The sequence below is a fragment of the Triticum dicoccoides genome, chromosome 5B (assembly GCF_002162155.2).
Source record: "Triticum dicoccoides isolate Atlit2015 ecotype Zavitan chromosome 5B, WEW_v2.0, whole genome shotgun sequence".
Lineage (NCBI taxonomy): Eukaryota > Viridiplantae > Streptophyta > Magnoliopsida > Poales > Poaceae > Triticum > Triticum dicoccoides.
In genome coordinates, this window is record NC_041389.1 from 554308307 (window position 1) to 554380395 (window position 72089).

Sequence of the window (72089 nt, forward strand, 5' to 3'; positions counted from 1 at the left end):
CACCACATTGAGGGGAGAAGAGAGCTAGCCTTGCCCTTCTTCCTCCTTTCACCAAACAGCTCAAGGAGCCTCTTGTAGCCACTTGTTGATCTAGTGATCATGCGGAGACCCCGCAAAGCAGGACTAGGGGTGTTATCTCCACGGAGAGCCCCAAACCTGGGTAAGATCCGCCGGCATGCATGTCTTTGCCTTATCCTGTTTCCAGGCACCGACGATGTCTTATTGGCTCCCACAATGATAAGCCATCCGTTGGCATATGCCGCACCTACCACCCAACATTTGGCGCCCACCGTGGGGCCAGGTGCACCGTCATCCGGAGACCTGCTCTGGACGGGAACCCTTTTCCTCCCCAGCGAGCGTAGACAGCCCGGCACGCCCGATGGCGCTTGCCCCGACGCGCTGCAAGGCGTCAACGACGCCTGCGTGGCGAGCTGCCTCGCTGATCTTCTTGGCAATGCTCGCATCTCCGATGAGCCCGCGTCCAACGCGGGCACGGGTCGCCCCGAGAGCCGCCTCGTCAGCCTCCTCGACCAACTCCACGTCTCCGGTGAGCCTACTGCGGATTTGGAGTCAGTTGGCTCCACCGACCCGATGCTTGTCGACTCTGACACGGCATCGCTTGACGCTTTCCCCACCAACGTGATAATCTTCGACGACCCTCTTCCTCGAGCCGACACTGGCGGCAGCACCGTCACCGAGGTACTAGTCATCAGCCACGGTGCTACATCTGGCGAGAACACCCACGACACCCTGCAAGCGGCGCTGCACGACTTGTCCGCCCCCATCCCGGCCGACGCTGACGTCGAGACGCTGGAGGCACGCCGCCTCGCCCTCATTGCGGAGGGCCAGAAGATAGCCTCCATGAGACGCCTCACTGAGGCTCACCAGTGCGAAGTTGACTGCGCCGCCTTCGGTACGCCACCTCCTAAAGGGCCGAGCCGAGCCGGCGTCATCAAGAAGCACGGCAAGGCCATTGCCAGCATGCTGGGAGCAGACCGCCTAGTCTATGCCACGCCCCTCGAGAACCTACGCGCCGCCCAGGCGGCCGTGGACGAGTTGAATGGACTGGGGGCTGACGAGCTCCCTTACATGACCAGACGCATCCAGCAGTTGATCGACGCGGCCGCGGAGTGGCATGAAGCCAATGTCCGCGCTGGAAGTCCTCCCCCACGCCGAGAGCACGGTGCGACGTCACGGATGCCGACTGCTGGCGGCGCCCATGCGAGACAAGAAAAGGAGCCGGCTGCTAGCCGCAGTCGGACTCGAATCACCATCGAGCGTGATGTAGAAGGCCACCCTCGAGCTGTGGAACGATGAGGCAACCCGCCTCCTCCTACGCCTCGTGGGGAGAGATATCCCACCCCGCCGCCTGTCACGCATCCGACTCTCAGCGGCCGACTGGGCCACCGAGAAGGAGTCGGCGAGAATGACGCCCGCCACCGGATCGACCGCCTAGCGCGATCCCTGGCGTTAGAAGAAGAAGACGATGTGGGCCCGCCTTGCTTCGGCCCCCGCATCCGCGACGAGCCCTTCCCCAAAGGGTTCTCACTCCCGAGAGACACGCCCAAGTACAACGGCTCCATGAAGCCGGAAGATTGGCTGATCGATTACTCCACCGCAGTTCGCATAGCAAGCGGCAACAAGCATGTTGCCGTGAAGTATGTCCCCCTCATGCTCCAAGGCACGGCACGCACCTGGCTCAACAGCCTCAAGGCTTACAACGTCAACAGCTGGCTAGACTTCACGGAAGTTTTCATCCGCAACTTCACCAGCACATACACGCGCCCCCAAGCCTCGCTAGCTCTCCCTATGTGTTCAAGGGCCCAATGAATCAACACGCAACTACCTCACGCGTTGGGCCGAGCTCCACAACTCCCGCGAGGGGGTGCACGAGGTTAAAGCCATAGAATACTTCACCGCCGGATGCCGAGAAGGCACCCTCCTCAAGCACCGACTCCTCTGCGACGAGCCGACTACCCTTGACGAGCTGCTGATCATAGTGGACAAGTACGCCATGGTCGACTCTTCAATGAAGACCGAGCTCCGAGTAGACGCCTCCGGAAAGGTACTAGCTCCGGCTCCCAAGATGCTGGCTGGAGACTCCAGCCGACGTCCGTACCAGAGCGACCACAAGCGCAAGGCCCCTATGCCGCCTTCCACCAGTCGGTAGGTGGCGACGGTCAAAGACGAACAACCTGAAGGGCAGCCGGCGCCCAAGAAGCAGAAGGTAGGCAAGCCGGCTTGGCAGTCGGCTTTCTCCTATGAGAAAACCCTTGATGCCCCCTGCAAGTTCCACAGCGGGGCGAAGCCGTCCAACCACACAACTCGGAAATGCCATTGGCTCACACGAATCTCCAAGGGCGAAGGGCTGGTGCCGCCTCCGCCATCTGGCCAGCCGCCTCCAGCCCCTTAGCAGCCGACCGCTCGGCCAGTGGTCGGGGCTATCCAAGACAAGTTCCCCGATGAACACGCCGCCTACGTCGTCTTTACAAGCCAGACTGAAGACCGGCGCAGCCGGCACCGACAACACTAAGAAGTCAACGCGGTCGCCTCCAACAACCCCAAGTTCATGCACTGGTCGGAGAAGCCTATCAGCTGGAGCCAGGCCGATCACCCAGAGGTGATGCCATCTCCTGGCTCCTATGCATTGGTTTTGGATGCCACCCTCGCAACAAAAAGGCGAGCTGCCCGCTTCTCCCGCGTGCTGATAGATGGCGGGAGCAGCATCAACATACTGTATCATGATACCATGGAGAAGCTGAACATCAAGACGAAGCAGCTCATGCCAAGTCGGACTGTGTTCCATGGCATCGTACCCAGCCTATCTTGCTCACCAATCGGCAAGATCAAGATGGATGTCCTCTTTGGGGGCAATGATCATTTCCGCCGAGAAGCAATATGGTTTGAAGTAGTGGATCTGGAGAGCCTTACCATGCGTTACTTCGCCGACCTGCTCTGGCCAAGTTCATGGCTGTACCCCACTATGCCTATCTCAAGATGAAGATGGCGAGTTCCAAGGGCATCATCACCATAGCCGGAGACTACAAGAAATCCTCTGAGTGTGCGGTAGCTAGCAGCCGGCTGGCCGAGTCCCTCATGATCGCTGAAGAAAAAAGATGCTGGATCGAGTCGTGGCCATGGCCGGCAAGCAGCCGGTCCTGTCCCCTGACCCCAATGAATCTGATGTTCAAGGTTCTTTCCAGCCGACCAAAGAAACAAAGAAGATACCTCTGGACCTAGTGCACCCGGAGAGGTTTGCTGTCATTGGGGAAAACTTGGATAACAAATAGGAACGCGAGCTCGTTGATTTCCTCTGTGAGAATCAGGATATCTTCGCATGGTCCCCCAAGGACATGCCGGGTGTTCCGAAGGATTTCGCCAAGCACAAACTGCACGTCCGAGCAGATGCAAAACTGGTCAAGCAGCCCCTCCGCCGACTATCGGAGGAAAAGAGAAGGATTGTAGGAGAAGAGATAGCCCAGCTTTTGGCAGCCGGCTTCATTATGGAGGTGTTCTTTCCAGAGTGGCTTGCCAACCCGGTCCTTGTGTTGAAGAAGAATAACAAGTGGCGTATGTGTATAGATTACACCAGCCTCAACAAAGCCTGCCCCAAAGATCTGTTTGCCTTACCTCGAATCGATCAAGTGATAGACTCCATAGCCGGATGCAAGCTGTTGAGCCTTTTGGATGCCTACTCAGGCTACCACCAGATAAAGTTGGATCCGGCTGACCGCCTGAAGACCGCCTTCATCACACCATTCGGAGCTTTCTTCTACCTGACTATGACATTCGGCTTGAGAAATGCCGGTGCCACTTTTCAGCGTTGCATGAAGAAATGCCTCCTCAAGCAACTCGGCAGAAATGCCCACGTCTATGTAGATGATGTCGTGGTGAAGACGGTGAAGCGCGGCACCTTGCTAGAAGACCTCAGAGAGACATTTGAAAACTTGTGCCGGTTTCAGATCAAGCTCAACCTCGAGAAATGCATGTTCGGAGTACCAGCCAGCCAGCTTCTAGGCTTCCTGGTCTCCGAACGCGGCATCGAATGCAACCCGGTAAAGATCAAGGCCATAGAGAGAATGAAGATTCCTACCAAGCTACGAGACATCCAAAAGTTTACCGGATGCCTGGCCTCCCTGAAACGCTTCATCAGCCGGCTCGGAGAAAAAGACCTCCCCCTCTACCGACTCATGAAGAAGTCTACTCACTTCGAGTGGAACCACCAAGCAGACCAAGCTTTCCATGAGCTAAAGAAGATGCTGACCACGCCGCCCGTCTTGGCGGCACCGACTGAGAAAGATCCCATGCTCCTTTACATTTCCGCCACTAGCCGGGTGGTCAGCACCGTCATCGTGGTTCAGCGCCCAGAAGAAGGCCGAGCTCAGCTAGTCCAGAGGCCGGTATATTATTTGAGCAAAGTACTATCCACCTCGAAGCAGAACTACCCGCACTACGAGAAGATGTGCTATGGTGTGTACTTCGCCGCCAAGAAACTCAAGCCCTACTTTCAAGAACACCCCATCACGGGCGTATGCACTGCCCCGCTCGCCGAGATCATAGGCAGCCGGGATGCATCCGGCCGGGTGGCAAAATGGGCCATTGCGCTGGCTCCTTACACAATCTTCTACCAGCCTCGCACCACCATCAAGTCCTAGGCCCTGACTAACTTCCTTGTCGACTGGGCCGAGACCCAGTACCTGCCGCCGGCCCCCGACTCCACTCATTGGTGGATGCACTTCCATGGATCCAAGATGCGCACCGGCTTGGGAGCCGGCATCGTCCTCACCTCTCCCAAGGGCGACAAACTCAGATACACATTGCAAATTCATTTTGCCGCCCCCAACAATGTGGCCGAGTATGAGGCGCTCATACATGGGCTCTGGCTAGCCAAGGAACTCGGCATCCACCGGATCCTGTGCTATGGCGACTCGGATTTGGTAGACCAGCAATCATCTGGCGACTGGGATGCCAAGGATGCAAACATGGCAAGCTACCGCTTCCTCGTTCATAAAATCAGTGGATATTTTGAAGGATGCGAGTTCCTCCACGTGCCACGGGCCGACAACGAGCAAGCAGATGCCCTGGCACGAATAGGCTCCACCCGACAAGCTATACCAACCGGCGTCTCTCTCCAACGCCTCCTCAAGCCGTCTATCAAGCCATATCCAGAATCTAGTTCCATCTTCGTACCGCCTGGCCCCGACGCAGTCAGATCTGACTTGGGGAACCAAGCAGGCGGCTCGGGAACTTCGACAACTGGCTCGGGGACTGCCATAGTCACACCCGGCTCGGGGACTACGGCAGCCGGCCCGGGGACTGCATCGACACAACAGGCGGTGGCCGACTCCAACTCTTCACCACCTAGCCCACCCGCCCTGGTTGCAGTAGCCGTTTTGGCAATAGAAGAAGTCACTGCTCCATCATGGGCCCAGCCCATCCTCAACTTCCTGGTAAACAGAGAGCTGCCGACTGACAAGATCTCGGCAAGACAAGTACAACGCCGAACCGGAGCATACACAATAATGAACCGGGAGCTCATTAGGCGCAACGTCACTGGAGTCTTCCAGAGCTGCGTCGAGCTAGAGAAGGGCATATCAATCCTCGAAGACATCCACCAAGGCGAATGCAGCCATCATGCGGCCTCAAGATCACTCGTCGCCAAAGCTTTCCGCCATGGATTCTTCTGGCCGACTGCTTTGGAAGACGCCAAGGAGTTAATCAAACACTGCAAAGGGTGCCAAGTCTTCGGCTCCAAGCAGCACCTGCCGGCTTCCGCACTCAAGATCATTCCCCTCACCTAGCCCTTTGCCGTCTGGGGACTAGACATGGTGGGCCCATTCAAGACGGCGCGCGGCAGCATGACACATCTGCTCGTTGCCATGGACAAATTTACCAAGTGGATTGAAGCGAAGCCGATCAAAAAACTGAATGGGCCGACTGCCGTGACATTCATCGCAGATATTACAACCCGGTATGGAGTACCACACAACATCATCACCGACAATTGTACGAATTTTGCCAAGGGAGCACTGGCACGTTTCTGCGTGACACAGGGCATCCGACTGGACTTAGCGTCCATTACCCACCCGCAGTCAAACGGCCAAGTCGAGCGAGCAAACGGCCTCATCCTCTCCGGCATCAAGCCCCGATTGGTCGTGCCACTGGAGCGTTCGGCCGGCTGCTGGCTTGACGAGCTGCCGGCCGTCCTCTGGAGTTTGCGAACGACCCCGAACAAGTCAACCGGCTTCACTCCTTTCTTCCTTGTATATGGTGCCGAGGCTGTCATCCCAACTGACATCGAGTTCGACTCACCTCGGGTTACCACGTACACGGAGGCGGAAGCCAAGGAAGCACGAGAAGACGACGTCGACCTGCTGGAAGAAGGCCAGCTGTTAGCCCTCAGCCGGTCCGCCATCTACCAGCAGGGTTTACATCATTACCACAGCCGGAAGGTCAAGCTAAGATCCTTCCAAGAGGGTGATATTGTGCTCCGGCTAATCCAGCGAACAGCCGACAAGCACAAGCTCTCGGCCCCTTGGGAAGGCCCCTTCGTCATCAGCAGGGCCCTAGGCAACGACTCCTACTACCTGATCGACGCGCAGAAGCCGAAGACACGCAAGAGAGATGATTCCGGCAAGGAGTCGGAGCGACCATGGAACACCAATCTGCTCCGAAGATTTTACAGTTAAAATGCAGTATGTACCACGCTACCTTTTGTATTAAGTACAAGACAAAGGGTCCCCCGAGGAGCACTCGGGGACTACCCTCTTTTATCTATGTATGATGAGTATCATGCCTATGATTATGTTACTACATTTGTTTTCTCGTCCGGCACCGGGTTCGATCAGTCGGCCCGGGGACTTGCCGCCTTGAGTTATATTCAAGTTCCACCTGTAGTCAGACAAGTAGTGTGCCGGCACCCAAGCCCTCTCTTGTTGAAAGTTGCGGCTCGAAGAATCGGCTGTCCGACTGGCAAGAGCCAAAGGCAGGAAAGGATGCCCACATGAAAAACGACCAAGGACTAACGAACTTATATAACACAAGCCGGCTTCCCACCCCACCAACTGGCTGTCAGAACAGCCGGCTGGCCGGCTTCCCGTTCACCTTGCTACAATCTAAGAAAGCTCGAGTACTTGTCCTCCCAAATAGCCAAGCCTTTCCCCAGCCACAGACTGCAGAGCAGCTGCCCGGCTGGGAAGGCGGCGACCAAGGGAGGGCGGCAAAGGAAACAGCCAAAAGGATGAAAAGCAAATATGAACGGAAGCCAAGCACATGCATAATTATATTTACACAAAAGGCCTTCAAAAGGCCAGCGTTCAACATAGTTTGAATACACCCTAGTGGGTGGAATTGCGCGAATTTAATAAAAGTTGTTCAAAGAGTAACGAGCAGGAAGGCCCAGACGGCGGATCAGGCCAAGGGAGCAACAGGCGAGCCGGGCAGGTTGGTGGAGATGGCAGCGTTGGCTGGAGGAGTGGCCGGCTGACGAGTCTCGGCATGATCGTCACCTGCGGCAGGCAGCGTACTTGCAAGCGCTTCATTGTTGGAGGTATGATCAGGCTGAGGCTGGCTGGTCGCTCCACCGTATGGCACGGCGTCTTCACCATCCCCCCTCCTCCTCTTCGCCCTCGTCGCTGGAACCGATCTCCTCCGCCGAGTCTTCACCTTCTGCCGGGTTCAGCCCGAACCACTCCTCCGGCTGAGCAACACCGTCATCATTTACCTCAGGGGCAAAAACACTGGTGTTGGTGTAGTCGGCGATCACCGAGGCACGCTGAATGATAGCCGGCCGCACCGCCTCCAGCTCCTCGTTGGCCTGCTGCCGCCAGGTGGCCAGCTGGGCCACGTCCAGCCCAGGATACCAAGCTCAGACAAACTGTAGCGCCTGCCTGGCACCGGATCGAGCCGTAGAAGCCTTCCAGGCCTCGAAGCGGCTGACTGCAACCTCCAGCCAGTCGGCAGTCCGACTGGGGGTGCGGGGAACCACTTCGCCGGGCCAAAGAGCGGCCAACACCTGTGCCCTAGCACGCTGAAGACGGCGGAGCGTGCGGTAAGCCGGCTGGAGGCGGGTTTGAATCGCCAGATGCTGCTCCTCAAGTGACCAGCCAGCATCGGGTGCGATCTCAACCGCAGCCTGCCGTTGTGCATCACGGTGGGCCTCGATGGCTTGGTTGGCGGCAACGGAGTAACCAGTAAAGTAACCTGCACAAAGAAGAAAAAAGCAGCTCGAAGTCAGAAGACAGACCAAATGCCGGGTGGCGAGCAAAGGGACGAGGAAGAAGGCGGCCCATTGTCAATCAAATCTTCAACCCGGCTGTAGCCTTCACTCAATGCTTGCCTCGCCTCGGCCCAGCTCACCACCTCGGTCTCATATTTGGCCTGAAGGGCGGCCTCGCTGTCCTGCACCGCCTTTAGGGCCGCCTTGTGGCTCTCCTCTTGGTCGACCAGCTTTTTGGCCAAGCGATCACGCTCCTGGGCCAGGGCGTTGCACTCGTTTTCCTCGGCGCGAAGGGCGGTCTAGGCCCCACCTAGCTGCTCCCTTAGGTCGGCATTGGCCCCTACAGATATGAAGATGAAGAAAAGCAATAAGAAAGAAGTCGGCAATAAAGATCCGACCCGACTGCTCAGCAGTCGGCCCGAATCTCGGGGACTACACCCAGTGGGTGCACTGACGCGCCCCCACATGAGATAAAAAATGAAGCACTTACTCCGTTCTCCGTCAGATCGGTGGTCTTCTGGCTCATCTCCTGGGCCTGGGAGTTGAAGGTAGCCGCGCGGAGGTTATGATAGTCCTGCCAACAGGGCAGAGGTGCGAGTAAGAACAAGACATCAATCAAAGTCTACTAAGAAATTCCAAGCCACCTGCTCAGCAGCCGACTCGGAACTCGGGGACTACACCCAGTGGGTGCGCTGACGCGCCCCCATGGAAGAAATCAAGAGCAATCGACGGAAAGCGGGAAGACTCACCCGAATGGCCGACCGCGTTGCAAGAAACTCTTGAGTATATTGCTTCAATGCGGCGGCCTGGGACTGAAGCCGATCCCGGACGTCCCGCGCCACCACATTCAGCACGGACGTCCACCCGGGTGAGCTGGCGCTGGCCGTCTCCATATCCTGGGCCGACGGGCTGGAGCCCGCGGCCTTCTACGGTCTAGAGCTGAAGTTGCCTTCCCTGCGCACTGATGAGATGGCGACAGGACCACAAGATCCGCCCTCATAGCCGGCTCGCCTCCAGCCAGCTGCTCAGGCGGTGCGTCAGGCCGGCCGCCTTGGCCCGCTCCAGTCGGCGACAGCGGTGCCGCCCCTCTCTCCAGGACGACTGCGTCGCCCTCCTCCCTCTCCACCACCGGTTGGTCGCGGCCGGCTTCCTCCGTCGGGGGCACTAAGATATCGGGAGTCACGGTGCGGAGGGGGATGGCAATCTGTGGAGGCTGGTTCCGCAGGGCTTCCGCCGCCCTCTTCGCGGCCGCGGCCTTCGCTTGAGCCTTGGCCGCCGCATCGGCTCACGCCTCCGCCGACTCCTTCATCGTCTCCTGAGCCGCCCTGGCGGCGGCTGCCCTCTGCTCCTCCGCCTCCCGCTCCTCCCGCGCCTCCCGCGTGTTCCGCTCCGTCACCGCTTGAAGATCGTCACGGGGTCCACGCGGCGGGCGCTCGCAGATCCTCCCGCACCTCCAACTATGGAGGCGGCAGTGGTCCGCTCGAGAGAGAGCGGAGCCCTGTTTGATAAGTCAAGAAAAAGGCTTAGAAGAATGACGACCGAAGAGAAAAATGAAGGCGTAAGAGAATTGACACTCACGCCGAAACCACATGCAACTGCTTCACCACCTTGCGGAAGCGGGCTGCCCTCGCGGCTGCCTCGTCCGCTTGGTCATAGCCGCAGTACCCCTGGGCTTCTTCGGCCGACTGCCGAAGAGAGTCGGTGCAGCCCGACATTTCTGCACGCCACCAAGACCAGCTAGCACGGCAGACGAGCCCGCGCCCTGATGATCGGACGCCGGCTGACGGCGCGAAACAACGTCGGCTTCGTCGTCATCCGGCCAGTCCTCGAAGCCGGCCCCGAACCCGGAGCCACCTGCCTCGCCGCCTTCCCCTACGCCGTCGTCTTCTAGGGCGGCCGCCCCCAGGTTGGGATCGTCGAAGTCGTCCGTCGCACGGTCGGGGACAAACTGGCGCTCCACCCACGTGGCTCCGGCTGACTGTCGAAGGAGGGGGCTCTGTTAAAAACAAGCCGACTAGTCAAGAGTCGGCCAGTATGAACTCGGCAACAATAGAAGAAGAAAAGAAGGGAAGCTTACCAAAGGCGGAGGATTGGCGCGAGAGTACGGCTCCTTGCCGAACCGCCACTCCTCGGTGAGCTTGTAGTTGGCGATATAAGTCACCATGTAAGATACCTCGACATGAGGCATCTCCTTGGTGCTCAGTCGACTCGGGTCGAATTGACCACTCATCTGACAAATCATGTGAGGGCAGCCTTGGAGTGGGAACACCCGACGCTCCATGAAGGCGGCTATCACGTCGGGCCCGGTCAGGCCCTCCGATTGGACCATCACCCGGAGCCGTGCGACGGCGGTAGCCCCAGCCGGAGACAGCGACCTGGCTCGGAAGGACCATGAAGGCTGCCTCCCATCCGGCGGGTGATAACCCACAAGTATAGGGGATCGCAACAGTTTTCGAGGGTAGAGTATTCAACCCAAATTTATTGATTTGACACAAGGGGAGCCAAAGAATATTCTCAAGTATTAGCAGCTGAGTTATCAATTCAACCACACCTGGAAACTTAGTATCTGCAGCAAAGTGTTTAGTAGCAAAGTAATATGATAGTGGTGGTAATGGTAACAGAAGTAAAGACAGCAAAAGTAATGTTTTTGGTATTTTGTAGTGATTGTAACAGTAACAATAGGAAAGTAAATAAGCGAGAACCAGTATATGGAAAACTCGTAGGCACCGGATCAGTGATGGATAATTATGCCGAATGTGGTTCATCATGTAACAGTTATAACATAGGGTGACACAGAACTAGCTCCAGTTCATCAATGTAATGTAGGCATGTATTCCGAATATAGTCATACGTGCTTATGGAAAAGAACTTGCATGACATCTTTTGTCCTACCCTCCCGTGGCAGCGGGGTCCTATTGGAAACTAAGGGATATTAAGGCCTCCTTTTAATAGAGAACCGGAACAAAGCATTAGCACATAGTGAATACATGAACTCTTCAAACTATGGTAATCACCGGGAGTGGTCCCGATTATTGTCACTTCGGGGTTGCCGGATCATAACACATAGTAGGTGACTATAGACTTGCAAGATAGGATCAAGAACTCACATATATTCATGAAAACATAATAGGTTCAGATCTGAAATCATGGCACTCGGGCCCTAGTGACAAGCATTAAGCATAGCAAAGTCATAGCAACATCAATCTGAGAACATAGTGGATACTAGGGATCAAACCCTGACAAAACTAACTCGATTACATGATAAATCTCATCCAACCCATCACCGTCCAACAAGCCTACGATGGAATTACTCAAGCACGACAGTGAGCATCATGAAATTGGTGATGGAGGATGGTTGATGATGACGACGGCGACGAATACCCCTCTCCGGAGCCCCGAACGGACTCCAGATCAGCCCTCCCGAGAGAGATTAGGGCTTGGCGGCGGCTCCGTATCGTAAAACGCGATGATTTCTTCTCCCTTATTTTTCTCCCGAAGGCCAATATATGGAGTTGGAGTTGGCGTCGAAGGGCATCCAGGGGACCCACGAGGTAGGGGGCGCGCCCAGGGGGGAGGGGCGCGCCCTCCACCCTCGTGGACAGGGTGTGGCCCCCCTGGTCTTCATCTTTGGCGAGGATTTTTTATTATTTATTATAAGATATTTCGTGGAGTTTCAGGTCATTCCGAGAACTTTTGTTTTCTGCACATAAAACAACATCATGGCAATTCTACTGAAAACAGCGTCAACCCGGGTTAGTTCCATTCAAATCATACAAGTTAGAGTCCAAAACAAGTGCAAAAGTGTTTGGAAAAGTAGATACGACGGAGACGTATCAACTCCCCCAAGCTTAAACCCTTGCTTGTCCTCAAGCAATTCAGTTGACAAACTGAAAGAGAAAAAGAAAAACTTTTACAAACTCCGTTTGCTCTTGTTGTTGTAAACATGAAAAGCCAGCATTCAAGTTTCAGCAATTATTATGAACTAACCATACTCACAATAACACGTAGGTCTCACAATTACTCATATCAATAATATAATCAGCTAGCGAGCCATAATAATAAAACTCGGATGACAACACTTTCTCAAAATAATCATAACATGATATAACGAAATGGTATCTCGCTAGCCCTTTCTGAGACCGCAAAACATAAATGCAGAGCACCTTTAAAGATCAAGGACTGACTAAACATTGTAATTCATGGTAAAAGAGATCCAGTCAAGTCATACCCAAAATAAACCAATTATAATGAATGCAAACGACAGCGTGCTCTCCAGCGGGTGCTTTTTAATAAGAAGGGTGATGACTCAACATAAAAGTAAATAGATAGGCCCTTCGCAGAGGAAAGCAGGGATTTATAGAGGTGCTAGAGCTCGGTTTTGAAATAGAGATAAATTATATTTTGAGCGGCATACTTTCACTGTCAACGCAACAACTATGAGATGGCTGTATCTTCCATACTACATGCATTATAGGCAGTTCCCAAACAGAATGGTAAAGGTTTATACTCCCCCTCCTCCACAAGCATCAATCCATGGCTTGCTCGAAACAACGAGTGCCTCCAACATTCAATGGGTCCCAGGGGGAGCTTTGTTTAATTATTTTGATTTGCTTTGATCTTTTTGGATCATGGGACTGGGCATCCCGGTTACCGGCCCTTTCTCGTGAATGAGGAGCGGAGTCCACTCCTCTTGAGAATAACTCACCTAGCATGGAAGATATAGGCAGCCCTAGTTGCACATGAGCTACTCGAGCATACAAAACAAAATTTCATTTAAAGGTTTGGAGTTTGGCACATACAAATTTACTTGGAACGGCAAGTAGATACCGCATATAGGAAGGTATAGTGGACTCATATGGAACACCTTGGGGTTTAAGGAGTTAGGATGCACAAGCAGTATTCCCGCTTAGTGCAAGTGAAGGCTAGCAAAAGACTGGGAAGAACCCAACTGAGAGAGCGACAACAGTCATAAACATGCATTAAAATTAATTTACACCGAATACAAGCATGAGTAGGATATAATCCACCATGAACATAAATATCATGAAGGCTATGTTGATTTGATTCAACTACATGCGTGAACATGTGCCAAGTCGAGTCACTCAATTCATTCAAAGGAGGATACCATCCCATCATACCACATCATAATCATTCTAATAGCATGTTGGCACGCAAGGTAAACCATTATAACTCATAGCTAATCAAGCATGGCACACACAACTATAATCTCTAAATGTCATTGCAAATATGTTTACTTCATAATAGCTGAATCAAGAACGATGAATCATCGTATTTACAAAAACAAGAGAGGTCGAGTTCATACCAGCTTTTCTCATCCCAACAAGTCCATCATATATCATCATTATTGCCTTTCACTTGCACGACCGAACGGTGTGTATAATAATAAGAGTGCACGTCCATTCGACTAAGCTGGAATTTGCAAGCATTCAACTCAAGAGAGAAGACAAGTAATATGGGCTCTAAGTTAGATAAACAATAATGCATATAAGAGCCACTAAGCATTTTCAATATAGTCTTCTCGACCCCCAAAGAAAGGAAAAGAAATAAAAAACTATTTACACGGGAAAGCTCCCAACAAGCAGAAGAAGAACGGGAAATATTTTTGGGTTTTCTTTTTAATTCTAATACAAGCAAGGGAAGTAGACTAACTAATTTTTTTGTTTTTTCTTAAGGTTTATTAAACACACAAGAAGAAAGCAGGAAAAAGAAAATAAACTAGCATGGATATTACAGTGAAAGAGTATGAGCACCGGCATCTAGCAATGAGTGTGTGTGAACATGAATGTAATGTCGGTGGGAAATACATACTCCCCCAAGCTTAGGCTTTTGGCCTAAGTTGGTCTATTGCCAGGGATGACCTGGTGGATATCCGTATGTGTAGATGGGGTCATACTGTGATGCAGCGGCTATCGCCTCCTGAGCTGCAGCGTGGCGTCGAGCAGCCTCCACTCTCCTCTCGTACTCATCTGCCTCCTCTCTGGTAATAATATATCGCCCTTTTGTCTGAAAATCAAAGAAGGCAGGAGCAGGAAGAGCAATATGGACTACATGCCGTTTGTTAAAGATTAGTCGATACTGAAAAGGTGCTCCAGTCCTCTCAATGAACTGGTGAGAAAACATAGAATCAAGATCTAAATAATAAGGGGGTAACTCCATATTACCCTCATGAATGTCTACATCAAGAAAATTAGCTAAGCGGGCTGCATAAATTCCTCCAAAGAAATCTCCGTTACGTCTATTAAGATGCAACCTATGAGCTACATGGCTCCCATATGATAAGCTTGGTCCCCTAACACAGCGCTTCTGAGAATGCTGAGATCAGGGGCACACATGTGACATGCTTCATCCTTAGCATTTATGCATCTACCAATGAAGAGAGCAAAATAATGTATAGTAGGAAAGTGAATGCTCCCTATAGTGGCTTGTGTTATATCTCTAGATTCCCCCAGAGTTATTCTAGCAAGAAAGTCTCTATATTCGGATTTAGGGGGATCCCTGACATTACCCCAAGATGGAAGTTTGCATGCAAGAGTGAAATCTTCTAAGTCCATGGTATAAGATTTGTCATAAAGGTCAAACATGACTGAAGGATAATTATGCGAAGATGAAAAATCAAACCTCCCCACAAATGAACTTGTGAGGTAACGATACTGGGGGCATTTATCAGCTTCAAAGTCCTCAAGACCGGCATTATGCAAATATGCATAGAACTCTTCTTTAATTCCCACTTGATTCATAAAATTTTCTGAAGACCATTCACAGGGCCTCACGGGAGCGTCTCTTGGTGGTTCCTCGTCACCATCACGCATTGCAAGCCTGGGACCTTGCTTCCTTGAAGAACCACCTTGGAACATCCTCCTAAACATATTGTTTTCTCTGAAAAATAATTCTGAAATTTTTAGGAACTTCAAATAAAAGTGAACCAACTTCAATAAAATCGATAGTAACAACTCCCACAAGTGCCTAGAGCCTATATAAAGCATTAGAACTACTTGGAACCAAATAAATTTGACATGCAAGCTCAAGAACATGGTCACCTATGCAGCACAAATTTGCAATGAATAAAGCACTAGAAGAAAAACTAATTGGACCAAAGGAGGAGTCACATACCAAGGAACAATCTCCCCAAGCAGTTTTGCGAGAGGTGCTTTGAGCAAGGAGATCGAAAATCACAGCAACGGGGGCTGGAACTCGTGCTTGAGTTGGTTTTTCGTGTTTGTGTGAGACAGAGGAAGAAGATGGGTGCAGGAATAAGTGGAGGAGGGCCACCGTGGGCCCACGAGGCAGGGGGCGCGCCCAGGGGGGTAGGGCGCACCCTCCATCCTCGTGGCCAGGTGGCAGCTCCCCACGCGGTGATTTTTGCACAGTAAATTCTCAAATAGTTCCGAAAAAATCATATTAAATTGTCATGGCATTCTGACGACTTTTATTTTCAGGATATTTGTATGTTGAGCGGATAAGTCAGGAGACAAACAGAAAAATACTATTTTACTTTATTTCTACTAAGTAACATGAAATATAAAGAGGGTACAGAAGGTTGTGCTTCTAATTTCATCCATCTCATGATCATCAAAATGAATCCACTAACAAGGTTGATCAAGTCTTGTTAACGAGCTCATTCCGATTAACATGGAACCGGAGAAATTTCGAATAGCACTAATTTACCTCAATGGGGATATGAAAATCCCCAAGAATGAGTATATCATACTTTTTCTTGACAGTAGGGAGAGGAAATTCAAAACCTCCAAATATAATCGATGGATTTTTCCCAATAGAGTTGATACTATAAACTTGAGATTGTTTCCTCGGAAAGCGTACCGTGTGTTCATTGCCATTAACATGAAAAGTGACATTGCCTTTGTTGCAATCAATAACAGCCCCTGCAGTATTAAGGAAAGGTCTTCCAAGAATAATAGACATACTATCATCCTCGGGAATATCAAGAATAACAAAGTTCGTTAGAATAGTAACGTTTGCAACCACAACAGGCACATCCTCACAAATACCGACAGGTATAGCAGTTGATTTATCAGCCATTTGCAAAGATATTTCAGTAGGTGTCAACTTATTCAAGTCAAGTCTACGATATAAAGAGAGAGGCATGACACTAACACTAGCTCCAAGATTACATAAAGCAGTTTTAACAGAATTTCTTTTAATGGAGCATGGTATAGTAGGTATTCCGGGATCTCCAAGTTTCTTTGGTACTCCACCCTTAAAAGTGTAATTAGCAAGCATGGTGGAAATTTCAGCTTTAGGTATCTTTCTTTTATTAGTAATAATATCCTTCATATACTTAGAATAAGGATTGGTTTTGAGCACATCAGTTAATCGCATACGCAAAAAGATAGGTCTAATCATTTCAACAAAGCGCTCAAAATCCTCATCATCCTTTTACTTGGATGTTTTGGGAGGAAAAGGCATGGGTTTCTGAACCCATGGTTCTCTTTCTTTACCCTGTTTCCTAGCAACGAAGTCTCTTTTATCATAACGTTGATTCTTTGATTGTGGGTTATCAAGATCAACAGCAGGTTCAACTTCTACATCATTATCATTACTAGGTTGAGCATCAACATGAACATTATCATTAACATTATCACTAGGTTCATGTTCATCACCTGATTGTGTTTCAGCATCAGAAATAGAAATATCATTTGGATTATCAGGTGGTCCAGCAATAGGTTCACTAGAAGTTTGCACAGTTCTATCATTTTTCTTTTTCTTCCTTTTAGAAGAACTAGGCATATCAATATTATTTCTCTGAGAATCTTGCTCGATTCTCTTAGGGTGGCCTTCAGGATACAAAGGTTCCTGAGTCATTCTACCAGTTCTAGTAGCCACTCTAACAACATAATCATTTTTCTTACTATTCATTTCATTAAGCACTTCTTTCTGAGCTTTAAGTACTTGTTCTACTTGAGTGGTAACCCTAGAAGCATGTTTGCTAACAAGTTTAACTTCACCTCTAATATTAGCCATATAATCACTCAAGCGTTTAATCATAAAGGTATTGTGTTTTAATTGTCTACCAAAATAAGCATTAAAGTCATCCTGCTTAAAGTCATCAAACTCATCCAAGCACTGACTAGCAATTTTAGTAGAAGGGACTTCAGTTTTATCATATCTGTAGAGAGAACTTACCTTTACTACCTGTGTCGGGATGTCGGGAGGTTCTTCATTAAATAAGTAATTGAGATCATATACTTCTTCAACAGGCAGTAAATTAAGACCGTGTATTTCTTCAATAGGAGGTAAATTCTTAACATCTTCGTCTTTAATACCTTTTTCTTTCATAGATTTCTTTGCCTCTTGCATATCTTCGGGACTGAGAAATAGAACACCTCTCTTCTTCGGAGTTGGTTTAGGAATAGGCTCAGTAATTGGCTCAGGAGATGGCTCGGGAGTTGGCTCAGGAGGTGCCCAATTATTTTCATTTGTCAACATATTATTCACTGGAATTTCAGCTTCATCCGGTGTTCTTTCCCTGAAAAGAGAACCAACACAACCATCCAGGTAATCTCTGGAAGCATCAGTTAGTCAATTATAAAAGATATCAAGCATTTCAGGTTTCTTAAGAGGATGATCAGGCAAAGCATTAAGTAACTTGAGAAGCCTCCCCCAAGCTTGTGGGAGACTCTCCTCTTCAATTTGCACAAAATTATATATATCCCTCAAAGCAGCTTGTTTCTTATGAGCAGGGAAATATTTAGCAGAGAGGTAATAAACCATATCCTGGGGACTTTGCACACAACCAGGATCAAGAGAATTAAACCATATCTTAGCATCACCCTTTAATGAGAACGGAAATATTTTGAGTAAATAAAGGTAGCGCGATCTCTCATTATTAGTAAACAGGGCAGCTATATCATCTAACTTACGAAGATGTGCCACGACAGTTTTAGATTAATAGCCATAAAAAGGATCAGATTCAACCACAGCAATTATATCTGGATCAACAGAAAAATCATAATAATCCTGATCAGGAACACAGATAGGTGAAGTAGCAAAAGCAGGGTCGGGTCTCATCCTACCTCTAAAAGATTCTTTACTCCATTTAACTAGCAACCTATTACGTTCAAGACTATCCTGGCAAGCAAGAATAGCTTCAGTAGATTCAACATTAAAAAGGTAACCCTTAGGAATAGCAGGCCTATTTTCATCATCACTAACATCATCGTGTTCAGTTTCAATAATTTCTCTTTCTCTAGACTTAGAAATTTGTTCATCTAGAAATTCACCAAGAGGCACAGTAGTATCAAGCATAGAAATAGTTTCATCATAAGTATCATGCATAGAAGAAGTGGCATCATCAATAACATGCAACATATTGGAATGAATAGAAGAAGCATGTTTAGGTGTCGCTAGCTTTTTTATAACAGAAGGTGAATCAAGTGCAGAGCTAGATGGCAGTTCCTTACCTCCCCTCGTAGTTGAGGGATAAATAGTTGTCTTAGCGTCTTTCAAGTTCTTCATAGTGTCCAGCAGATATAAATCCCAATTGACTCAAAGAATAGAGCTATGCTCCCCGGCAACGGCGCCAGAAAAAGGTCTTGATAACCCACAAGTATAGGGGATCACAATAGTTTTCGAGGGTAGAGTATTCAACCCAAATTTATTGATTCGACACAAGGGGAGCCAAAGAATATTCTCAAGTATTAGCAGCTGAGTTGTCAATTCAATCACACCTAGAAACTTAGTATCTGCAGCAAAGTGTTTAGTAGCAAAGTAATATGATAGTGGTGGTAACGGTAACAGAAGTAAAGACAGCAAAAGTAATGTTTTTGGTATTTTGTAGTGATTGTAACAGTAACAACGGGAAAGTAAATAAGCGAGAACCAGTATATGGAAAACTCATAGGCACCAGATCAGTGATGGATAATTATGCCGGATGTGGTTCATCATGTAACAGTCATAACATAGGGTGACATAGAACTAGCTCCAGTTCATCAATGTAATGTAGGCATGTATTCCGAATATAGTCATGCGTGCTTATGGAAAAGAACTTGCATGACATCTTTTGTCCTACCTCCCATGGCAGCGGGGTCCTACTGGAAACTAAGGGATATTAAGGCCTCCTTTTAATAGAGAACCGGAACAAAGCATTAAAACATAGTGAATACATGAACTCCTCAAACTATGGTCATCACCGGGAGTAGTCCCGATTATTGTCACTTTGGGGTTGCCGGATCATAACACATAGTAGGTGACTATAGACTTGCAAGATAGGATCAAGAACTCACATATATTCATGAAAACATAATAGGTTCAGATCTGACATCATGGCACTCGGGCCCTAGTGACAAGCATTAAGCATAGCAAAGTCATAGGAACATCAATCTCAGAACATAGTGGATACTAGGGATCAAACCCTAAAAAAACTAACTCGATTACATGATAAATATCATCCAACCCATCACCGTCCATCAAGCCTATGATGGAATTACTCACACACGGCGGTGAGCATCATGAAATTTGTGATGGAGGATGGTTGATGATGACGACGGCGACGAATCCCCCTCTCCGGAGCCCTGAACGGACTCCAGATCAGCCCTCCCGAGAGAGATTAGGGCTTGGCGGCGGCTCCGTATCGTAAAACATGATGATTTCTTCTCCCTTTTTTTCTCCCCGAAGGCCAATATATGGAGTTGGAGTTGGCGTCGGAGGGCATCCAGGGGGCCCACGAGGTAGGGGGGCGCGCCCAGGGGGGAGGGGCGCGCCCCCACCCTCGTGGACAGGGTGTGGGCCCCCTGGTCTTCATCTTTGGCGAGGATTTTTTATTATTTATTATAAGATATTCCGTGGAGTTTCAGGTCATTCCGAGAACTTTTGTTTTCTGCACATAAAGCAACATCATGGCAATTCTGTTGAAAACAGCGTCAGTCCGGGTCAGTTCCATTCAAATCATACAAGTTAGAGTCCAAAACAAGGGCAAAAGTGTTTGGAAAAGTAGATACGACGAATACGTATCAGCGGGCCGGCTGTGTAAACCGGCAGATTGACGAAGTCGCCCTGCGGAGCGACGTTCTTCACGTAGAAGTAAGATTTTTGCCAGAGCTTCATCGACTGGATCAGCGCGATAGGCGGAAACGGATTGTCCACCGTCGATCTCCGCACAGTGATGAAGGCACCGCGGGGGGCAGGCACGCCCACGATAACGGTGCCAAGTTTGGACTGGAAGAACTCCCCCCAAAGTTCAAGGGTGGGGAGGACGCCAAGGAAGCCTTCGCACAAAGTGACGAAGGCCGACAGCAGCACCACCGTATTTGGGGTGAGGTGGTGCAGCTGGAGATGATAGAACTCGAGGAAGGAGCGAAAGAACCCACTCGCTGGCAGGCCGATGCCGTGCAGGCAGTGTGAGCAGAAGATTACCTGCTCGTCCTCCTCCGGCGCCGGCGATATCTCTATCTCCAGTGCGAGACGGACCCGCACATAATCTTTGCCCGGCAACCGCCGCGTGTTGCGAAGGAAGTCGACGTGGTCCTCATGGACATTGGAGCCATCCCAGGAGCTGGACCACGCCATGAGGACAAAGAGGAGACAAGAAAAACTCAGCGGTGGAGGGCGCGCGATTCAGCTGCCGCCAAGCTATGGCGCACCGCGAAGATTGGTGGAGGGGCGACCCGTCGGCGAGCAGCTGCGGCGATGGAGAGAAGGAAGAAGAAGAAAATGGCAGAGCGAGGGCGAGCGTGCGAGCGTCTGCCGCTCCCCCTCCTCCCCCTACTTATAGCCTCATGCGGCGAAGCCGAGGAGGCGAGGCGTGGGGGGACGTGGGATTAACTGCGCCCGTTTCCCCACGCCCTGCGATTATTGCTCCCTAACGACATGCGAAAACTGCCGTCGGAAGGCGAGTGGCTCATTCGGGCCACAGAAGATCCACACTTGGGCCGAGGCATGGAGGTGGCGGGCCCCGGCCTGCGGCAACGTCCCGTCGCGCGCGTGGGCTGGCAGGCTCCTCCAGCCGAAGGGTGCCATGTGGCGCGCAGGCGGCGGGCGGCAAGCCCGCAGCCTGGCATGCGCGCCAGCTGGTTCCCGCCTTCAGGCTTCAAAAAGCCCCGCCGAGATGGCACGCCTGATCAAAGCCGGCTCCTAGCTGTCGGCTCTTCGGGATATGAAGCTGACTGAGCTTCTCGTTCCCCTCTCAGCCACGAAGCCCAACTAGCTTCGGGGACTACTGTCGGAGTAAATGACCACGGGTAGCTAGCCGTCTCCCTTTGGCCCTTCGAGAAAATAACAGGCCGATCGAGCCTTGAGGCACCCAAGACATGGGGCCGCCTTCCTACGGCCGGCTGCCTCACAGGCTGACTACCGGAAGGCGGCCAAGCACTAAACTCTCATGGAGGAGGCCACGATAGGGCTGACTCCAAGAAGTCGGCCACGAAAAGTCCGACTCCAAGAAGCCAGCCCCTGGCAAGCGGCCAGGACTGTGCCCTCAAAGTCTGCACCCCCATAACAATGATGAGACAGGGCGTGGCAACAATCAAGCCTGCCACCCCCGAATCCTGGAGCACGCATGGCCACAGTACGCCGTACGGGGTAGCCATCACCCGTCCAGCGTGGCGATGTTGCCATGCTGACCATGACGCCCTCCACGACAGGCTGATAGTACGGCCCACAGGCGGCGGGCCCCTTCGGCCAGAGAGACTCCCGAAGGCGGCCATGCATCCCCCAGCCGTCCTGGGGTGCGGCCGGCTTCCAATGTCCGGATTTCTCCCCTCATCGAAGCACGCGCGCCATTAAGGAGACAAGACGAGGTAAGGCTATAGTGAGAGCCCGCTAGGTGGCGACACTGTAGCCATGCTTACCTCGACGAAGCCCTCGTCATCAAAGGAGAGGCAACAGTAACTGATAAGTCTCCGTTGTATCTATAATTTTAGATTGTTCCATGCCAATATTCTTCAACTTTCATATACTTTTGGCAACTTTTTATACTATTTTTGGGACTAACATATTGATGCAGTGCCCAGTGCCAGTTCCTGTTTGTTGCATGTTTTATGTTTTGCAGAAAACCAATATCAAACGGAGTCCAAACGGGATAAAAACGGATGGAGAATTATTTTGGAATATTTGGGATTTTCCGGAGAAATAATCAACACGAAACGGTGTCCGAGGTGGCCACGAGATAGGGGGGCGCGCCCCAGGGAGGCAGGCGCGCCCTGGGCTCTCGTGGGCCACCAGTAAGGCGGTTGATGCCCTTCTTTTGCTGCAAGAAAGCTAATTTTATGAGAAAAATCTGGGCGAAAGATTCATCCCAATCGGAGTTACGGATCTCCGGATATTTAAGAAGCGGTGAAGGGGTAGAATCAGAGAACGCAGAAACAGAGAGATAGATGCAATCTCGGAGGGGCTCTCGCCCCTCCCACGCCATGGGAGCCAAGGACCAGAGGGGAACCCTTCTCCCATCTAGGGAGGAGGTCAAGGAAGAAGAAGAATAAGGGGGGCTCTCTCCCCCTTGCTTCCGGTGGCGCCGGAACGCTGCCGGGGGCCATCATCATCACCGCGATCTACACCAACACCTCTGCCGTCTTCACCAACATCTCCATCACCTTCCCCCATCTATATTCAGCGGTCCATTCTCCCGCAACCCGCTGTACCCTCTACTTGAACATGGTGCTTTATGCTTCATATTATTATCCAATGATGTGTTGCCATCCTATGATGTCTGAGTAGATTTTTGTTATCCTATTGGTGGTTGATGAATTGCTATGATTGATTTAATTTGCTTGTGCTTATGTTGCTGTCCTATTCTGCCCTCCATGTCGCGCAAGCGTGAGGGATTCCCGCTGTAGGGTGTTGCAATACGTTCATGATTCTTTTATGGTGGGTTGCGTGAGTGACTGAAACACAAACCCGAGTAAGGGGATTATTGCGTATGGGATAAAAGGGCACTTGATGCTTTAATGCTATGGTTGGGTTTTACCTTAATGAATCTTTAGTAGTTGCGGATGCTTGCTAGAGTTCCAATCATAAGTGCATATGATCCAAGAAGAGAAAGTATGTTAGCTTATGCCTTCCCACAGAAAACTTGCTATCGGTCTAGTAACGTAGTCAATTGCTTAGGGACACTTTCATAACTCCTACCACCACTTTTCCACACTCGCTTTATTTACCTTTTTTGCATCTTTATCTAAACATCCCCTACTTTTTATTTACATGTTGTTTATTATCTTGCAAACCTTTCCTATCACTCCTACAAAGTACTTCTAGTTTCATACTTGTTCTAGGTAAAGCGAACGTCAAGCGTGCATAGAGTTGTATCGGTGGTCGATAGAACTTGAGGGAATATTTATTCTACCTTTAGCTCCTCGTTGGGTTCGATACTCTTACTTATCGAAAACTGTTGCAATCCCCTACACCTGTGGGTTATCAAGACCTTTTTGTGGCGCCGTTGCCGGGGAGTCATAGCGTGGGGTGAATATTCTCGTGTGTGCTTGTTTGCTTTATCACTAAGTGATTTTTATTTGCTGTCCTTAGTTGTTTTCTATCTTTAGTTATGGGTAGGAAATGCAAAATACCAAAAAAATAGTTGTACCTACTGCACCAATGGTTGAAGAACCACTCAAAATCTATCACACTATTGAAGCTTTTTACTTGGATCATCTTCGATCCCTTTGTGCTCGTGCTGAAACCCCAACTAGCTTAGTTGAGGGCAAATCTTTAGATGAGCATGCTTGTTATGTGAGACACCATATATCTGAAAAAGGGAAACTATTATGGGATCAAATTCAACGTTTGCAATGCTATGCTTAGACTTTGTGTGAATTATATAATGTTACTTGTTGTTCTGAAAACCCTAAGAAACACCTTCCCTACCAATGCTTGTTTAGCGATAATGGAATCGTATCTTCATATGCTAAGGGTGTTTATAATTACTATGATGTTCACCAAATTGAAGAATTTGTTGCTTTTAAGGGTGCTTTTGAAATTGCTTCTTTGATTGAAAAGTATGATGCTACTCTCTACAAATCTGAAAATTTTGCCATACTTGAATATTGCTATGATAATTATGCTTCTAATGCCCATGTTAAACTATATATTGAGGCCTACCCCGCTGTCCAAGAAGAGATTAATATTTTGCAGGAAGCTATGGAAGAAGAAATTGATGAAACTGTGAGCTCATTGGATGAAAAAGATGATGAGGAGAGCGAAGAACAAAAGGAGGAAGAGAGGATTAGCTACCCGTGCCCACCTTCTAATGAGAGTAACTCTTCAACTCATACATTGTTTAATTCCCCTTCGTGCTTACCGAAGGATGATTGCTATGATCCCTTGAATTTGTTTGAAATATCCCTTTTTGATGATGCTTGCTATGCTTGTGGCCAAGACGCCAATATGAATTATGCTTATGGAGATGAACTTGCTATAGTTCCTTATGTTAAACATGAAATTGTTGCTATTGCACCCATGCATGATAGCCCTATTATCTTTTTGAATTCTCCCTACTACACTTTATCGGAGAAGTTTGTGCTTATTAAGGATTATATTGATGGGTTGCCTTTTACCATTGCACATGATGATTTTCATGAATGTAATATGCATGTGCTTGCTGCTCCTACTTGCAATTATTATGAAAGAGGAACTACATCTTCGCCTCTTTATGTTTCCCATACTATGAAATTGCAAGAAACTGCTTATACTATGCATTGGCCTTTACTATGTGTGCATGAATTGTTCTGTTATGACATGCCGATGCATAGGAAGAGAGTTAGACTTCGTTGTTGCATGATATATGTTAGTCTGTGCTCACTACTAAATTACAAATCATTGTTAATTAAAATTGGCTTTGATATACCTTGGGATCCGGGTGGATCCATTATTTGAGCACTATATGCCTAGCTTAATGGCTTTAAAGAAAGTGCTGCCAGGGAGACAACCCGGAAGTTTTAGAGAGTGATTTATTTCTGTTGAGTGCTTTTATATAGTTTAAAAACAAAAAAATAAAGAGGGGGACCCAAAACTCTTCAAAAAGGAAAGTGAAAGTGAGAAAGACAAGCATTGTTGAAGTGGGAGCTAGCCTTGAACTTTGTTCATGCTCACGGAAACTTTGTGAATCTTAATTACAGAAACTTTTCAAAAAAAATAATTATCCCCTTGTACAATTCCATTGTATTATAAAAATAATGTGCCTGGGTTTGCCTTTAGGATGTTTACAATGCTTGTTGGTTTGTACGGTGCAGGACAGAAACTTTGGCTGTAGTGCGTGATTTTACATTTTTAACTGGAACGTCAATTGGTTCTGATTCTTTTTGCACTGCCTTTCTGTAAAACTTTTTTTATTTTTACTAATTTTGGTAGAATTTTTGGGGTACCATAAGTATGGTGATTGTTCAGATTGCTACAGACTGTTCTGTTTTTGACAGATTCTGTTTTTGATGCATAGTTTACTTGTTTTGATGAAACTATAAATTTATATCAGTGGATTAAGCCATGGAAAAGCTATATTACAGTAGACAAAATGAAAAAAAAAGATATGAATCGGTTTGCTACAGTAATTAGAGTGGTGATTTGCTTTATTATACTAACGGATCTTACCGAGTTTTCTGTTGAAGTTTTGTGTGGATGAAGTGTCTAATCGAGGAGGTCTCGATATGAGGAAAAGGAAGAGAGGCAAGAGCTCAAGCTTGGGGATGCCCAAGGCACCCCAAGTAAATATTCAAGGAGACTCAAGCGTCTAAGCTTGGGGATGCCCCGGAAGGCATCCCCTCTTTCTTCAACAAGTATCGATATGTTTTCGAATTCGTTTCGTTCGTGCATTATGTGCAAGTCTTGGAGCGTCTTTTGCATTTAGTTTTCATTTTTCTTTTATGCACCATGCTGGTATGAGATAGTCCTTGGTTGATTTATAGAATGCTCCTTCCACTTCACTTAAATCTTTTGAGTACGGCTTTATAGAATGCTTCATGTGCTTCACTTATTTCATTTGAAGTTTGGATTGCCTGTTTCTCTTCACATAGACAACCGCCATTTGTAGAATGCTCTTTTGCTTCACTTATAATTGTTAGAGCATGGGCATATCTTTTGTAGAAAGAATTAAACTCTCTTGCTTCACGTATATCAATTTAGAGAGATGACAGGAATTGGTCAATCACATGGTTAGTCATAAAATCCTACATAAACTTGAAGATCGCTGAATATGATATGTTTGATTCCTTGCAATAGTTTTGCGATATAAAGATGGTGTATTAGAGTTATGCTAGTGGGTGGTTGTGGATTGTAGAGACACTTGTGTTGAGGTTTGCAAGTCTCGTAGCATGCACGTATGGTAACCGTTGTGTGACAAATTTGAAGCATGGGGTGTTTCTTTGATTGTCTTCCTTATGAGTGGCAGTCGGGGACGAGCGATGATCTTTTCCTACCAATCTATCCCCCTAGGGGCATGCATAGTAGTACTTTGCTTTGAGGGCTAATAAACTTTTGCAATAAGTATATGAGTTCTTTATGACTAATGTGAGTCCATGGATTATATGCACTTTTACCTTTCCATCATTGCTAGCCTCTTTGGTACCGTGCATTGCCCTTTCTCACCTCAAGAGTTGGTGCAAACTTCGCCGGTGCATCCAAACCCCGTGATATGATACGCTCCATCACACATAAGCCTCATTATATCTTCCTCAAAACAGCCACCATACCTACCTATTATGGCATTTCCATAGCCATTCCGAGATATATTGCCATGCAACTTCCATCATCATCATATACATGACTTGAGCATTCATTTTCATATTGCTTTGCATGATCGTAAGATAGCTAGCATGGTGTTTTCATGGCTTGTCCGTTTTTTGATGTCATTGCTATGCTAGATCGTTTCACATCCCGGTACACTGCCCGAAGCATTCATATAGACTCATACCTTTGTTCTAGATATCGAGTTGTAATATTGAGTTGTAAGTAAATAAAAGTGTGATGATCATCATTATAGAGCATTGCCGCATGAAAAAATAGAAAAAAGAAAAAAAGAAAAAAAGGAAAGGACAAAGAAGCCTAAATAAAAAAAGGGGGCAAAAGAAGCCCACCGAAAAAAGGAAAAGAAAAAAAAGAAAAAAAAGAAAAAGAAAAGGGGCAATGTTACTATCCTTTTTCCACACTTGTGCTTCAAAGTAGCACCATGTTCTTCATATAGAGAGTCTCTTATGTTGTCACTTTCATATACTAGTGGGAATTTTCATTATAGAACTTGGCTTGTATATTCCAACGATGGGCTTCCTCAAATGCCCTAGGTCTTCGTGAGCAAGCAAGTTGGATGCACACCCACTTAGTTTCTTTTGTTGAGCTTTCATACATTTATAGCTCCTAGTGCATCCGTTGCATGGCAATCCCTACTCCTCACATTGACATCAATTGATGGGCATCTCCATAGCCCATTGATTAGCCACGTCGATGTGAGACTTTCTCCCTTTTTGTCTTCTCCACATAATCTCCATCATTATACTCTATTCCACCTATAGTGCTATATCCATGGTTTGCGCTCATGTATTGCGTGAGGGTTAAAAAAGCTGAAGCACGTTAAAAAGTATGAACCAATTGCTCGGCTCGTCATCGGGGTTGTGCATGATGGGAGCATTTTTGTGTGACGAAGATGAAGCATGGCCAAACTGTATGATTTTGTAGGGATAAGCTTGCTTTAGCCTTGTTGTTTTGAAAAGACATGATTTCTTTCTTGGTACACTCAACGTATTATTGTATTTTATGTCAAATGGTAGACTATTGCTTTGTATCACTCGTGTCTTAATATTGATGCCATGATTAGATATTTGATCAAGATTATGCTAGGTAGCATTCCACATCAAAAATTATCTTTTTTGTCATTTACCTACTCGAGGACGAGCAGGAATTAAGCTTGGGGATGCTGATACATCTCCGTCGTATCTATAATTTTTGATTGTTCCATGCCAATATTCTTCAACTTTCACATACTTTTGGCAACTTTTTATACTATTTTTGGGACTAACATATTGATCTAGTGCCCAGTGCCAGTTCCTGTTTGTTGCATGTTTTATGTTTTGCAGAAAACCAATATCAAACGGAGTCCAAACGGGATAAAGACAGACGGAGAATTATTTTGGAATATTTGGGATTTTCCGGAGAAAGAATCAACACGAAACGGTGTCTGAGGTGGCCACGAGATAGGGGGGCGCGCCCCAGGGAGGCAGGCGCACCCTGGGCTCTCGTGGGCCACCAGTAAGGCGGTTGATGCCCTTATTTTGCCGCAAGAAAGCTAATTTTATGAGAAAAATCTGGGCGAAACATTCACCCCAATCGGAGTTACGGATCTCCGGATATTTAAGAAACGGTGAAGGGGTAGAATCAGAGAACGCAGAAACAGAGAGATAGATCCAATCTCGGAGGGGCTCTCGCCCCTCCCACGCCATGGGAGCCAAGGACCAGAGGGGAAACCCTTCTCCCATCTAGGGAGGAGGTCAAGGAAGAATAAGAAGAAGGGGGCTCTCTCCCCCTTGCTTCCGGTGGCGCCGGAACGCTGCCGGGGGCCATCATCATCACCGCGATCTACACCAACACCTCCGCCGTCTTCACCAACATCTCCATCACCTTCCCCCATCTATATTCAGCGGTCCACTCTCCCACAACCCGCTGTACCCTCTACTTGAACATGGTGCTTTATGCTTCATATTATTATCCAATGATGTGTTGCCATCCTATGATGTCTGAGTAGATTTTTGTTATCCTATTGGTGGTTGATGAATCGCTATGATTGATTTAATTTGCTTGTGCTTATGTTGCTGTCCTATTGTGCCTCCATGTCGCGCAAGCGTGAGGGATTCCCGCTGTAGGGTGTTGCAACACGTTCATGATTCTTTTATGGTGGGTTGCGTGAGTGACTGAAAAACAAACCCGAGTAAGGGGATTGTTGCGTATGGGATAAAAGGGGACTTGATGCTTTAATGCTATGGTTGGGTTTTACCTTAATGAATCTTTAGTAGTTGCGGACGCTTTCTAGAGTTCCAATCATAAGTGCATATCATCCAAGAAGAGAAAGTATGTTAGCTTATGCCTCTCCCACATAAAACTTGCTATCGGTCTAGTAACGTAGTCAATTGCTTAGGGACACTTTCATAACTCCTACCACCACTTTTCCACACTCGCTTTATTTACCTTTTTTGCATCTTTATCTAAACAGCCCCTACTTTTTATTTACATGTTCTTTATTATCTTGCAAACCTTTCCTATCACTCCTACAAAGTACTTCTAGTTTCATACTTGTTCTAGGTAAAGCGAACGTTAAGCGTGCGTAGAGTTGTATCGGTGGTCGATAGAACTTGAGGGAGTATTTATTCTACCTTTAGCTCCTCGTTGGGTTCGACACTCTTACTTATCGAAAACTGTTGCGATCGCCTACACTTGTGGGTTATCAGTAACCAGCCCCCGACAAGACCCCCCAAGCAGTGGGGCCTGCCTATCGGCCAAGAGGCCGGCAGCCGGCGGGACCCACTAGTCGGCGGGCCCCAGCGGCCGGCAGAGAAGCCGGCGACCGTAGACACTGACGGCTAGGGCCCACGCCTAGCCGGATTACCAGTGTACCCCTGGGGGGTAGGCCTATGTAAACCCTCCAGGGCACCCATGCAAAGGGTTGATCTCTGAGAGTTTTAGCCACCACATTGAGGGGAGAAGAGAGATAGCCTTTCCCTTCTTCCTCCTTTCAGGGTAAGATCCGCCGGCGTGCATGTCTTTGCCTTATCTCGTTTCCAGGCACCGGCCATGTCTTACTGGCTCCCACAATGATAAGCCATCCGTTGGCATATGTCACACCTACCATCCGACATGCTGCGCACCCACTAATTCACCCCACTCTTCTTTTCGAGCTCAAACTCTCTCCCCCTCTTCTCCCCCACCAAATCACCCACTAGATCCCCCTCCATTGCTTGAGATTTGGCTGGTGGATCGAGCCCATTTGCATCACCCAAGGTACCTCCTCCACCCCCCTTCATTTGGTTGGTTCAAATCATGATTTTTGCTCATTTTGTAGGAAACACTAGTTCATGGTTTTGTTGTGGTGAAATCGATGTATATGATGCATTTAGGGTAATGTTTGTGCTTTGACAATGTATTGTGTCAATAGCATTGTCTGGGTGGTAATAAATATCATTTAGGGTTTTGTTAGGGTTAGGTTTAATGACATGGTTAGGGTTAAGGTTATGGTTATGCTTAAGTAAATGCCTATATGACGACCGTTATGGTTATAGTTTAATTAGGATTTTGTTAGAGTAGTTACGTCTCGAATTATAGCTCGATCTACTCCTACGGTTACAATTTTTGTCAAGAGATGGTTAGGATTTTTGCCTTGGATGACCGTTATAGTAATCCCTCGACTTGTAGGATGGGATCAATCATCTTTGTTGAGACTTCCGCGGCGGTGGCGGCAAAGCGTGAATGTGCATTCATTGAGGAAAAGATGGACTTGTGGGTCAAAGTCGTTGATGCATTGAATGCGGCTTGTAGAGATTTTTCAAAGTATTATGTGTTGAAGTGCGACGATGCCAGAGTTAAGTTATACCAAGCTAAAGAGAAAAACATAAGCAACCTTAAGAAGGAAGAGAAAATTCATAGACGCGCTCTTGCAAGGCAAATTGCATTCTGTGGAACAAGGGATGAACTGATGAGATGGACTTTAACAACCCTGGCCAGATCATTGATTGGCTAGTTAGGCAACCATCATCGACGATACTTAGTCGGGCAACTCGTTGGGCTTGGGTCCATGAAAGAAATGATGTCATTTGTTGCAACCCCGGGCCGTACGACAAAGATGTCTTGTTGATGGACTAGTAGAGGGGGTTGAAACACATGATGTTGTAGTGTCATTTGGACTGTAATGGCATGTACCTTATCGTTTATGTAACCTATGTCATTTGAACTAGTGAGAACATTCTGTAGACTAAATAAGTTATGATTTGTGTTTGTGTTGTATCATTTGATTTGAGTTTTGGTTTGTTCCATTTCATGTAGCATGGAAAACATGACCCCAGAGGAGATGAAGAAAGTATATGAGAAGTGTTGTGACAATGCATCTAAGAGTCTGGCGGTAGCGTCTGAGAAGATTGTAGCGGAGCGAGTACTTTGTATCAAGAGGGAGCTTGAGGCATGGTTCAAGAGCAATGATGATGTCGTGGAAATATCACGTCAGATGTCCCCGTGAAAGGACTTAGTCGTGGAGCCATCGTGACGGGTTAGCTTAAAGGGGTTAAACCGGACAAAGGATACGAGGGTTTTTATACTAGTTCGTCCCCTTCGATGAAGGTAAAGGCCTACGTCTAGTTGTGATGGGATTATTGGGGTCTCGATAACCAGGGAGCTAAACACGCTATGCCTGGATCTTGAGTTGTTGTTTCTTGTTCCTGAACCGCCGCCGGGTCGTCCCCTTATGTACACGGGTTGACGCCTAGCCGGTTTACAGAGTCCCGAGGCCGGCTCATACAAGTGTCCGGCTCGGTCTCTCTTTCCTAACTTACAATACAAGTTACATGACTATGACGGTTTACCACTATGGGCCCTAAATCCGCCTTTGGGCTCCAGGCCTCTAAGCTTCATTGGTAAAGCGCCATCTTCTGGGTCTTCATAGGCTTCAATATAGTTGAGGGTGAACCGGCCCCTCCTGGGCGGTTTACACTCAATAGTTATATCCCCAACATTAGGCCCCAGATTGATTTGAACATGTTCATGTCAATCTCCAATTCTTAGAAAAACCTTGTGAACATCTTACACTTTTCGTAAACCGCCATGATGTCTTATTTTGTGAACTTTATTAAACCGCCGTGACGTCATCCTCTGGACACAACAACGGATCATCATGACGTCATCTCTGTATAAGAAAGGTTAAAAAGATTCTCTTCATTAATGGTATCCCGAAGATCGAGGCGACGGGCGCACCCTCTTTTGCCGCTTCAGGCTCCTCGATTTTCGCGCCTGCCACTTATCCCTTTCTCCTTATAAATAAAGCCGACGGGCCTTTCCATTCTCTCCCCTTGCCTCTTCGCCTCGTCTTCCTCCTTGCGACCCGACGAACTCAAGCACCGCCGCCACCGTCGACCTTCATCTCTGCAGCGACCAGGCCGCTGCATCAACCTGAAAAGCTCCAGAGAACAGCGGCGCCCCCCGCCACAGATCCATTGCTGTAAGTTTTTCCTTTTCCGCATCTTTAGATCCATGCTAGGGTTAGCGAGTTCTTCTGTACAGTTCCTCGTTCATCTCAGTTCTTCCCATTTGCCTCTGCCGTAGTTTATTTGATCCAATAGTAGCGTAAATCTCGTGCGGTAGTTGCTCCACATCCATTTTCGGCACTAGTAGATCTTCCTTCTTTGTAAAGAATCCTCAGTAGAACACACAAACTTCTCTGTTCTGCTTAACGCCATTATAGGTCGCAGAAAATTTTCTTTATTGAAGCATGTTAGATCCAAAATAATTTCATCATTGTGTGAGACTTGTTTCTGCAACACTTAGCAATTTTTCAGCTCTGCTGCTTCCCTCATATGCGGTTTAATGAGTCGAAAATCATAATCCACCTGGTACCATTAGCCCTCACTTAAACTTCCATCTAACTTGAGTAGCAATAGACGGTTTAACATGCATAATTACCCGGTTTAACTCTGGTTGGTATACATCAACTTCAAATCGTAAATCGGCCCTTGTGATTTTTTCAGTTTCCTTTCCAATATGACCAAGCAATTCGCCGCATGCAACTGGGTTCCTTCCCGGATTACTGAAACGCAGCTTAACGGATATGTCTTGACCGGCACTTTGGCCATCCTCCATTGGCGAGTTCTTGGCCCTGAATGCCCTCTAGTACCTCAAGCCGGGGAAGTGATTGTGTTCATGCAGCATCTGGACCGGGGTTTTAGCCCGCCCAGTTCAAAGTTTTTCCGGGATGTGCTCGCTAGCTTTCAACTCCATCCTCAGGATATTGGACCAAACTCTGTGTCCAACATATGCAACTTTCAAGTATTCTGCGAAGTTTATCTTCAAGTGGATCCAATTGTGGAGCTTTTCAGAGATTTTTTCCACTTAAACCGCCGTACCGAATTCTCTGACGGTCCCAACACTGAACTTGGCGGCGTATCAATTCAGAAAAGGAAAGAACTTGACTTCCCTCATGCAAAACACCACAGCCATCCAAAGGACTGGAATAATACCTGGTTTTACCGTCTGAACACTACACCTGCTGATGAAAACCCTCTGTCGGGTTACCGTGCTCAGCGGCTTAGCAATAATCATCCACTGCCTCCACGGCTCACCGCTAAAGAGCGGCAAGCTTATGTACCGCAAATCATTAAGCTCCGGGCCCTCCTAGCGAACGGTTTAACTGACATTGACCTTGTTCGGTGCTGGGTTTCATGGGGTATCCTTCCCTTAAGCCGTCGCTCTGGTTTGATGTATGAATATACCGGAGACGTAAAAGACCCTCTGCGGTCCAATGAAATAAAAAAGAGTGACAAGGAAGTTACTGAAGCCATGAAGAAAATGTTGGATGAACCGATCGCTCAATGCAGCAAGACCGGATTGGCTCCTTTTTGTACTTCCAACAAACCGCCCTCAGTAAGAATTTTATCCCTTTCCACCCTTATTAATCTGTTCCCGCTTTAACTTTAATCTGATAACCCTTTGTTTGTTTTTTACAGGCCAACAACTCTTTTTGGAAGAGAAAACCTTCAGACAAAGCGGTGAGGACTCAACGCTCGAAAAGCAAAATCGTAAAGAAGGCGGGCAAGAAGAAAACTGGCGAGTCTTCTGATCCGCCTGAGGATGTCAATGAATCGTAAAACAAGGTAGAACTTGACTCCCTTGGCTCATTTTTCGTACATCTTATTGACAATGATTATTATCAGGATGATGCGGAAGCCAGTCGTGTAGACCATGTTGAGGTAATCATCCTTTCTTCCAATTCAGAACTTGTGCCGGTTCAAAGATTTTGCCGAGCCGTTCAGAAAGTAAAACACTCTCACCCTCTTGCTCATTTGGATCCATAATTTTCTTTGAAGACACAGCAACATGAAGGTCGTTGCACAACCCGGCACAGCGGCCAACAGGTCACTTCTTCCAGTTTACCAGATACACCAAACCGGAAGCGTCGTCCAGAGGTTTCTTGTTCTCCCGAAATTCTTTATCCCTTGAAGGGTTGCTTCCGTGAGCCTCTTAATCCGTCTGACTCGAATTACCAGGTGTCGTCCAATTCTTCATCTGGTGGTTCATCCACCACTCAGATGCCTCCCCTCAAGACCGTCCCTGGGTACGGATACTGTCTTTAACTGTCTTCTTGCACCGGTTTACCAACTGACCTTTTGTTTTTAATATCACAGTGCCAAAGCTCGTCTGAGCAAGAAAGCAAAGACCACTGTCCGTACTGACGAAGTTGAACCGGTCAAAATTTCCCAAGGCGCTGACAAAGAAGCTGATATTGCCATTGATGACCATGTACCTCAAAGTCAGGATACATATGTTGAAGCGCCAGAAGTCAATCCGTCCAGTCCACATGCTGATCCTCCAAGCCCAGCCAAGGGCGACGACGTGTCAAGCCCGGCCAGGGATACTGTCAATCCGCCAACCCCCTCCAAAGGTGGCGATGATGATGTTGTTATCACCGGTCATGGTTTCACTGCCCCTAGCAACCCAGTTATCTTGGCAAAGCATAGTGCCAAGGAGGAATTCGCTGCTATGAGCAAGGGGAAAGGGAAGGCCGATTTATCCAGCTTCATGAACCTTGGTGCCGACGAACTCCATTCCAGATACTTAAACCGTCTATACACAAGCCGGGATTATGAGGCCGGATTGGTGAACTTGATGAAGGAACACTATGAGGTAATCTTAAAACACTGTAATCTTTGTCTTGCAATGTATATCAACTCCATTATAGCCCTCAAGGGTCGGTTTATCTCTTGAAGACAAATCGGGACTTCTAATATTAAGAATTCTTCAATTGAGTAGTCCCCAAGGGCCGGTTTATTTTAGCAAGATGAACCGGGACTTTTAAAGAGCGAGAACATTTCAAATGAGTAGCCCCCAAGGGTCGGTTTACCTTAATAAGATGAACCGGGACTTTCTGTCCTTTTTAAATATCTTCACTGTGTACTTAACAGCTCAATAGCACATTAGCCCCCAAGTGCCAAGCTTGATACTTTTGTTTTGAGCCTTGGGACTTTAAGATATCTTGTTTTAAGAAGCAATCCGCATTAGCCCCCAAGTGCCAAGTGTATAACTTGTTATGTGCTTGGGACTTTTGAAAGAAATTTTAACAGTTTCCTCTTCTGATCTTTGCAGACTGATAGAAATACCAAAGAGTCTCAAATCGCCGATCTTCAAGAGAACATCAAGTCTCAGCAAGAAGAGACCTCAAAGGCCAAAGAGGAGCTCAAGGGTGCTTTGACAACCATGGAACAACCGAAAGAGGGCTTCAAAACTGAACGCACCAACTGGGAAACTGAAAGGGATGCTTTGTTGAAGCGGGCTGAAGACGCCGAAGCAGCTCTTAAACCGGTGGAGGAAGAGCTGACGGGTCTGAAACAGCAAGTGAATCCATGACAGCTACAGTTTTCGGTAAGTACTTTATAATAACCTGCTCTGAAGTACTTTCAACTCCGCCGGTTTAACATTAAGCTCTTAAACCATCGCAGGAAATCGCATTGCTCATCTTGGAGCGGATATGCGGATGAAGTTGAAGGTGGCTTACACGTTGATTGAGAAACTGTATACTGGCGCACATGAGTCATTTCTGCAGCTTCATACAACAAACCGGCACCCACCTTGATCAAGGATACCTTGGCCAGGCTCTCAATGACTCCTGCTCAGATAGAGGAGGTGAAGCGGTCGGCTGCTAGAGCGGGCGCTTTGTTAGCGCTGACTCGTGCCAAATCATGGATAGCTGACCTGGATCCAGTTGATATTGCCAAGGGCTATCCTGATGAACAAGAAAACGGGTCAGCATTTGACAATGAAGCCCTCAAGGCCCTGACCAAGGAGATGCGCCCGGTAGCAAGTCAGTTGGCTGACGAGGTGAATTTAACTTCGCATTGGTCCTTCTATGATGCCAACAACCATCGAGTTGAAACTGTTGTGAAGGAAGTGCAGAATCTTATTCCGCCAATTCGTAAGCACACTTATGCTCCTGACGCTGAACCGTCAAATCTTATAAGTGAAGCGGTTGTCTTTCAAGCGTTAACCCGGATTGACTGGACCACCGTTGACTTCCAGCCACTGGGTGGAGAGGAGGAGGTTCAACCGACGACTGAAGATCCATCAACATCACGTCAAGCCGGCGATGAATCTTGATCCGATAATCTGGTTAATGTCAGACTTTGTTCTGGAAAACCAATCATTATTTTGGGCCTCAAAGCGCCTTGTAATAGGCTAGTTAAAAATACTTTGATCTGTGGTACTGATGCATGACTTTGTTGATCCGGCATGATATTTGGTGTGCTTGATTATACTTTGATAATTTCATGTGATCATGATGTCTGCATACAAAAAATTGTCGGGGCGGTTTACCGCCGGATGAGTCATAATGCCCAGGATAAAGCCTGGCTAATAACCAAAGCTGAATAAATATGAAATAACTCATACCTGTGATATGAAATCACTTAGTTGGTTTACCAACTTCAATTACAGTAAGGGTGAAGACCCAACTCTTGAGTATTAGTAACTCCTACCATGTCGTGCTGGTGTGTATGAAGTCATGCCGGGTTACAATGAACACCAGATGATCAAACTGGCGACATGTAGTCAAAGCCAGGCCGGGTGTTTAAACGCCGGTTTGATAATAGGGTCTGACAACTTGTAGTTGAAAGCCAAGCCGGGTTAACAAACACCGGGTTAGTATGGTGACTGAAAAGCCATACCAGGTCAACAGACACTGGTTCAACATAAAATTCATCCAAAAGAGAAAAAACTTGACAAAGGTAAATAAAACCGTGTAGTCGAGGCTTTTCGAGGGCTGCCAGGCCCAAATACGAGGCTTTTCATGGGCTGCCAGGCCACTGAGTTAAACCATTTCGCAAAGCCTTTTAAGATGGACCTCCAACTAACTAATCATCGTTTTAACTTTGACAAGTTCAGGGTCTGTATAAGATTGACTTGTCAAACGTTCGGCGGGTCGTGCCAGGATTACTTGGATAGGAGTGGCTTACTTGATGAAGGTAGGTTAACCCGGGGTTTTAGGTGAATACACCAGGCTTCCAAGTCGTGGGTCGATACCCAATTACAAGGGTCCTTTCAAACTCTTTGTTACTTTACACAAAGAGCCCCCAAGTAACTTTGTGAACTGTGCTCATTGGGTGCCTATGTTTGAGCTGTGCATAGCATTCAGACTCTCTTTGGCCCCTTGGGTGTGAAGCTCCCGAGCTGTATTGTGGCATGATAGCCGGTTTAACAGGTAGTACTCCTCTTTGCTAGCTGAAGCCCCCATGTAACTCAAAATATATTTGAGAAAAAACAACAAAGACCCTGCTTATAGCAAGGATGTCGGTTTATTATATTGATCATAATATATATATTGTTGAAATATGTACATAAGAGAAGCCTATGGCTCAAGTATAGTAAGGCCGAAGGAGAGCTATGTCCCACGGCCTCCGGGTCTCCTCCTCAGAACTGCGTGAGTTGTCTCGAACGTCAATGAGGTAGTATGATCCATTGTGCAGATTCTTACTGACCACAAAGGGTCCTTCCCAAGGTGGGGATAACTTGTGCATATCGGTCTGATCCTGGATGAGCCGGAGCACCAAGTCGCCTGCTTGAAAGGTTCTTGTTTTAACCCGGCGGCTGTGATAACGCCGCCGGTCTTGCTGATAAACCGCCGAACGAGCCAAAGCCATGTCCCGTTTTTCATCTAAGAGGTCCAACGCCTCCTGGCGTGCTTGCTCATTGTCCACCTCAACATAATTGGCAACCCGGGGCAAATCTTGACGAATATCACTTGGGAGGACCGTCTCTGCCCCGTAAACCATGAAGAAAGGTGTGTAACCCGTTGATCTACTGGGGGTGGTGTTGATGCTCCATAACACAGAAGGCAATTCTTCCACCCAACAACCCGGCGTCCGCTTTAAAGGAACCATTAGCCGGGGCTTGATACCCTTCAAGATTTCTTGATTGGCTCTCTCAGCTAGACCGTTGGACTGGGGGTGTGCCACGGATGCTAAGTCAAGCCGGATGTGCTCTCTCTGATAGAAGTCCTCCATCTCACCTTTAGAAAGGTTTGTGCCATTATCCGTGATGATGTTGTGTGGAAAGCCAAAACGGAAGATAATCTTTTTGAGAAATTGAACTGCCGTAGCTGCATCACACTTGCTGATGGGCTCCGCTTCAACCCATTTAGTGAACTTGTCAACCGCCACCAACAGGTGGGTCTTTTTATCCTTGGAGCGCTTAAAGGGCCCCACCATATCAAGCCCGCAAGTAGCAAACGGCCAAGTGATGGGAATCATCCTTAGCTCTTGAGCCGGAACATGAGCTCGGCGTGAAAACTTCTGACAAGCGTCACACCGCTTTACCAGATCCTCAGCATCAGCATGAGCTCTCAACCAGTAGAATGCATGACGAAAAGCCTTAGCAACCAGGGACTTTGAACCGGCATGGTGACCACAATCCCCTTCGTGAATCTCACGTAAAATCTCTTGGCCTTCTTCAGGAGAAGCACAAAGCTGGAATATGCGTGAAACGCTGCAGCGGTGTAACTCGCCATTGTGAATAACCATGGACTTGGATCGCCGGACTATCTGCCGGGCCAGAACTTCATCGTCTGGTAACTCGCCCTGGTTCATATACGCCAAATATGGAACCGTCCAATCTGGAACAACATGTAAAGAGACCACCAATTGGGCCTCTAGATCAGGAACAGCTAAATCCTCCTCTGTAGGCAACTTAACAGACGGGTTATGCAAGATATCTAAAAAGGTATTGGGAGGTACCGGTTTACGCTGAGATCCCAACCGGCTTAAAGCGTCTGCCGCTTCGTTTTTGCGCCGATCCATATGCTCAACCTGATACCCTTTGAAGTAACCCGCCACAATATCCACCTCGCGTCTGTAAGGCACCATGAGTGGATCCTTAGAATCCCAAGTGCCAGAAACTTGCTGGGCCACCAGATCAGAGTCTCCAAAGCATCGTACCCGGCTTAAATTCATCTCCTTGGCCACCCGAAGCCTGTGGAGTAAAGCCTCGTACTCAGCTGCATTGTTAGTACAGGGGAACATTAATTAGAGAACATAACAAATTTTATCACCTCGAGGGGAAGTAAGGATAACTCTAGCCCCCGAGCCCTCCAATTGCCTGGATCCATCAAAGTGAATAATCCAGTATGTGTTATCCGGTTTGTCCTCTGGTGCCTGTAACTCGGTCCAATAATTGATGAAGTCAACAAGCGCCTGAGATTTGATGGTTGTTCGAGGCATATACTTCAATCCATGTGGACCCAGCTCAATTGCCCACTTTGCAACCCGGCCAGTTGCCTCCCTATTCTGAATTATATCGCCCAAAGGAGCTGAACTGACCATTGTAATGGGATGGCCTTGAAAGTATTGTTTGAGCTTTCGACTCACCATAAAAACCCCATATACCAGCTTCTGCCAATGCAGATACCGTTGCTTTGACTCGATAAGCACTTCGCTGATATAGTAAACTAGCCGTTGAACCGGATATTCTTTTCTAGCCTCCTTGCGCTCAACCACAATTGCCACATTGACAGCACGGGCATTAGCAGCCACGTACAATAACAAGGGTTCTTTGTCAACCGGAGCAGCAAGGACCGGCGGTTCAGCCAATTGCCGCTTCAAGTCTTCAAACGCCACATTAGCCACATCACTCCAAACAAAGGTGTCTGTTTTCTTCAACATCTGATATAGAGGGATCGCCTTGTCTCCCAAGCGGCTAATAAACCGGCTTAGGGCTGCAATTCGACCTGCTAGACGCTGAACATCGTTAATGCATGCCGGTTTAGCCAAAGATGTAATCGCTTTGATCTTCTCCGGATTAGCCTCAATGCCTCTATTGGACACCAAAAAATCTAGAAGCTTGCCTGCCGGAACGCCAAAAACACACTTGTCCGGATTAAGCGTCATCTTATACACCCGAAGATTGTCAAAGGTTTCCTTGAGATCATCTATCAATGTCTCCTTCTTCCTGGATTTTACTACAATGTCATCAACATAAGCATGAACATTGCGCCCAATCTGAGTGTGAAGACAATTTTGCACACAGTGCTGATAAGTTGCCTGAGCACTCTTGAGCCCAAAGGGCATAGAAACATAGCAGAAGGCTCCAAAGGGAGTGATGAAGGCGGTCTTCTCCTGGTCCTTAACTGCCATTTTGATCTGATGATAACCTGAATAAGCATCCAAGAAACTCAAACGCTCACAACCCGCCGTCGCATCAATGATCTGATCAATACGCGGGAGAGCAAAAGGATCGTCCGGATAAGCTTTGTTCAAATCTGTGTAGTCCACACACATGTGCCAAGTGCCGTTTTTCTTAAGAACCAGCACCGGATTAGCCAACCACTCAGGGTGAAACACTTCAACGATAAAACCAGCAGCCAACAGCTGGGCTACCTTCTCACCGATTGCCTTGCATCTCTCCTCGTTAAAGCGGCGAAGAAACGGTTTGAACGGTTTAAACTTGGGATCAATATTGAGAGTGTGCTCAGCAAGTTCCCTCGGTACACCTGGCATGTCAGAAGGCTTCCATGCAAAAATGTCCCGGTTCTCACGGATGAACTCGATGAGTGTTCTTTCCTATTTCGGATCCAGATTTGTGCTGATGCTAAACTGCTTGGATGAATCGCCGGGAACAAAGTCAACAAGTTTAGTCTCATCATCCGGTTTGAATTTCAGGTTCGGGTCATGCTCAGTGGTGGGCTTCTTCAGAGGGGTCATGTCTGCCGGATCAACATTGTCCCTGTAGTGTTTCAACTCCACTGTAGAACTAACCGACTCAGCATAAGCCGCATCACCTTCCTCGCAATCCAAAGCGATCTTACGACTTCCTGAACTGTGATGGCCCCCTTGTGACCCGGCATCTTGAGCTGTAAATAAGTATAACAGGTCCTTGCCATGAACTTTGCATAAGCCGGCCGTCCAAACAGTGCGTGGTATGGGCTCTGGATCTTCACCACTTCAAAGGTCAATGTTTCAGACCGGGAGTCATGCTCATCACCAAACAGAACCTCCAAAGCGATCTTGCCAATAGGATATGCCAATTTACCTGGTACTACACCATGAAAAATGGTGTTTGATGGTTTAAGACTCTTGTCTGTCAACCCCATGCGACGGAAGGTCTCATAATACAGAATGTTGATACCGCTTCCTCCATCCATAAGTACTTTGGTGAACTTATAACCTCCCACCTGAGGTGCCACCACTAAGGCCAGGTGACCCGGATTATCAACCCAGGGCGGATGATCCTCTCTGCTCCACACAATGGGTTGCTCGGACCACCGCAAATAACGTGGTACTGCCGGTTCAACAGCATTAACTGCCCTCTTGTGAAGCTTCTGATCACGCTTTCACAAACTAGTAGTAAACACATGATACTGCCCACCATTCAACTGCTTTGGGTGACTCTGATAACCTGACTGCTGCTGATTCCCTTGATTATTCTGTTGGTTATTAACACCTTGGTTGTTCTGGTTGCCCTGATTATTCTGAAATCCGGAGTTTGAACCGCCGCCGCCATGAAAACCTGGACCTGAACCGCCCGATGGACCCTGATCATATCAGAAGAGATCAGAGTTTTTGAACTCCTTCATAATGTGACAATCTTTCCAAAGATGTGTTGCCGGAACCTCCTTGGTTCCGTGCTTTGGGCAAGGATGGTTTAACAAACGCTCCAGATTCATACCGCCGCTGCGCTGGGGCGGTTTACCCTTACGACGGTGCATATTAGTGTTAGCCACAAAATCTGAATTATCTGCTTTGTGCTTACCATTATTCCCATGGCCTCCTTGGTTGTGCTGCTGTCCCTTTGCACCACCGTTCTTCTTTCCCTTCTCCGGTTTCTCCTCATCAGAATCGGGATCCTTGGTATTATCAAAATCGGTATACTTTACCAAGGCTGCCATAAGGGTCCCCATGTCATTGCAGTGGTGCTTGAGCCGTCCCAACTTCATCTTCAGTGACTTAAACCGGCAATTACACTCCAGCGTTATGATTGCTTGGCCAGCATTAATGCGGTCTGACGAGTGCAAAACTTCTGAAACCCGGCGCACCTAATGAGTTGTTGACTCGTTCTCTCCTTGTACACTGGCATCTAGATCCACAATGGACATAGGCTGTTTGCATGTATCCTTGAAATTTGCTATAAACCAGGCCTTCAATTGGTCCCATGACTCGATGGAGTTAGCTGGCAGGTTCTTCAACCATGTACGAGTTGTTCCCTCCAACATCATCGTGAAGTACTTTGCACAAGCCGCTTCATCCACATCCAGCATCTCCATTGCCATCTCATAACTTTCCACCCATGCCTTGGGTGGTTGATCAGCGGTGTAATTAGGCACCTTACATGGACCCTTGAAATCTTTAGGCAGCTGCACATTACGGAGAGCCGGAATGAGACACGGTACTCGCCAGGAACTGAAGGCAAGCCCAGTGCCTCGGTCTACAGACGCTGCTGGCTGAACCGGGGCGGGTTGATAACGACCCGTATACTGTGCTGGTAAAGTGGCCTCCCTTCATGCTCTGCCATTATCCACCAGGTCCTGAGCGTTCTCCTCACCATGTGCCGGATTGGGTCCTTGAGGGACAATACGGGGCCGCGCACTGTTGGACACTTCTGGTTCATCTATATGCCTGCTATAGCTTTTGCTCGGACGTGGGGTCGTGTGAATCCTGTCTCGGCTGTACGAGTAAGCCTGCTGCTGCGTCATAGCAGTTTGAAGAAGATCCCTGGCCCACCATGTCTCAATCGCTGCTGGCGATTCACCCTCTATCGGAATAGCTGCCAGCCGGGATGCTGCTGCTATCATATTATCCAAAGGGGTAGAGAAGTGACCCGGCGGGGGCATTGTGTACCGTGGCGGGTTGTCTGTCTGCTGAGGTGGACCCATCACCTGAGATTGATCCGGCGCTCCGGTTCTTGGTACAGTAGTCCAGTTTACTGCTGCCGGGTTGCTGGTCCCTGCCCCTGGCGTATTGAAGAGATTCATCGCATTGTAATCCATCAAAAGTCGATAATTCTCATCTTGAATCCTCTGCGCCTGGGCATCTAAAGCGGCCCGCTCCTCAGCCATCCTGATCTCCTCAGTCGCCAAATCCTCTTTTGCCTGAGTTATCTGATCTCGTAACTTAGCGACCTCCGCGTTATTGCCGATCTTGAGTCTCCGGGGTAACTGTTGTGGCCAGTAACGTCGTCCAGGTGTCCATCAATCCGGACGGAACTTAAGCCGCCCGACACGCGGAACCTCCTACCCCTACTGCTGGTCCGGATGCCGCCGCAGTAGAATTTTGCAAAGTTGGCTGTGTTCCGGCCATGAAGATTCCGACTCGGTTTGGCGGTTCAAGAAATTCTGGAATACTGGTGCCATTGGAAACCCTTCGAACACACTGTCATGAACTTGGTACAGGGACTCGGTTTCGTCGGCGGATGATTCGCCGTCGGAGTAAGTGACCATCTCACCTTCTGACACCAGTTCAGATCCGATCCCGTGGACACATCCTATGAACACACGCTTCATGGCGGTCTGAATCCGAGCGGGGCTTGCACGCTGAGCCGTCTCGACGAGGTCGGTGCAGATGTCTGGCTCAGGGCCCGGTTCGCCGATCTTGCCAATGAAAATGTGAATTCCGCCAAAGGGGACCCGGTATCCGTACTCAATTGAGCTGACCTCAGGGCCCCATCCTGCATCGCCGATGTAGAGCTTGCCGCGACGACTCTTAGTCATCCGGCCCACTGCGTATACTTTGAGTCGTTCAAAGCTTCCCTTCAAGAACTCGAAACCATCATGCGAAAGCCCCATGGTGGGCGCCAACTGTCATGGAAATATCACGTTAGATGTCCTCGTGAAAGGTCTTAGTCATGGAGCCATTGCGACGGGTTAGCTTAAAGGGGTTAAACCGGACAAAGGACACGAGGGTTTTTATACTAGTTCGGCCCCTTCAATGAAGGCAAAGGCCTACGTCTAGTTGTGATGGGATTATTGGGGTCCCGATAACCAGGGAGCTAAACACGCTATGCCTGGCTCTTGAGTTGTTATTTCTTGTCCCTGAACCGCCGTTGGGTCGTCCCCTTATATACATGGGTTGACGCTTGGCCGGTTTACAGAGTCCCGAGGCCGGCTCATACAAGTGTCCAGCTCGGTCTCTCTTTCCTAATTTATAATACAAGTTACATGACTATGACGGTTTACCACTATGGGCCCTAATCCGCCTTTGGGCTCTAGGCCTCTAAGCTTCATTGGTAAAGCGCCATCTTCTAGGTCTTGATGGGCTTCAATATAGTTGAGGGTGAACCGGCCCCTCCTGGGCAGTTTACACTCAGTATTTATATCCCCAACAGATGAGGTAATTGATGCAATGATGGATTTCAACAAGTATCCATTCATGGAGGAACCTTCTGATCATAAGGAGAGAAAAGTTTTCCGTAGGCTTGTGAAAGAAAAACAGACAAATATTAATGAGCTGCATGAGATGGAATATGCTTGCAGACATTCTGTGGCAACGGAGATCTTTTTCTCTGTGAACATAGAAGAATTACGCGAGCTGGACTTGAGAAAACCCGGACATGTAATTGGATGGGCAATCACACAAGGCAAGTCAGAGATTCCGGAACGCCGTGCTCAATGGGCCTGGTTTGGTGAAACGAAAGGTGTGTTGGAGAACTGGGCGGGATCGTCGGATTATCAACTGAAGCCTAATCCTGATCGTGACTTACAAATTGAATGTCTTATACGTTTTAGATCTTCTTTTTTGTCGTATGAAATGTATGCTCGAGCTTGAGCTTGTAGTTTGAACTCGTGTCATTCGAATCGCTAGATGTTTTAAGTCATTTGAACAATTGTCATTTGTGGATGTAATGAACTATGCTCAGTTATGTATGTCTTTGCTACTCGATCATTTCTGGATGTCATTTGTGGATGCTTAGTTCATAGAAGTTTGTAACATAAAGGTAAGATGTTTGTGGATGCTTAGTTCATATAAGTTTGTAACAAATGGAAAGGCAAAGGGTTATAACATAAAGCTAAGGGGACATGGATCAGCACCCTACCGCCATAGGTTCCGGCGATAGGATGGCCAAACCTATCGACAAACGGTTGGCCCATTTCACAGTAGAAATGGCCGTAGGGGTAGGCACCTACCACCGAGGGGGTTGGCGGTAGGGTGGACAACCCTACCACCAGAAATGTGGCCGATTTGGAGACAGAACAAGGAGCAGAGCAGGCAGTTCGGTGGCCAATCCTAACACCATGATACCTGGCAGTAGGCACCTACTGCCGAGGGGGCTGGCGGTAGGATGGCCAACCCTACCGCCAGAAATGTGGCCGATTTGGTCAGAGAACAAGGAGCAGAGCAGGCAGTTGGGTGGCCACCCTACCGCCGTGATACCTGGCGGTAGGTACCTACCGCCGAGGGGCTGGTGCTAGGATGGCTCACCCTACCGCAAAGCAGGGGAGAGTTTGCGTTCCAGGAGTTGGTTGTGGGGTTTAATTTCTTACCGCCGAGGTGGCTGGCGGTAGGGTGGCCAACCCTACCGTCAGAAATGTGGCTGATTTGGTCAAAGAACAAGGAGCAGAACAGGCAGTTGGGTGGTTGTGGGGTTTGATTTCTTACCGCCAAGGCCCATGGCGATGGGGTTTCATAGCCTACCGCCTAGGCTTCTGGCAGTAGGGTGCAAAGCAGAGCAGAGTTTACTCTATTTTTCTTCTTAATCATTTGAAGACAAGTGAAGTCACAGCAACAACACAAAAAACATAGTTCATGAGATAGTTTCATCACAAGTTTCACAAATCGAAGACATAGTTCATGACAGGTTTCACAATAAAGTACATAGTTCATGACAAGTTTCACAAATCAAAGACATAGTTCATGACTAGTTTTTTGAAATGAAGGCCTTATTAGGTGACACGAGGCCATTTTCCTTTCTTGTCGCGTGCCTCATCCTCCTCTTGGGATTCACGAGTCCTTGCAAGCTTTCTTTCTCTCTCCTCTTGACGAGCAATCTTCTCCTTGCGTGCCCTCTCCTCCTCACGCTTCTTTCGCTCCATCCTCTCCTTTTCACGATGCTCTTCATCCAAGCCTCTCTGAAATGATTCTTCAAACAACCGCTGCCTACTTAGACAATCTCGATATTGATCTTTCTTAACATCTTCTAGCACATCTTGATCTATCCATGTGAAGAACTTACAAAGTGGAGGCGGCGATGATACGTCTCCAATGTATCTAGAATTTTTTATTGTTCCATGCTATTATATTACCCCTTCTGGATGTTTATGGGCTTTATTTTACACGTTTATATCATTTTTGGGACTAACCTACTAACCAGAGACCCAGCCCGTATTGTTGTTTTTTTGCCTATTTCAGTATTTCAAAGAAAAGGAATATCAAACGGAGTCCAAACGGAATGAAACCTTCGGGAGCGTGATTTTTGGAACGAACGTAATCCAGAGGACTTGGAGTGCAAGTCAAGAAGCAGCCGAGGCTCCCACGAGATAGGAGGGCCCCCCCCCCTGTAGGGCGCACCCCCCTGTCTCGTGGGCCCCTCGGGCATCCACCAACGTACTTCTTCCTCCTATATAAGCCTACGTACCCCGAAAACATCCAGGGGCAGGACGAAACACAATTTCCACCACCGTAACCTTCTGTATCCGCGAGATCCCATCTTGGAGCCTTTGCCGGCACTCTGCCGGAGGGGGAATCGACCATGGAGGGCTTCTACATCAACATCCTTGCCTCTCCAATGAGTTGTGAGTAGTTTACCACAGACATACGAGTCCATAGTTATTAGCTAGATGGCTTCTTCTCTCTTTTTGGATCTCAATACAATGTTCTCCCCCTCTCTTGTGGAGATCTATTCGATGTAATCTCTTTTTGCGGTGTGTTTGTCGAGATCCGATGAATTGTCGGTTTATGATCAGATTTATCTATGGATAATAATTGAATCTTCTCTGAATTCTTTTATATGATTGAGTTATCTTTGCAAATCTCTTCGAATTATCGGTTTGGTTTGGCCTACTAGATTAATCTTTCTTGCCATGGGAGAAGTGCTTAGCTTTGGGTTCAATCTTCCAGTGTCCTTACCCAGTGATAGAAAGGGTTGCAAGGCACGTATTGTATTGTGGCCATCGAGGATAACAAGATGGGGTTTATATCACATTTCTTGAGTTTATCCATCTACATCATGTCATCTTGCTTAATGCGTTACTCTGTTCTTATGAACTTAATACTCTAGATGCAGGTAGGAGTCGGTCGATGTGTGGAGTAATAGTAGTAGATGCAGGCAGGAGTCGGTCTACTTGTTATGGACTTGATGCCTATATACATGATCATGCCTAGATAATGTCATAATTATTTGCTTTTCTATCAATTGCTCGACAGTACTTTGTTCACCCACCGTAATACTTATGTTCTCGAGAGAAGCCTCTAGTGAAACCTATGGCCCCCGGGTCTATCTCTTATCATATTTGCTTTCAATCTACTTTTATTTGCATCTTTATTTTCTGCATCTATATTCTAAAATACCAAAAATATATTTATCTTATCATACTATCTCTATCAGATCTCACTTTCGCAAGTGGCCGTGAAGGGGTTGACAACCCCTTTGTCGCGTTGGTTGCGAGTTCTTTATTTGTTTGTGTAGGTTCGTGGGACTTGTTGAGGAGCCTCCTACTGGATTGATACCTTGGTTCTCAAAAACTGAGGGAAATACTTACGCTACTATTGCTGCATCACCCTCTCCTTTTTGAGGAAAACCAACGCAAGCTTAAGACGTAGCAAGAAGGATTTCTGGCGCCATTGCCGGGGAGGCTTCCACCAAGTCAAGTCAAGATTCGACCTCCCGCCAGCATGCAATTTCTGGCGCCGTTGCCGGGGAGGTCTTCGCTCAAGTCAAGACATACCAAGTACCCATCACAAACTCATCTCCCTCGCATTTACATTATTTGCCATTTGCCTCTCGTTTTCCTCTCCCCCACTTCACCCTTGCCATTTTATTCGCCCTCTGTTTTCCGTTCGTCCTTTTGTTTGCTCGTGTTTCCATGTGCCTTCTATATGCTTGCATCTTCGCTTGCTGAAAATCTATTGATATGGATCCACTTAAAGTGTTCTACTTGGATCATCTTCGATCCTTATGCGCTCGTGCTGAAACCCCAACTAGCCTAGTTGATGGGAAATCTTTAGATGAGCATGCTCATTTTGTGCGTCATCGTTTGTCTGAAAAAGGGAAGGTCTTATGGTATCATATAAATAGTTTGCTATGCTATGCTTGGAATCTTTGTGAACTTTGTGATTTTACTTGTTGCTCTAAGAACCCTAAAAAACACCTTCCCTACCTATGTGAGTTCAATGATAATGAAATCTTATCTACTTATGCAAAGGGTGTTTATAGTTACTATGATATCGAACAAATTGAAGAATTTGTCATTTTTAAGGGTGCTCATGAAGTTGCTTCTTTGATTGAAAAGTATGATTTTACTCTCAACAAGTCTGAAAATTCCGTCATACTTAAATATTGCAATGAAAACTTTGCTCATAATGTCTATGTCCAAGAATTTATTGAAAGAATGACCATTGCTTTGGAAGAAAATAATGATGTGCATGAATCTATAGATAATGATGATTTGGTTGAAATATCCCTTGACGAACATGGTGCTTGCTATTCTTGTGGCCATGATGCCAATATTTATGAAGACGAATTTGCTATAGTTCCTTATGTTAAACATGAGATCGTTCCTATTGCACCCATAATTGGTAGTTCCTTCGATAAAAAGAATGATTGCAATGATTTTTCTACAAATTCTCTTGATGTTAATTGTGCTAATAATATGCAAAACCCTAAGCTTGGGGATGCTAGTTTTGCTATGTCTACTATTTGTTGCAATGATCATGATTGGGGTGATTCTTTTTATGATCTTGATTTTTTAAGCCCCATGATGAATATGAGTTTGATAATAGTGTTTGCAATAATATTGAAAGTGGGTTAGGAAGAGTGTCAACTTTAGATCCCACATATTTGGAGTATGTTCAATCTTATGATATTTTTGATAAAAGTGGGTTCAGAAGGGTCATGACTTTAGTTAATGTTAACCCCACTATCTTGGAAGAGTGGGTTCAGAGTGTCTTTTGCATGCATGTGGATCATGTTGACAATATGTTTTGTGATAGCTATTTTTTTGAATATGCCTATGATCCTACATGTCATTGTTATGAGAGAGGAAAATATGGTCATAGAAATATTTATCTTATTAATTTACCGCTCGTCATGTTGAGATTGCTATCGTCTCTTTCTTCTTCTTTGCATATGATAGTTTTTGCTTGCCTTGCAAATTTGTTTGATTATAATACGCCTATCCATAGGAAGTATGTTATACTTAGATGTGTTTGTCACGTGTTTCATGATGCTCTCTTTGTGCTTCAATTCTTGTCTTTCATGTGAGCATCATTAAAATTATCAATGCCTAGCTAGGGGCGTTAAACGGTAGCGCTAGTTGGGAGGCAACCCAATTTTCTTTATGTTGTTTGTTTTTTGTTCCTGTTTAGAGATAAATTTTTATTCTACTTTCTGTTTAGAGGTGTTTTATCTTTTAGTTAGTGTTTGTGCAAAGTAGAACCTATAGGATAAACTATGATGATAGTTGATTTGATTCTGCTGAAAAACAGAAAATTTGCACTCACGAGAAACAATTCAATAAATCACAGAAACGTGATTTTTCATTGATTCTTTTTGCTTCTGATCAATAAACAATATTTCCAGTACTTCCTATTTTGGTAGGATTTTTAGAGTTCCATAAGTTTGTGTTAGTTACAGATTGCTACAGACTGTTCTGTTTTTGACAGATTCTGTTTTTCTTGTGTTGTTTGCTTATTTTGATGCATCTATGGCTAGTAAAATAGTTTATAAACCATAGAGAAGTTGGAATACAGTAGGTTTAACACCACAATAAATAAATAATGAGTTCATTACAGTACCCTATGTGGTGGTTTTTTTTTCTTTCACTAACGGAGCTTATAAGATTTCCTGTTGAGTTTTGTGTTGTGAAGTTTTCAAGTTTTGGGTAAAGCTTTTATGGACTATGGAATAAGGAGTGGCAAGAGCCTAAGCTTGGGGATGCCCAAGGAACCCCAAGATATTCAAGGATAGCCAAAAGCCTAAGCTTGGGGATGCCCCGGGAAGGCATCCCCTCTTTCGTCTTCGTTCATTGGTAACTTTACTTGGAGCTATATTTTTATTCGCCACATGATATGTGTTTTGCTTGGAGCGTCGTGTATTATATTAGTCTTTAGTTTACCACAATCATCCTTGCTGTACACACCTTTTTGGAGAAGCCTATTTTATTAGAATTTGCTAGAATTCTCTATGTGCTTCACTTATATCTTTTGAGCTTGATAGTTTTTGCTCTAGTGCTTCACTTATATCTTTTAGAGCACGGTGGTGTCTTAATTTTGGAGAAATTGCTAGTCTCTTATGCTTCACTTATATTATTTTGAGATTCTTTTAGAAAAGCATGGTATTTGCTTTGGTTACAAATTTGGTCCTAGAATGATGAACATCCAAGTTGGGTATAATAAAAACTATCATATAAATTGAATTGGATGCTATGATCAATTTGTAGCTTGATAATTGTTTTGAGATATAAAGGTAGTAATGTTAGGGTCATGCTAGTGGATAATTATGAAATTGAGAAATACTTTTGTTGAAGTTGGCAAGTCCCGTAGCATGCACGTATGGTAAAAGTTGTGTGACAAATTTGTTGCATGAGGTGCTCTTTTGAGTGTCTTCCTTATGAGTGGCAGTCGGGGACGAGCGATATAATTTTTTCCTACCAATCTATCCCTCCTGCGGCATGCGTAGTAGTACTTTGCTTTGAGGGCGAAGTAGATTTTTGTAATAAGTATATGAGTTCTTTATGACTAATGTGAGTCCATGGATATACACACACTCATCCTTCCACTTTGCTAGCTTGTCTTATTACCGCGCAACTCTCGCCGGTATTGAACCCATTATTTACCTTCCTCAAAACAGCAACCATACGTACCTATTATGGCATTTCCATAGCCATTCCGAGATATATTGCCATGCAACTTTCCACCGTTCCGTTTATTATGACACGTTTCATCATTGTCATATTGCTCTTTGCATGATCATGTAGTTGACATCATATTTGTGGCAAAGCCACCTTCATAATTTTCATACATGTCGCCCTTGATTCATTGCATATCCCGGTACACCGCCAGAGGCATTCACATAGAGTTGTATCTTGTTCTAGCTTTGAGTTGTAAATCCATAAAAGTGTGACGATCTTCATTATTCGAGCATTGTCCTAGTGAGGAAAGGATGATGAAGACTATGATTCCCCCACAAGTCGGGATGAGACTTTGGACTTTATAAAAATAAAAGAGGCCAAAGAAATCCACCAAAAAGAAAAAAAAGAAAAAAGGAAAAGAAAAAAAGGAAAAAGAAAAAAGAAAAAAAGGGAAGAGAAAAAGAAAAGAAAAAAAAATATAAAATGAGAGAAAAGGAGAGAAGGGACAATTGCTACTATCTCTTTTTCCACACTTGTGCTTCAAAATAGCACCATGATCTTCATGATAGAGAGTCTCATATGTTGTCACTTTCATTATAGAACTTGGCTTGTATATTCCAATGATGGGCTTCCTCAAAATGCCCTAGGTCTTCGTGAGCAAGCAAGTTGGATGCACACCCACTTATTTTCTTTTGTTGAGCTTTCATATATTTATAGCTCTAGTGCATCCGTTGCATGGCAATCCCTACTCACTCACATTGATATCTATTGATGGGCATCTCCATAGCCCGTTGATACGCCTAGTTGATGTGAGACTATCTTCTCCCACTTTTTGTCCTTACAACCATCACCATTCACCACCATAGTGCTATGTCCATGGCTTGCGCTCATGTAAGCGGGATTGTACATGATGGGAGTATTTTGTGTAATGGAAATGAAGCATGGCCTAACTATATGATTTTGTAGGGATAAGCTTTCTTTGGCTATGCTATTTTGATAGGACATGATTATTTGTTAGTATGCTTTAAAGCATTATTATTTTTATGTTTTATAAGCTTTTTTCTTGAATCATTTGGATCTGAACATCCATGCCACATTAAAGAAAATTACATTGAGAATTACGCTAGGTAGCATTCCACATCAAAAAATTCTTTTTTATCATTTACCTACTCGAGGACAAGCAGGAATTAAGCTTGGGGTGCTTGATACGTCTCCAACGTATCTATAATTTTTGATTGTTCCATGCTATTATATTACCCCTTTTGGATGTTTATGGGCTTTATTTTACACATTTATATCATTTTTGGGACTAACCTACTAACCGGAGGCCCAACCCGTATTGCTGTTTTTTTGCCTATTTTAGTATTTCGAAGAAAAGGAATATCAAACAGAGTCCAAACGGAATGAAACCTTCGGGAGCATGATTTTTCGAACGAACGTGATCCAGAGGACTTGGAGTGCAAGTCAAGAAGCAGCCGAGGCTCCCATGAGATAGGAGGGCGCGCCCCCTGTCTCGTGGGCCCCTCGGGCGTCCACCGACGCACTTCTTCCTCCTATATAAGCCTACGTACCCCGAAAACATCCAGGGGCAGGACGAAACACAATTTCCACCACCGTAACCTTCTGTATCCACGAGATCCCATCTTGGAGCCTTCGTCGGCACTCTGCCGGAGGGGGAATCGACCACGGAGGGCTTCTACATCAACATCCTTGCCTCTCCGATGAGTTGTGATTAGTTTACCACAACCTACGGGTCCATAGTTATTAGCTAGATGGCTTCTTCTCTCTTTTTGGATCTCAAAACAATGTTCTCCCCCTCTCTTGTGGAGATCTATTCGATGTAATCTCTTTTTATGGTGTGTTTGTCGAGATCCGATGAATTGTGGGTTTATGATCAGATTTATCTGTGGATAATAATTGAATCTTCTTTGAATTCTTTTATATGATTGAGTTATCTTTGCAAGTCTCTTCGAATTATCGGTTTGGTTTGGCCTACTAGATTGATCTTTCTTGCCATGGGAGAAGTGCTTAGCTTTGGGTTCAATCTTGCGGTGTCCTTACCCAGTGGTAGAAAGGGTTGGAAGGCACGTGTTGTATTGTTGCCATCGAGGATAACAAGATGGGGTTTATATCATATTGTTTGAGTTTATCCCTCTACATCATGTCATCTTGCTTAATGCGTTACTCTGTTCTTATGAACTTAATACTCTAGATGCAGGCAGGAGTCGGTCGATGTGTGGAGTAATAGTAGTAGATGCAGGCAGGAGTCGGTCTACTTGTTATGGACTTGATGCCTATATACATGATCATGCCTAGATAACGTCATAATTATTCACTTTTCTATCAATTGCTCGACAGTAATTTGTTCACCCACCGTAATACTTATGTTCTCGAGAGAAGCCTCTAGTGAAACCTATGGCCCCCGGGTCTATCTCTTATCATATTTGCTTTCAATCTACTTTTATTTGCATCTTTATTTTCTGCATCTATATTATAAAATACCAAAAATATATTTATCTTATCATACTATCTCTATCAGATCTCACTTTCGCAAGTGGCCGTGAAGGGTTTGACAACCCCTTTGTCGCGTTGGTTCCGAATTCTTTATTTTTTTGTGTAGGTTCGCGAGACTTGTTGAGGAGCCTCCTACTGGATTGATACCTTTGTTGTCAAAAACTAAGGGAAATACTTACGCTACTATTACTGCATCACCCTCTCCTCTTCGAGGAAAACCAATGCAAGCTCAAGACGTAGCAGGCGACTACGTACGAATAAAGAACAAATGTGGTCATTAGTAAGATAGGTTCAAGTTGTAGCAACGGTTGAATACTGTTTGAACTTGAACAACTTACCGGTGGTACATCATAGGCGTGAGCTGGACGAGGACGATCGTAGGCATAGTTGGGACAAACAAAATATCTTCTTCCTTCCGTCCATGATTTATTGTGGTCGGTGGATACCTTGACTTTGCAAACATCTCCACACCAACATGATGGAGTTCTCATATCTTTGTCCTTCACCTTATCCAACTGGGCATCTGTCCACTTGTCCGGCATGTCCTCGCGGTTAGCACACGGTGGCATCGTCACGGAACCGGAAGAAGCCATGCCTATAAAGACAAATTTGGTAGTTAGTAAAGTAAAATAACATGTAAGTATGCAAGAAAAACAAATAAACAAGACCAAATATTAAGTACCATTTACATTATTTCAACCATCTGGGTTAAGCAAGATTTCAATAGGCCTTCCTCTATCAACCCTTCTCGCCCTATGACCACGGCCACCGGTATCCGACCATCCCCAACGCCCTCTAAGACTGTCTCCTCATCCACTACCACCAAGATTCGTCCGTCCTCCACGCGCACCACTCCTGCGTCCTCGTCCACTACCACTCCTGGCCTCACTCCTACCTCCTTGTGTGTCACAGGTATCTCCTCTTCGGGCACCACTTTGACTAGTTGGATCCGGAGTGTTGGCATCGGTTTTGTGGCTTTTTGGTGCATGTCCTAACATTGTGTCCTGGCTCGTCACATTTACCACAACTATTGATGTCCGGTGCCTCCATGAAATGGCCGCTACCAAATTGTTTCATTCCGGTGTATCTAGCTAGGTCATCCATGTCACCCCTAAACCTCTTCTTTCTTATTCTTCCCTATGTAGGCACCATGAGTTCGGGGCCGGGGACGATGTGTGGCCCATCATACTCAGGCCACTGTGAGTGATCTAGGAAGGGATGAAACCTAGGAGCCCATGTCAACCTCGTTCGTTCCAATGTGAACTCATGCAACCGCAAGGTGGTACCATCAGATACTTTCAAGTTTTTGAACCTTGCGGCGGTCATCACATGCGAGCAAGGCCAATGATACTTGTGAGGTCTCTCGCACTGACACCACCGGGTCTAGAGGCACACCTCATATGCTACTCCACCGTACGTCATGTCGTCCCTTGTTGTGCCACCCGGCTCATCGACTTGCTAGATTTATTCTTTTTCTTTAAAACTAATGATTTGTTGAGGCCAAGACTTGCGTGCTTGATGCTTCAACCAATCCTCAACTTTGAACGGAAATTCCATTTTCTCACTTATCCATTTGTCCGTCTCTTCGGAATGCCACAAAATACTCATTGAGCTTGAAGAAGGTATATTTTACTATTGCAGTGACCGGCAAGGAACGGACACCCTTGAGCACATTCTTGACGCATTCCACCATGTTACTTGTCATGTCTCCATATCGGAAACCTCCTTCGTCGTAAGCACGTGACCACTTATGCTTCTCCGGAAAATGCCTTGTCAAGAATTCTCTCCCTCCTTTGTTCTTCTCCAACGCCTTGAATAGCTTATCATAGCGGCTTTCGAATGTGTCGGTGTTGAATTCCACACAAACATGCGTAAGATCTTTGCAAAACTCCTTACTCTTGCATGCACGGTAAAAGTTTGCCACGAAATGCCTCATGCACCAACGGTGTTGGAGCTTTGGATAGCCTGGAATGTCAACTTCTATTGCTTTGAGAATCCCATGATAGCGATCTGATATGATGCACACATCTCTTTTGGGGCCAATCACCTTCCTCCTTATATGATCCATAAACCACTCCCAATTATCATCGTGCTCGGAAGGCACCAATGCAAATGCCACCGGCAACACATTGTCATTGGACGAGTGGGCCATTGCTACCACCAACGTGCCCTTGTACTTTCCGGTCAAGAACGTGCCATCAATCGACAACATGGGGTGGCAATGCCTAAATGCATCGATGCATTGCCCAAAGCTCCAAAAAGCTCAATGAAACACTCCCTCGATTGACTCAACCCTATGGTGCATGCCTGGGTTCCGATGAGCAATGGCTCCCAACATTCTCGGAAGAATGTTGTACGCGGCGACATAATCACCATGCAACATCCTTATAGCGTTTGCCTTGGCCATCTACGCCTTTCCATACTTAACCGGGTACCCGAATCGTTCGAAGACCGAACTCATGAGGAACTTAACCTTGACGGTTGGATCATGGGATATCTCATTCAACAATTTATAGCCTAGATACTCGGACGTGAGTTGGCGGTGTCCCTTGCTTCGGTCCGCTTTCTCCGGCAGTATGCACTTGTGGGTGGCCACACAACTCTTCAACTCCCATTGCCCGGTTTCCTTGGTCTTTCTTCCATGGACCTTCCATGGGCAACCTTCTTTGTCACATTTGATGGTGTAGCGCAATTTTTTGTTGGAATGTCCAACAATGAACGGCCTATGGTTCCGAATGGCATAGTCACTCAACCATATCTTGAACTCTTGCAAACAACCAAACTTGATTCCTTTCTTCAAATGAGCATTCTGATCCTCACCCGGTGCCCTGGGATCACCCATCATTGGGAAAGGTGATGGTTCAACCAAGCCCAACCTCATGCCACCATCAACAACGACCTTGTCGGCAAGACTAAGATCAGAAACAAAGAGGGTCCTCTTTCCTTGCTATTGACCTTCTTGTAAATTTGATTTTCTTGTGGCGTGAAACCATCCTCATCCAATACTTCCGGTGGACCCTCATCATCTGACTCATACCTACACATACGGCTATATGGGAGGTTCCGGTCCATGTCTTTTTGATGCACAATGACATCCAAGTCACCAATGGGATTGTAATGAATCTCTTCTTCTTCCGCATACACATCATATTGAGCAATAGCATCTCCATCAACATGAGCAATGGCATGTTCATCAACATGAACATTTGCATGTTCATCAACATGAGCAACGGCCTCATCTCCAACATGATCATCACCTAGAAGAACTATGGCTCTAGCATTGATGTCCTCTTCATTTGGTTGGCTACTTGGTGGTTGGCTAGCCGCATTGTCGTCATACACCATGATAGCATCATGTATTGGGGAGGACACTTTCCAGTTCAAGTCGAGTAGTGGCCGAGGAACTTCAACCTTTGTGGCAAATAACTCAAGTGCTTGTCTTGTGATCCCTCAACTTTCTCCTTATACACATCCCAATGCAATTGAGAGGTGATGGGAATACTCTTTAATCAGGATTTTACTCCCACTCCCACATCATATCGCCCAACAAGCTTCACACCATCACTTGGGTTAATCCAATTGAGGACGCTTCTCACTTTCACGACAATATCATCATATCTCGGGCTTGTGTCAAAAACCATGGCCTCCTCCCCTTCGTTGGCATTTCCATCCATGAAACTCGCCTTGTCCAAATAATGCACATTCACTAGTTTATCCATCTAAAAACAATGGAACAAAATGGAGTCAACCATGGACCGGGCATTTCATATGGATGAACTATCTAAAATATAAGATTTTGAATCTAACAACTACTATACCTTAATCATAGCACTAACCCTAACCCTAACCCTAACATAACTAAACCCCTAACCCTAACACTTAAGCTAGCTTGCCATAACAAAGAGTGACACATATTACTTAGGTCAATCATAAATGCACCATAAATGACCCATAAATGCACAATAAATGCTAAACTAGACGAAGAACTAGGGGGTTGCTAAACTTGTTGATTCCAACAGAAGTAGATGATTTGAACCAACCAAATGAAAGGGGGATGGGGGAGGTACCTTGGGTGATGCAAATGGGCTCGATCCACCGGCCAAATCTCAAGCAATGGACACTACAAGAAATATGTCAACTTGTGACCTTGACTATTGGTCACTAAAAGGTCATTGTTTTTCATTTGCGACCTTTTTGTGACCAAAAACAAAAGGTCAAAAGTTGGCGGTCACAAACTGAAATTAACGACCTTCTCTGTGAGAAGATCGTAGACGTTTACGACCAAAACAGAAGGTCGTTGAACCCATGACCTTTTGTTTTGGTCACTGACTGTCTGCCCAGGCCACGTAGGATCCAACATGGCAATATGACGTGGCAAAACTACGACCAATTGAAAAGGTCGTTACTTAGAATCAGCCCGGCCATTTCGGTGCTTTAGATGGGCCGAGCCCATTTATTCAGCCTTTTTATACTATTTTTTCTGTCAATTCTTGTGGGCTACTTGGGCCAAGCCTAGTATTTCAGCTTCTTTGTTTTTGGGCCTTGGCCTTCTTACAATCAATTGATTTTCTATTTTCAGTCATTATATTCTGGAGTTGGTCCCACTAGTCAGAAGGGTCCCACAAGTCATAATGCCATACATGAGTCCCTCATGTCAGAAATTTCAAATTTGCTCAGATTATATTCATAAGAGGGTCCCGTTGGTGAAGTTTCCATATCATCTCAACATACATAAATACTATTTCAAACAGGACAGAACAAACATAGTTCATCAAATAACACTACATTAGCCTTTTACAATCCGTTACAATATTACAATTAACAGTCTACTACAGAGACAAAAGAACTCTTTGAAAAGTATGGCTTCACTGCTTCGCACTTGGCTTCACGGCTTCACACTCAAAAAATTAGGACTGGAGCTCCTGTAAAAGAGTGAACATAAAGGAAAAAAGTTAGGCTTGGAGCTCCTGAAAAAGAGTGAACGCATAAAGGAAAACAAGTAAGAAAACTATACAGGAAAACAAGTAGAGTGTATTGAGCATATATATGTTGTCCTTGGAAGGCGAACACATACAACAGCAAGAACAACAGGAAAATTATCCAAGAATAAAGCATGGAAGAGGACTAACTATATGGAACCAAAAACTGAATCATTGCAGATCAGATTACATAGGAACAGAATGTAGAAGCAGATCATATGGAAGCAAAACCAAATAATTACAGAGAACATAATAATACATGAAGAGAAAGAAGCAACTATATAGGCCAAAACTGGACAAACCAGAAACAACAACAGCACAACGGGAGAAGTAGCCCTGTTTGCATCATGTTGACCAGCACAACCAGCCATATATGCATCGCAAACAAAGAACACTCGACATCAAACATCTAAAGACATTGCAATGATTTCTAAGCACATCTAGCATACTAGTTTCCGCAAAGAGCATAAGCAAGCATGATACAATATCAATTGCATCACATCAACCAAATTATTCAGGGAGCACAATATGCACATGAACAAAGACAGGTTCTGGGTCCTGTTTGATTCACCTAGTTGATGAGGGCGGCAGAGCGGGAGACGAGCTCGATGCCGTTGCCATCGAGGATGGTCTCATCCTTGACCTTCTCGGACTGCAGCTCCGCCAGATGCAGCAGCAACACCTCCGACATCCACATCAATAGCACCAATAATGACTCGCGTGACATTTCATATCATCATTACAAAATAAAAAAATTAAGACACAGGCAGCAAATATAGCTTTAGCATTACAGAATTATCATGTAACTGTTGAGCATACCGGAATATAACTTCAGCATTATAGAATTATCATGTAACTATTGAGCAGATAGGAATATAGCTTGAGCATTATAGAATTATCATGTAACTGTTGACTGTGAAGCTTTCAAGCAGAAACCTGGTTGTAAACTATGGACTATGAGATGCCACAGCCGATCCAGTGGACTGTGAGATGTCAAGCAGAGCAACATCTGCTAGAGCAACAGCTCCATGGACTAAAATAAATGCCCATAAGGATCATGAGAAAGAGCTAAAAAGGTTTCCTGTAAAAGAGTGAACATAAAGCTACCATTAGAGTGTACTACTGTTGAGGCCAGAAACAAACAACTTCAATGGCAACACTAAATGTAAGCGGTAGAACAGATCTAAAAAGGTAAACAAAATATGAATTATGGTTCACTTAAGATGTGATAAATGTTTAGCAAAATTTTTCGTGGGAGTAACTTTAATCGTTCAAAATCAGAGTTGAAAATGCAAGGAAATTAAGTTGCAGAAGACAATCAGGTATTCTATTTACACAACATTGTCAACAATAAATACAATTCTCTATGAGTGGACAGGGCTGCCGGCTGGGCACACCCCTACTCCTCTGCCTCCTCGAGCAGGAGACCCCCTTCCCCTACTGCCGCTTGGCGCGCTGCATCACTAGTCACCTCCTCATGCAAGAAGTACACAATAAACAGATAGATGGTCAGTGAGGTACATTTTCACAGCAACAGAAGCTTAAAATTAACAGAAATAAACACATCAAATGAAGTCACTAAGATACTTAAGTCCACCACGTGAACATCACTAAGATACTTAAGTACACTTACTGTTGAATTACAGTTGTAATCTACACTACATTTGAAGTGTAATTAACAGTAGATGCGCTAACAGAAGGAAGGAACCCTAATTAATAGTACTTTACAGTAGATAAACATTTGTTGATGCTAAAAAAGACAAAGGCGTGTACCATGACATGTCCAGCAAGCCTAATTAATAGTGTCAAACTGTATCTATAAATAGCACATCAGCAGCAGCATAATACTAATCTGAAACCTTAATTGAAGTTCATGTATCACTACCCCAAAATTAAGAAACATGTCTACTAAAAGCCATGGGTCAGCTATAACTGTCCCAGAATTGTCCAAGGCTTGGCATCTGGTCAACATGCCGACAAATAAACTCTGCATCCTTAACTTTGTTATCTGCCCTAAAATGCTTCAGATACTCCACCTGCTCTGCTGCAGATGTTATTTGAGAAAGAGATGATGTTGTCAATGGTGTTGACAATCTTGTTCCTCGCTGAAAAGTAAAAAGAATTTCGGCAAAGGAAGAGCAAGCAGTACACATTCATGTCAAATATACATGTGTAAGATACTAGAAGCATTCGTTGCATATCTATGTGTACTGCTATAATTTTACGCCAAGCACTGCAACCAAATTAGCACTGTAAATCCATCATAGATGGCCAATAATTTATCTACAAAATGCATCTAATTACAGAACTAGCAAGGAGTAGAGCAAAACTTCTGTTAGGCTCTTTGTTGTGATGCATGATGTGTTCGGTTTGCTGTACTGATGCATTCCAGCGAACCTTATAAGATGATTCAGTTCTGATATGTTGTTAGGCTCTTTTTGCAAAATCAATCCAACCCACATGAGGTTCAGTGCCAAATTCTAACACCAGAGAAGCAATGGCCAATCCTAGTACTAGAAAATCAATCGAGCAGAGAGGAGGACGGGACGAGCTCACCTACGGCCAGAGAGTAAGATCCATCATTGATGCACCCCGAGCAGCAGCCATGGTCGAGCACCACCTCCTCAGGCGCCATCCATCCTTGTCGTCCAGTCTATCTACAACTTCCTCATGCATACCTACAGTCAAAGAACATAGCAGACATTAGAGAGAGAGAGAGAGGAGGGGATGGAGCTCAAGTACCCCATGGCCACCGGGCGGAATAGCACCATCCAGGGGCAGAGCCGCGTGTGGGGGCGTGGCAGATGTCGGGGAGGAGCCGCCAATGTCGCCAGAGCCATGCTGACGATGGAGGCACCGCCGCCCTAGCCACGGTGAGGGCTACGAGTGAGCGTTGGAGGCCGGGAGAGGCCGAGAGGTCTCCGAGATTCGTGTCATCATCGTCCTGGTGGCCGGAGAGATGGCATGCAGCGCTGCCACCGCAAACCCTAGGCAAGCCACGCGCGCGCCATTGTCCGGCCAGCTTGATGGAGTGCCGCGCATCGAAGCACGCATGCGCGCGCCGGAGAGCAAGCCAGCCGTGATGCTGTTGTCGCTGTGCGGCGGCGCTGTTGTCTCCATTGCGTGAGGAGAGCAGGTTGCTTGGTTTGGGGGAGAAGGGGCGGCAGCGGGTGGATGGATCTGAAGGGAGGAGGAGAAGAGCAGGTGGTGGCGGTGATGGATCTGATGGGAGGAGGAGACGGGGGAGAAGGGGCGGCAGCAGGTGGATGGATCTGAAGGGAGGAGGAGATGAGGAGGTGGCGGCGGCAATGGATCTGATGGGAGGAGGAGACGGGGGAGAAGGGGCGGCTGCTGGGTTGGATCTGCCGCACACCGGCATTGGGGCGGGGCTGGTGGAGTGAAGGTTGTGCCGACCGATGGGATCGGGGGAGAGGAGGTCGTGGGAGGGAGGGGTTGGGATCGGGGGTCACGGGACTATGGAGGGAGGGAGAAAGAAAGGAGGCGGGGGTGGATGGAAAATGTCCATGAGGACTAGGGTTTCGGCTTAGGTGGGCTTGGGGTGGGGACTGCCGTTGGATCCGCGAGCATCCGACGGTGTTCGATCCACGATCCGCGTCAAATGCCCACAGACCAATCAAAATGCAGCACACGGGTACGATGTCATGACCATTTAAATTGGTCGTAGTTGACTAAAAAATTGGTCATGTCTGATTAAACATTCATTTTTCATTTTTTTGAGTGCCCAAAATGAGTTTTTTTGTGAAGGACCTACCATACATTTGTTGCAAAATTGTACCAAATCAATTTTATAAAATACTAGGACATATTTAATGCACAATTGACCAAATGGTTGGGTGTAAAAAGTTTTTATCCACCTCTCGTGAAAAAGACAGATCTCCGCCGATTCAGATGGAAGCGGGTCAAATTTGAACTGTAGCTACCTCGTAGTCTGCTCTTTATTTTTTCCAAAAATCATTTGTAGGTACATAAGTATCTATTTAATCAGAGAAACACCAAAAAAATTCCAAGATTCAACCACTAGCTAGGAACGGTCATGCCCGCCGTTTTGACCGCATTTTGAAACGGCATAAAAAAATCAAAAAATTGGAAAACCTTCGCATTGTGTCATTATATATGACCAAGTTATTAGCAAAAATTATAAACTTGTAATACGACAATTCTTTTAAAAAAGTGTTCTCAGAAACGAGCTATCATGCGTGAAGATTCATGACTTTGAAGTCAAATGATCAATCTTATGGCCACATTCATGGCATAGTTTGTTCAAATGATCTCATATTGTGCACAAGGGTGCATTGCCTAAGGAAAATTTCATTTTCTTTGGACGAAAAAATCATTTTCCATTTTTTGAGTGCCCTAAATGAGGGTTTTTTGTGAAGGGCCTACCAAATAATTGTTGCAAAATTGGACAAAATCAATTTTATAAAATACTAGGACATATTTAATGCACAATTGACCAAATTGTTGGGTGTAAAAAGTTTTGATCCACCTCTGGTGAAAAAAAACAAATTTCCGCCGTTTCGGCTGGAAGCGGGTCAAATTTGAATTGCAGCTGCCGCATAGTTTGATCTTTATTTTTTCCAAAAGTCATTTCTAGGTACAAAAGTATTTATTTAATCAGAGAAATACCAAAAAAATTCCAAGATTCAACCACTAGCTAGGAACAGTCATTCCCGCCGTTTTGACCGCATTTCGAAACAGGCATAAAAAATTCAAAAAAAATCAAAAAATTGGAAAACCTTCGCATTGTGTCATTATATGTGACCAAGTTTCTAGGTAAAATAATATTCTTGTAATACGGCAATTCTATTAAAAAAGTGTTCTCAGAAATGAGTTATCATGTGTGAAGATTCATGGCTTTCAAGTCAAATGATCAATCTTATGGCCACAATCATGGCATAGTTTGTTCGAATGATCTCATCTTGTGCACAAGGGTGCATATTGGAATGGAAAACAATGTTAACTAAGGAAATTTTCATTTTCTTTGGACGAAAAAATCATTTTCCATTTTCCGAGTGCCCCAAATGAGGTTTTTTTATGAAGGACCTACCAAATAATTGTTGCAAAATTGGACCAAATCAATTTTATAAAATACTAGGACATATTTAATGCACAATTGACCAAATGGTTGGGTGTCAAAAGTTTTGATCCACATCTGGTGAAAAAGACAAATTCCCACCGATTCAGCAGGAAGCGGGTCAAATTTGAACTGCAGCTGCCTCATAGTTTGATCTTTATTTTTTCCAAAAAGTATTTCTAGGTACATAAGTATCTATTTAATTAGAGAAACATCAAAAGTTTTCCAAGATTCAACCACTAGCTAGGAACGGTCAAGCCCGCTGTTTTGACCGCATTTTGAAACGGGCATAAAAAATTCAAAACAAATCAAAAAAATTGGAAAACCTTCGCATTGTGTCATTATATGTGACCAAGTTTCCAGGAAAATAATAAACTTGTAATACGGCAATTATTTTAAAAAAGTGTTCTCAGAAATGAGCTATCATGCATGAAGATTTATGGCTTTCAAGCCAAATGATCAATCTTATGGCCACATTCATGGCATAGTTTGTTCAAATGATCTCATATTGTGCACAAGGGTGCATATTGGAATGGCAAACTGAAAGATCATGGATGCCACCTAGAGGGGGGGGGGAATAGGCGCTTTAAAATAATTACGGTTTAGGCTTGAACAAATGCGGAATAAACCTAGCGGTTAATTTGTCAAGCACAAAACCTACAACAACTAGGCTCACCTATGTGCACCAACAACTTATGCTAAGCAAGATAAGCTACTAGGTGAAAGCAAGATATATGACAAGAAATAATATGGCTATCACAAAATAAAGTGCATAAGTAAAGATCTCGGGTAAGAGATAACCGAGGCACGCGGAGACGACGATGTATCCCGAAGTTCACACCCTTGCGGATGCTAATCTCCATTTGGAGCGGTGTGGAGGCACAATGCTCCCCAAGAAGACACTAGGGCCACCGTAATCTCCTAACGCCCTCGCACAAATGCAAGATGTCGTGATTCTACTAAGGGACCCTTGAGGGCGGTCACCGAACCTATACAAATGGCAACCCTTGGGGGCGGTCACTGAACCCGTAAACTTTGGCAACCCTTGGGGGGCGTTCACTGGTACCCTTCAAATTGCTCGAGGCGATCTCCACAACCTAATTGGAGACCTCGACGCTTGCCCGCAGCTTTACACCACAATGAATGAGCTCCGAACAACACCAACCATCTAGGGCGCCAAGGTACCCAAGAGGAACAAGCTCTAGGGTGTCCAAACACCCAAGATTAACAATCTCAAGGGTACCAAGCACCCAAGAGTAATAAGCTTCTCAACGTGTATCTTCCACATATCATGTGGAGAACTCAAACCGATGCACCAAATGCAATGGCAAGGGCACACAGAGTGCCCAAGTCCTTCTCTCTCAAATCCCACCGAAGCAACTAATGCTAGGGAGGAAGATGAGAGGAAGAACAAGAAGGAGAACACCAAGAACTCCAAGATCTAGATCCAATCGGTTCCCCTCACATAGAGGAGAAAGTAATTGGTGGAAATGTGGATCTAGATCTCCTCTCTCTTTTCCCTCAAAAACTAGCAAGAATCCATGGAGGGATTGAGAGATAGCAAGCTCGGAGAAGGTCAACAATGGAGGAAGAACACAAGCTCAAAGGATAAGGTTCAATGGGGAAGAAGACCCCCTTTTATAGGTGGGGGAAAATCCAACCGTTATGCTCACGGCCCGCATAGAGCGGTACAACCGCTAGGGCGGTAGTACCCCTTTGAAAAACAACAGCAAGGAGGCAAAAGGCCAGTAGAACCGCCGGAGCGGTACTACCGCTCGTCCTCACGGTACTACCGCTCGACCTCATGGTACTACCGCAAATGGTAGCGGTACTACTGCTTGCGAGCGGTACTAAAAATATATTTCTGTGCCTACTTCCTCCGAGCAAAACACGAGATTTTGGTCCGGAGAGGTACTACTGCTTAGGAGCCACGGTAGTACTGCTCTGGAGCGGTACTACCGCTCAGAAGCCGCGGTAGTACCGCTCTGGAGCGGTAGTAAAAAATTACATCCGCTCTAGTCGCGGTAGTACCGCTGCAGCCTTTACCAAAACAGCCACAACTTTTGCAAACGGACTCCGAATTCAACGAAACCAAGTTTGTTGGAAAGCTAACGACATGGGATAACACAATCTTGTTAGAAATATCAAGAATAAGCAAATGAGAAAAGTCCCATAAGAAAATGGTGAGAACCCTTCCTCGGATAAGACCGGTAAAACCTCCAACACCGAAAACATCATAGAAGACGCATGCGTACTCTTTTTTCGATGAACTCAAGCTTGTAATCAAGTTGACCATAAGCTCTAGGACTCACAAAGATAACCAAACAAGAACCAAGAAACATGATTCAAGGATGCAATGGTTTGAGCTCTCTACTAACGATACGATCAAGCTACCAACTTGAGAGCCCCCCTTGATAGTACGGCAAACGATCCTATAACCCGGTCTCCCAACTACCACCACAAGACCGGTAAAATAGAAAACCTCTCAAGGGCAAACCATTGCCTTGCACATGGTCCACTTGAGATAGATGAAGACGATCTTGACTCCCTCAAGTTGGACCACCTTTCTTGATTGCGTTGGCTCGATGAAGACTAGATGATTGCTCCCCCATAGTCCACTATGGGTGAGCCACTCTTAGGCACATCTTCACAAGTCCATTGACACCACAATGGATGGAAAGATTCAAGCACTTTATCTCTCCGTGATGCTCCACTTGAACTTGCACACAGCAATCTTGATGACGATCACCACTTGATGTCATCCTTTCCATGGGTTGTATGATATCTGCCTCTTGACACAAGCCCATGGACACGTACCTAACCCCACATAGAACTCTCACATAGACCATGGGTTAGTACACAAAGTGCAATGGACAATGCTTACCATACCATGGGATCACTTGATCCCTCTCGGTACATCTTCTATGCTTTGTGAGTTGATCAACTTGATTCACTCTTGACTTAGTCTTGATAAACTTGATTCACTCTTGACTTAGTCTTGATCAACCTTGAATCTTTCCAACTCTCTTCATTTGGATGATGTCTTGAAGGTAAACATGAATGATCACACAATCTTCTTCTTCAAGACATGCTTGCAATAAGGTCAACACTCACATGACCAATCTTTGGATAATTCCTTAATAGCACCTTGGTCAACTCATAAACTCCTTGAAACCAACACATGGACTTTAAGAAAAGCCTATGGACAAATCCTTAAAATATAACTCAAGGCAACCATTAGTCCATAGAGATCGTTATCAATTACCAAAACCAAACATGGGGGCACCGCATGTTCTTTCAATCTCCCCCATTTTGGTAATTGATGACAATCACTTTCAAGAGAGTTTATATAAGGAATTATGCTTCACTATGCAATGCAACAACCAATAGTGCATGCATATGAGATGCAAATGCTAAGGAACAAAACCAAATCAAGAAGAGATAAATCTCTAAACTTCTCCACAAAACTCTCTGAAACTTCTCCCCAATTGGCATCGATTGCCAAAATGGGCAAAAAGCTAAGAAGACCAATATAAATTGTGGTCTTCCATAAATTGTGCATTTCTTCACAAGAGAGTGAAATGCAATACACATATCCAACGTTAAATACTTGGAGGAACACAAACTATATTGAGGCACAAAGATTGCTGAAGAATGATATGCCACAAGGACATAACAAAGAGAGACACAAGCAATCAAGCAATAAAAAGATACCAATTGAAGCAAGCAATCAAAGGATATCAATTGAATCAACTAGACCAAAGATCCTACGAGCCACATGAATAAAGGATATTATGATATGAGCAAAGGAGTGTTCTAAAGAAACTAGAGAAGCTCCCCATGATTTGTGCACACATAAGAATATTTGTATTTGGATACAAAGTGCACAAAATAGGATCATAGCTCCCCCAAAATTAATAGAAACTTACAACAAGTGCAAGTGAGCATATAGGAAACAAAGCCTAGTACTTGCAACAAACACATGGTTGAGCAACAAGTAAAAGAGGCAACTTAAGAATGGGCTCAGCCAAAATGATGTGTGTGAGTCAAGGCAATGCACTTGAGAAGACTAATGTATGGATGAGCATTAAGCATCAATAGAGTCTTGAAAGAATGAGGCACACGGTGCCAGGCCTATCATTCCCACGCACAACTAGGAAATGGTTTCACAAGCTTACTAATAAGCATATAAAGAACCTATGCTTGTGACAACCCGTGGTGAAGATAGAAGATGATAGCCTCATCAAGATGAGGGATACCAATTAAGATGGCAAAAGCCTCGTAAAGATAAGCATGAGGAAAATAATCTTCACCACACAAGAGTGCATCAACATGCAACGATAGAAGACACACACTCAAGGCAAAAGCTTTCACGGAGCCACCAAAGAAATAACAAAGAAAGACAAGGTGGACGTGAAAGAAATGATATCAGCTAGAAATGTAATTTCTCTCAAGTTTATAAGGTTCTAGGTAGATGAAATAATGATGATATATATCTACAAATAAGGATGTACACCCGAAATAGTTACAACATGAAGGAACAAGATATCCACAAGGAAGTCATAAATATACCAATAAGATACTTGCTGCAAAGCATAGCACTTGGCTAGATATGGTCTTATTGTATATAAATGAAGTCCAATCACACATCCATCAAAGACATCACAACTAGCAACAAGATATCATCGTTGGGATGCTTTGAGAAAGGAAACAAGTATCACAAGATATGAAATGAATATCATGCCAAGATGCAACCTACACAAGGTTGAATGCAAGAGAGCAAAGCATGAATAGATACTTGTTACCGAGATATCATTGGAAGGATGTAGTAGAAACCAATTGAAGGTAGATAGTAGTTTATTGATCATCCTAGCTTGACTCCAATATGCACATGGTGACAACACCTTCCTTGTGAGTGACTCGAGCATCCAATGCATCTCCAAATGTTCCTAGAAGAACAACACAAACTAAACGGTACCCAAACTCATAGGGACCAAATAGTTAGAAACACCAATACATAGGATAAACTCCACATAAATATGTGCTATAGATATGAAAATGAATTTCATGCACATCTCATCCAAATTGAGACTAGGTGGAGTTTCCCCTATATATTGAGTCAAAGAAAGAAAGCATGCCTTATAACATACATGAAGTAAACATGCATGCTCAAAACTTTCAAGAACCGAAGCCAAATGAAAACGAAATGCCAAGTGAAAAAGGATACCAGAAAGATAAATCATCACTTGGAAGATATCATTAAAGATACATCAAGGAATGAGATATCAATTGGTACACACTAAATTAAAGATGTCAAAGTCCCAAAGAGAGGATGGTTCCAAACAAACCAAGCTCTCAACAAAGTGTCATGATGGCACAAAGTACCAAAAAGAAATTGCTTGCCTTCCACCAAAACACACTTGATAAGGATCACAAGAAGAGTGTTCTAAAGAAAATAGGATAGCTCCCCCACGAGTTGTGCAGTATATAGGATTTTCATTTTAATACAAAATGCACAAGGTGGCATCACCACTTTCACTATATCTAGAAAACACTAGACAAGAACAAGAAATAAACAAGATCCACAAGTGGTAGGGAAGACAACAGGGGTTGACACAAACCTTGGCAGGAGAAAAGGCAAATAAAAACAAAATCCAAAGTAAAGATGATCAACAAATTCTACCACACATAAGTGACTACCAATTGTCAAAGACAAGAAGTATTTGAAAATAAATCCCGGTGGTAGATAACAAGGACATCCAACATCATCTTCACAACAAACACAAGCAAATTGCAACTTGTAGACCTAACATGTCACTTAGGAACAAGATAATTAATCATATCAACTCTAAGTGACAATATCTCAAATGTACACATTTTCTAGGCTTGTAATATACACATAGCATGTTACTCCCCCATAATGTGATACCAAAGAAAAGTTAACAAGAGGCAATTAGAGGATCCAACGAGAGATAATTAATGGACTATTTAGAATTTGAATTTCTCATGAGAAGACATACCATATAGCGACTAGATAATCTTGAAATATCAGTACTAGATGGTATTACTCACGTACACGCAATTATAGGATTGTGAGGTGTACAAGCCACATCACTCCCCCATAATGGGATATTCCATTAATCACTCACAAGAGCCAACTAGGGTACAAACAAGAAGCATAAAGGCTCAACGCACGACACACACGTACATGATGTGCAAACTAACACACACATACTTGATTGCTCAAGATAAGCAAGTTGGAATCACAACATATACAAACACATGCAAGGAACAAAACCAAAACATGCAAGGGGCAAGTAACTTTCAATGTAAACAATTTAAGTACAAGTTACTGCAAGGAGGCACATTGGATATAAGATAGAAACTTGATAACCCAATTGACTTGGCTTGAGACAATAAGAATGATGAAGTCCCCTTAATTCTTCATAATGTATCCAAGTCTCCAATGCCCTCCAACAACACCTATTGATCAAGTTTGAGCTTGTTGGTCCCAAACCAAGTTGGGTCCTAAGAGGTTAGTCACAATAGGTTGGCTACCCAAATGGTTATTTTCTTGATGCCACTTTGAGTACCAATAATTTTGGAAAACACATTGCCAACCTTATCCTTCCTAAGAGAATAAATATCATCAATAATAATTGTGTTGGATAAGTTACCACTAGTGTATGAAGAATCGACGTGACCTTTCTCATGACATAAGTAGCAACGTCTACTCTTCACTTTATTCTCACTTGATTTTTCCACAAGAGAAGCATTAACTTGAATCTTCTTGGGAAGTGGACTTTCTTCAACTTGAGGTTGAGCATGAGATTGAACTTGTGGCCTCTTCCCTTGTTGCTTGTCACTAATGGCCTTCTTCTTCAATGGGCAAGATCTAACATGATGCCCTTCAATTTTGCACTTGAAGCAAATAATCTTGGCCGAATTCTTGAATTGTTCTTGGCCCTTCTTCTTGTTCAACTTGGACTTCTTCTTATTGTTGGAGTTGAATCCAAGTCCACCTTTGTCATTGGGGGATTTTTGCACACTCAAGATATTGTTGAGTGTGGCCTTCCCTTCATGACACTTTTCCAAGTCTTTCTTCAATGAAGTGACTTGTGCCTTGAGCTCTTTCATTTCCTCTACATGGTTAGTCCCAATACAAGCACTAGAGGAAGTAAAAGCTTAATCATTAGAGCAACAATGCAAGGAAAGCAATTCATCACAAGATGTACCAATGTTATGCATAGACGAATTACGAGGACTAGCACAAGGCAATATAGCATTTTGACTAAAAGTAGTGCTAATATCCACATGAGGCTCACTATATGTTACCTTAGCAATCATAGCCTCATGAGCTATTTTTAGCACATTATGGGATACAAGAAGATCATCATGAGAGCTAGAAAGCTTTTCATGACTTTCTTCGAATTTCCCATACTTGCTAGATAGCAACTCAAATTGAGCCCTTAGCTCAACATTCTCCTTTAAAATGGATGCTTCACAAGAAATAGAGTTAGTAGCACAAGAACCATCATTAACAACAAGAGGAGAAGGCAACTTTGAAAGCTCTTTTAAATAAGAAGCTTAAAGTTGAGCATGAGACTCGGTGAGTTTGATGAGCTCACCCTTGATGACCCTTGAGCCATTTTCGAGGTGCTCAAAATCCTCAAGGAGTCTAGAAGGAGCAAATTCAATCTTAGCATTTTTAGTTTCAAAAACATTGGCCACCTCAAGAGCTCTATCATTAGATTCCTTCACTCTAGATAATTCTAGAGCAAAAGTCTCCTCAAGAGATTCCTTGGTGGTTTGTTCAAGTTCAAGAGCTTGAGAGAGGTCCGCAATCTCATTAGCGTAATCACGCTCATGACCTTCCATTTTATCAATGGTGACCTCATTCTCCTCAAGACGAGATTCCAACTCATCAATATATTTCTTGCTCTCAATAGCAATCGACATGATTACCATGAAGTTGGAACGAGCAATTTTATTCTTAAAAAGAGCTTTAAAAATCATTTCCCCCTTAATTTTAAAGGAGGCAACATCATCATTCTCTTCATCATAATCGACATCATCATCACTCTTGCCATCATCAATATCATCACAAGA